Source organism: Eriocheir sinensis, chromosome 44 (genome assembly GCF_024679095.1).
Source record: "Eriocheir sinensis breed Jianghai 21 chromosome 44, ASM2467909v1, whole genome shotgun sequence".
In the NCBI taxonomy this organism is placed as follows: Eukaryota; Metazoa; Arthropoda; class Malacostraca; order Decapoda; family Varunidae; genus Eriocheir; species Eriocheir sinensis.
In genome coordinates this window covers 8764124-8831623 of record NC_066552.1, presented here as the reverse complement: position 1 = coordinate 8831623, position 67500 = coordinate 8764124, and the positions used below count along the sequence as shown (strand labels likewise).

At 42.3% G+C, this 67500-nt stretch overlaps 3 protein-coding genes across 5 annotated transcripts; all 3 read right to left on the bottom strand.

Moving 5' to 3' along the window:
* Nucleotides 1–14442: 14442 nt before the first annotated feature.
* On the bottom strand, nt 14443–18103 carry LOC126980419 (beta-1,4-galactosyltransferase 4-like). Its single transcript, XM_050830337.1, has 4 exons — nt 17747–18103; nt 17524–17621; nt 17178–17378; nt 14443–16200 (listed from the first exon to the last, which is right to left on the bottom strand). The coding sequence occupies exons 1-4, from the start codon at nt 18101–18103 to the stop codon at nt 15840–15842; spliced, it is 1017 nt and encodes a 338-aa protein (XP_050686294.1). The 3' UTR covers nt 14443–15839.
* A 45-nt stretch (nt 18104–18148) lies between these two features.
* On the bottom strand, nt 18149–22250 carry LOC126980420 (protein UXT-like). The gene is made up of 5 exons (XM_050830338.1): nt 22088–22250; nt 21348–21586; nt 18932–19008; nt 18485–18637; nt 18149–18368 (listed from the first exon to the last, which is right to left on the bottom strand). The coding sequence occupies exons 3-5, from the start codon at nt 18997–18999 to the stop codon at nt 18149–18151; spliced, it is 441 nt and encodes a 146-aa protein (XP_050686295.1). The 5' UTR covers nt 19000–19008; nt 21348–21586; nt 22088–22250.
* Nucleotides 22251–23766: 1516 nt separating this feature from the next.
* On the bottom strand, nt 23767–37900 carry LOC126980418 (uncharacterized). 3 transcript variants are annotated; one of them, XM_050830333.1, is made up of 14 exons: nt 37701–37900; nt 35288–35559; nt 34980–35078; nt 32244–32449; nt 28157–28475; nt 27726–27898; nt 27373–27463; nt 27047–27148; nt 26696–26834; nt 26080–26382; nt 25741–25898; nt 25389–25500; nt 25084–25229; nt 23767–24910 (listed from the first exon to the last, which is right to left on the bottom strand). In XM_050830333.1, the coding sequence occupies exons 2-14, from the start codon at nt 35555–35557 to the stop codon at nt 24815–24817; spliced, it is 2214 nt and encodes a 737-aa protein (XP_050686290.1). In that variant the 5' UTR covers nt 35558–35559; nt 37701–37900; the 3' UTR covers nt 23767–24814. The 3 variants fall into 3 exon arrangements, with proteins under 3 accessions (XP_050686290.1, XP_050686291.1, XP_050686293.1); XM_050830334.1 differs by having other exon boundaries at nt 26696–26819; XM_050830336.1 differs by lacking the exons at nt 34980–35078; nt 35288–35559; nt 37701–37900 and adding an exon at nt 32733–34947.
* Between the last annotated feature and the right edge of the window lie 29600 nt (nt 37901–67500).

Here is a 67500-nt window from a genome sequence, read left to right as displayed (position 1 = left end):
CGCCCCTCCTTGAATACACACGCGCCAGTCCTGCCCATTCACAAAGGGTACCAAAGAGGGCCCTGAGGAACCCCTGTCTTGGCGGCGGCGGAGGCTCGGCATAGCGAAGGCGTGACATCACCAGGGCGGACATCGGAGCTATCACGGCCATAAAAGGGTAACACTTGAGCACACGAGCAGCCAAGCCTTCAAGACCGCTCCCGATCAGGTATTGGCGCACCGTTAATCTCGATATACTGCGCGCCGTGCTTGCTACGCCTCCTGCTACTGATACGCGCCGATGCTACTGATGCCGATAATCCTGTTACTGGTGCTGCTCCTAACGTTGCTACTGGCGCTTATGCTATAGGTACTTTTTTTTACATTAATGGAAATACCCCGCCAATAGCTACTACAGCAAAAAGAATAAAGAATGAGCTATGGTTGGCGATGCTGCTACAACAATGTTTGATAATCTTACTGAAATATAGCGAGACACACCGACACTTGGCTTTTTCAGCTTATACAACTTCATTTCCTTCTTCTTCTTCTTTTCTCGTCCTCTAAGTGCATTCAGGTGCGCCGCATCATGCCTTCCACAGGTGTTTGTCTTTACGTAACTTCATCAGGTGCAAAGCCATGATCCGTGCAGGTGAGGCTCTGTGCCCAAGCAACACGGACCCCTTAATACCCCAAAATTATAGTGCAACACCTCTTTTACCGTCTTTACGGAGTGACTGACTTGCTGAACGACGGAGTACCCGGATAACTGGGTGATTGAGTGAGTGGTTGACTAAGCGAGTAAGTGAGTGGTTGACTGGCTGGCTGACTGGGGTTCACCTGGCGACGGGCGGGCCAGGTAACACAGGTGAGTCAGGCGTGGGTGACGAGGCACAGCAGCGGGCGTGGTCCTGCTTTGAACAGCCTTGCCAAGGTATTCAACTGTGTGTGTGTGTGTGTGTGTGTGTGTGGAGCAGTCCTGTGACTCACTCCACCAGTTCATGAGATGCAGATGTATGCGTGGCGGGGCAGCGCGAGGCATCATTGGCTTAGTGTAGCAGCGTTTGATTTACTGTCGTAACCGAGAAGGCCGCCGGGATACAAAAAATACAGCCATTCATCGTGAGGTGGTTTGTGCGCAAGGTAAAGACCAATAACTTAGTGGACCCGCACGGCGACACACAGCAAGGGAACCCAGCGGCGGAGACTTTATTTACTTCACTTCTTGACTGATTTACTTATTGATCAAATGCTGTGCGCTTCAAAGAACACGAGCGTAGTAAAACCAGACCTGAGAAAACGCAACAGCACAAATCTTTATTACCAATCAATATTTATTTACAACCTCATCTGTTTACGTATTGTCTTTAAAGTATCTCCAGAAATAGACGCAAGCACTACATTTCGTCATATACAGAGAGAACGGCCATACATTTAAATTTCCTCATCCCCACAACATATAGAGAACACTGCACTCATAAATAAGATGACTAACGGTGTATATGTTTTTACGCAAGCCATTTCATCATACGCCATCACCACCACCACCACCACCATCAACAACAGCACTGTATAAACTCACACCAACCCCTAGAATACAGTCATAAAGTTTACCATAATTATATACACTAAGGAACATCACACTACGAACCATCTCATTACCTCCACCCCCTGCCACCACCCTCCTACATTAACAAAATTCCACGACACAACAGCAAGCGAAGTCTAGTTCAAACCGCTCACCACAACACACTTCATTCCAACACTCAAGACGACACGCTTGTATTATTCTAGGGAAAGAAACACATCTGTCCTTCCTCGCTGCGTCTCTTCATGATGACGTAGCCGAGAATATCCAGGTCGGAAGATAAAATCAGGGAAGATGAAGGAGGAGGAGGAGGAGGAGGAGGAGGCAGAAAAGAAGAGGAAGAGGGGTAAGAGGCTAGGATAAACGCCAGAGAATGAGATAGATGGATAGATAGATAGGCTACACACACACACACACACACACACACACACACACACACACACACACACGCACACACACAAGGCTGACGGATAAGCAACAGGAGCAGTGGGTCAGGGGAAGAGAAGTGTCGAGAAGTGAGGTCGGCGTGTCTGCAGGTTATGTCAATAGGCCCATGCATGCTTAAGCCCATGAGTCACGTGCGGGAGAAAGCCAGGAAGAGAGACGCCGCGACTAAGGTGATCAGAAAGAACGAGAAGGCGACGCGGAAGTGAAGAAAAAAAAAGGATACGTGGGGAAGAAAAGGGAGTTTTGTTGATTGAGGGAGAACAGAAGTCTACACATGATTGTAACAGAGGGTTTCTTGATGGGTTTCTTCATATGCAAGTTAATTCGTCAAAGCTATGAAGGACAGACACAGTTCAACTTAACCCGGTAGCAGCGGGGATCATGTTTCTTAAAGGCCCCTCTCAGCGAGAAAAATGAAAAAAAATCATCACTCACGCAAACCATTTCATAATATATATCAACTCATTTGTGATCAGTTTATGCATCATCTATTTTGGGGGGTTTATATCATGGCAAAAATGTGGCCCGCCGCTGGAAACATGGTAAAGCCACAAATTTGGCCCGTCGCTGCTACCGAGTTAATGATACATAGCCACACTGAAACACATGTAATTATAAAGAAAAGCGCTTTAGGACACAACAATCACCAATGGCCTAAGTGCAATGAAACTATATAGATAAAAAAAAATAGGCAAGAGTTATTATACAAAGTAATAACATAAAACCACACTCTACCATGTAAGTATAAAGAAAAGCGATTCAAACACATATTCATCTATAACCTAAATGTAATAGAAATGAATGCAATCCCCTTTGTTGACCACGCCGCAATACTAAAAAAAAAATGCAAGGTTTACTGCGCTATAGTCATCGCTGAACCACATTCCAATAAGATAAGGAAGGAATGCGTGTGTATGTGACGGTGACAGATATGATACGGAAATGTATAGATAAGGACGTCTTTTTGCGGAGGCGAAAAAATGTCATACCCGACCGCAAACTACATCAACTCGAGACAAACAGATATAATGACACTGGTTACAAAGAGGGGATTGCGTAAGAAATATCAAGTATCGAAAACGTCAGAGGATGGAGATAAAACAAGAACACACACACACACACACACACACACACACACACACACACGAGCGCAACAAACACCAATTTTCATCCTATATCTGGCTAGCCGGGTGTGCTTAGAGGGCCATTAACTGCAATAAGGAAGTTTTGGCAGAAGGAAAGCCAGTGCGTCGGAGATGAGCACCGAGGTCACGCGCAGCTAAAGCAACACTAAAACAACACAAAGGAAAACACAAGGAAAAGTAAAGTAGCCAGGAACGGTGCTGTGACAAGGGGTGACTTCACACTTTCATTGCATTATAAAAAAAAAGACGGAAAATAAAGAGAAAAACATGCCAGAACTTCTCTTAAACTTTTAAAACAAATAATAAAAAATAACTATAAAACAGCAGGAAAGGGAGTTAAAAAGTGGTCATTACAAAAGTCAGGAAGATAAAATAAAATAATGTAACACACCGGAGAGAGAGAGAGAGAGAGACCCAACTTAAATTACTCTCCTCACCTTAATCCCCCTGCCACTCCAAACCGCAACTCTACATAACCCGAGGAAGGACGAAAGAGAAGGAGTATCTAGGCATTATAGGAGGAGGAGGGGGAGGAGGAGAGGGAGGAGGAGGAAGAGGAGGAAGGTATAACTCCATCTCAGAGCGGAACCAAATGATTAAACAGCGGCCAGCCAAGGTCAAACGGTCCACACATGAGACAGGGGAGGGGGGGAGGGAGGGAGGGAGGGAAGACTGAAGGGGGGGACTTAAACAGAAGGGACTCGTTTGCCTCGGCTCACTTCACTGGTCAAGTCCACACACACACACACATACACACACACACACACACACAACGTTCGTGACTCTGTGTGTGTGTGTGTGTGTGTGTGGACAGATTCCTTCGTGTTTCCCAAGAGCAGATTGTCTCGTTATCTATTTCCTGTTTTCAAGCCTAGGGAATAAATCGTGTTTGTGTAACGGAAAATGAATATACACACACACAGAGAGAGAGAGAGAGAGAGAGAGAGAGAGAGAGAGAGAGAGAGAGATATGGCAGTTTGCGTTATCAGATAATCTCGAGTATTTTTCCCCCCTCATTAACACGGCCTCGCTGCAAACACCCTGCGCACGATGATAAGGCGTGTATGTGGTCATCAGATAACACCTTTTTCCAAGAATGACACTCGAGGAATACAACGCCCGCGGCTGTAGAGGCGAAGTTTGCGTGGCAACAGCTGATAAGAAGACGCGGACAGATACCAAGGGAACATTTTTTCCTCGTCAAGCTGATTTCCACTCCAATAGCTGACGTCTGGCTTTTTTTCTTCCTCCATGCTTAAGACACAACAATGAAACCTAAGACGGGTCTGAATATACTTGCGCCCACACGCGTCGCCATTCTCCCCACGCTTCTGATCGTAAAATAATATTGTTAGAGACGATACAAAATAAAGATCGGAGAACGCGTGCGTGTGTGTGTTTGTGTGTGTTTGGAGACAGGCAGGCGTGGCGTTTTAAAATATTCCTCTACGACGCACACAAGTAGACGAGATTAGGGATGTTGCAGAACGTAGTACTAAACAACTATTCCTTGTTTATCAATAACAAGGAACAATGGCGGGAAACACAGACAAGGAGACAAAGAACAAGGAAGTCAGGGTACAGAGAGAGATACGAGTATACCAACGGCACTAACTCAAAGGCCGATCATTGCTTTCTTTTATCCCTCCGACTCCCTGACTAGCTCTCAACCAGCACCTGTCTCTTGGGGTATACACAATGCTCCATCTCCCGAGACGGTGATAGCAGCGAGGGTATAAATAATAATTAACAAGCAGTAGTTGCCCACGTTCCCCCGCTTCCCTGTGCCTGCCGCTTGCTCATTTGTTCTCGTTGAAGTCTACCGTGATGCCGCCTGCTCACAATTCCAATAATAACATCCTAAACTTAGTCTCTCCCTTAACTCTCCTGAATCAAGCCTTCTCCAGACAGCGGTAGGGCAGAAATCTCCCCTTCGAAGCTCCACACCCAACACCATCGTTATAATTTCGCTCCCAGTCACGGATGGAGCCCCGTTGTGGTAATGTTAAGGCCTCGGATGGCAACACTGCTCCCACCAGGCCTTGCTGCCACATTGTGCTCTAAGTGGAGTGCCGCCCCACACTCCACTCCTCCCACCGATGCTCTATCCACTCCCTCTCCCTTTGTTAATTCTTGTAGTGAAGCTTTTTCCGTCTCGCTCCTGTAGGTCTGTTTCGGTGCAAGGTAGTGATTTTGAGACGTCGCTTCCCCTCACACTGCTCTCTGCCACTACTCTCAATTCACATTCATTGACCTCTGTAATGCCTTCACTATTCCTGCCCTATGCCCTCCCCATCCTCTCCCCCTTACTCTCTTCCTTGTTCTTTTTTTTTTATCTCGTACCTCCCACTCCGCCCACATTCTCTCTCTCTCTCTCTCTCTCTCTCTCTCTCTCTCTCTCACACACACACACACACACACACACACACACACACACATAAGCCCTGCAATTCGTGTTTAACAAAGTGTAACAAAATGTGCGCACAGGATTGAATAAAAACCTGAAAATTAACAAATAAAATTACCGGAACGTTATTTTGCAAGCTTCGTTGGAGGGAGACAGGGGGTGTTCTTGGCCATTAGTGTATGACGCTGCGAGACATTTCATTAAACTATGTATTCATTACCTTTTTCGATGAAACTAAATGGTGGGTAAATAGGTATCAGTACAGATCGACTACCGAGAACTTCATCAATTGTATCAACGAGTTATATAATAATGACAGACCTTTTCTTTCAATGGGATATAATTAGGCTACATTGATACGCTACTAATTAGCATACTCTATTATCATTATTTTAGTCTATTATCCTGGCTCAGTGCTACACGTGAAGGATTACAATGGCGGTAGCAATGACAGGCTTAACCACAACCCCTTCAAGTCAGCCCCACAAGTCCTCGGGCTGGCGGTGTTGCTGCCGTTGGGTACAGCCACACCGGATGGGGGCTGTCAGGTGAGATTCTTGATAATACTTAGTGTCTCAGTTCAACCTTTGAATATGTATGTCTTGGTCTTTTATCGTATGCTGACTGATACTTACTTAACTTTCTGCTAACCTGTTTATTTTTGTGCTTTGTTGTGTATTGCCTGCTGAGTCAGTGCGGCGTTTGTCGTGAGTTCAGCAGTACGTTACGGTCGAAGGGGTTTGTGGGGGGTAGAACGGATGCTGTGAAGCAATTTTATGAGACAACTCACAACTCTTATCACTGGTCGCGATTGCTGTAACGAGCGGGAAGGTGGTGATGGCCTGCACTCTTTTAAATTTTCTACAGTTCCAGATGATGTTGCCTTTACGCGAAGCAGACATGGGTGACGAGAGATAACTGTGCAGCTCCTTCATGTTAATTTGTTCAGCCTCCTTGTCTCTCAACGCCAGCAACATCTGTCAACGTCAGGCGGGAATCCACTGTTACGCTCCCGTTAGATAGGCTACTTAGGCCGTGTTGATGTGGTCGTCGTCTTTAAGGTTGAAGGCCAACGTTGGAGAGGCGTCTCGACCGACATTTGGTGGTGTCAGTATCAGCCGAGAAGAAAGTGGAGGAGGGCAGTGGCTGGAGGTGTTACGTAAGGGCTGGGGGGACGGACAGATGAGAGAGTAGCAACATTACGAAGTCTGGATGTCCGCGGCGCGTGGCCCGAGACTCACCCGCCAGCAAGTCAGCCACCCTCACCACTCCTGCTTGGCGGAGACCTTGGCCCACAGCCGTTTACATATCACTCTGCCTCTTTCTCCCTCCATCCTTGTACAAACTTTATGCTCTTCACAGTTCAGTGTAGCCAATCGTGCATGTCGAGGTTCAGGAACACGTTTTCTTCCCCTCCCTCTTCCGCTTCTTTCCCGCCGAGGGTGCCTTGAGATGACGCGGGGATTATGCCAACACCTTCAGCGTGCGTGACGTGGTAACTTTTATTCCATCACACATGCTTTCTGCAACGCCTGAGTGAGCGAGGAAAAGCCGCTCGTGTGGTAAATGCCGTGTTCGTAAGGTTATGTTGCAGAACGAGGCGGTGTGTTCGCGGTGGGAGGGCGGGGGAGTGTGTGTGTGTGTGTGTGTGTGTGTGTGTGTGTGACAAAACAATGTTGTGGCCTTGCAAGACTTACGGTCATTTTCTTATGCAATTCGCACACCACAGTAATACTTGCTGGTTTTATCGCCACTTTTTCATTGACTAACATATATGTTACTTTCTGACAGCGATGTAAAACTTCCCAAGACACAAAGGCACTCACTCGTCCATTCAAGCACAAAAACTGCATGTAATATAACCCCAGCTTCCCGCCGCCCCCCAGGCCAGGCACCCCCCGCCCAGCAGTGCTCCAGACGGGTGTCACCGGTGGTAACCTCTAGAGTCTAGACTACTTGGGCGTGTCACTCACCTAGCGATTGGTTCCTTCTCCACCTCGTAGTCGTCGTCGATGCAGCCCGTGTGGAAGATGTCGTGGAGGTCTGGGTGGTCGTCGGGGCTCAGGAAGCCCCGCAGGCCGCCCACGTCCCCTGGAGTGCCCTTAGCCATGTCGAGGACCTCGCGCATCCCTTCCGCTGCGTCGGGTCTCACTCAGGGCTCTAGGACGTGTGTGCTTCTGCAGAGAGTGAAGGCTGTCTCTGCCCCTAGGAGTGGTGGTGGTGGTGGCGCCCCACGCGACACTGCCACCTGATGCTCACCACCTCACCGCCACAACACTCATCACACTCGCACACAGTAGCAACCACTAGGAGGCCGGGCTGGCGGTGCGGCCGTCATGAGGTCTCCACCCTGCACTCGTTCCTGAATCACTCTGAAGACAACACATCCTCTCGCTCGCTCCGCAGCCGACCCCGACCACGGCTTTCTTGCGCGGTTGCCAACGACTACTATCTCCTCCCGCCTTGTCACAACACAGAAGGTTACTATTTGGGGTTTTGTTTTGTGTTGCACGCGCCTCGAACTAAGGGGTCTTGTGTTGGAGCCTTGGAGGAAATACCACCAGGACAACACGCAACACTATTCAACGACTACTACCCCCTCCCGCCTTGTCACAATAGAGGATTACTATTTGGGGTTTTGTTTTGTGTTTTGTGTTGCACGCGCCTTGATCAGAAGAGGTCTAGTGTGTGGAAATACTGCCAGGACAACACGCAGCACTATGTAGCCTAAATATCCCGGCGATTAAAAGACAGAGTCGCTTGTGAGCCGTGACGTCACTTCCAATGAATAAATGCAACTCAATCCAGAGAGATCAAGGCATGCAATGAAGCGTCTGTGTGTGTGTCTGTGTGTGTGTGTGTGTGTGTGTGCTTAGGAACAGTCGTGAGTCTTGTGGGGGGTCATGACGTCAAACACGACGAATTGATGACGTGAGGGAGATGAGGAGAGGAGGAGCAATACGAGATGGGACACGAGCTATATATTGCAGCCCAGCCTCGCGCCACCCCACGCCTTGAAGAGCGAGACTGTTCATCCCGAGGAGCTGGGAGGAGCGACGTGGGGAAATAACAACTTCAAGAGACTGCAGGAGACTTTAAACGCATTGAGGATGATTCACGCGTCTGAAGTAGGCTACAAGAGGCAATAAAGACGAATTCTCGGCAGGGAAAGAGTAAAAGCTTCGGTATTCAAGCACTGGGTGGTCCTCAAGCACAATACATATAGAATTTGCATCTTTTTTCTTTTTACACATGCATACACAAAGGAGGTAAGCATCGGCTTTTAGAGTATCTCCACGTGGGGTATTACATCACCTCTATCTCGTTATTAATTAATTGAAGAACTTTATAGGTCAGACGAAAAAAATAGACCTAGTACACTGGCTCTAGCGTCCATCACACAGATCAATGGGGATAGTTTCTTTCCATGAGTTATAATTGCTAAGGGAATTTAGATGAAGGCTACAATTATTGCACTTTGAAAAGTTAAGTAAATAAATAAGTTAACAAGTAAATAGATAGAGGGGTACATAATGAATCAGTACTGACAAACCGACAAACTAGCGGACATGCCATTCCAAAAACAGATGTAAAGATAAATGGATAGATAGATAAGCAGACAGATGGACAGATGTTGAGAAAATGGAGATAATAGAGGAAAAAAAATATAACAGTGAGAAATATTAACAAACCAATAAACTCTCAAAGCTACATAAGAGGGAACAACGGATTAAACCTTTAGCTTTGGAGAAGCGATATACCAAACAACTCTACGGAGCCCGCGCCCTCACCTTGGCGGCTTGGCTAATGTTGCTCGCGTTGTCATACCTTTCCATTTAGTCCACGCTCAACCTTGCATTTGTCGAATAGTTGCCGTGCAGCCTCCCTTTCCTCTCCCTCCCACCCAAACCTAACGTCACTACCATCACCCTCGCCCCCGCCGCCCCTCAGACACCTGCAGTAGATGTCTTAACGGGTGCTGGGAAGACCTACAATCACATATACAGACCGACGTTGACTAATTGTTGAACTACAGACTGCTCTAGATTATGAATAGTGGTAATAGTAATAGTAATAGTAGTAGTAGTAGTAGTAGTAGTAGTAGTAGTAGTAGTAGTAGGGCATCATTAACATCGTTTTATTTCTGAACTCAGAGATAAAGGGCAGGGAAGCTCCTTGAGGTATACAGCGTCGCCTTGACCTTGAGAACATGCCAGGCTGCAGCCCCGCTCGTCACTTTTTATTGTGTATATTTATCGTGACACTAACGGGCTCACAATTCTGTGGGCGAGGTTTGCAGCTCGCGTGATTGTTTTGTGTATATGTGAGATTATGGGCTGAAGGGGAAGATGGCGATGATTCCCCTGATCCTTGATGAATAGAAGGTCGAAGAGATCATTATTCACTTGAGTTATGGTGTATTGATTCACTTTTAATAGAGGCTAAGTCGAAGGAATGAGGAAGGGTATTCACGGTCCTCATTCCAATTTCTCGTCCTCTCTCCCCCGACTGGGCGTACGGTGTGATAAAAATGTAACACGTGCAAACTCTCGTAACACTGCCATTGCGCTGTTACTTGCCTCCCGCGACCTTCCTCTCAGCCACTTCACTCACACCTTCACTCCTCTTACTTAATTTGCCTTGGAGGTGCAGTAAGCCTGACAAAAAAGCCAACACCCTGTTTATCGTTTGAGTTTTCCCTTTCTGCTTTTCTTTGTGACTACATATCTATTATTCTTCAAAAATATCTGTGTTGCCTTTCACAATGGCAAGTGTAGTGACTTTTACAACGACTTTGTTTACTTTTACGTCTGTTTTCCTCTTCGGTCTTGCTACTTCTCTTTTTTCTCTAAAGTATTTGTGTCCTGTCTTCCTCACCACCATGGCGCCGTCAACAAGGTCACTTCAACGTCGCTAGCAACAGCAGCGCCTTCTTCTCGTCCTCTTGTCCTTCCTTTTCTCTCCATCCTTCCGCAGATCCGCCAGACGTTCACCCGCAGGTCATCCTTGACGGTCATTTCCGCGGGATATGATGGCCGCGACAGCGATGATCGGCGCCCCTGGGTCACCTCAAGGTCTACGCGGATCCTGGGTCACCTCACCGCCAGATCACGATACAGGCGCATCTCAGACCCGTGGCTCCAGTGAAGGACGCCCAGCTGTGACCCCAGGTGGCCTTGTCCACGTCCTTAGAGAGGGCGGGTTGCCGGTGGTATGCTATGTTAGTTCTCAGAGGTAAGGTAGCAATGGGTATCCCGGGGGCTGGGGCATGGGGCTTCCAGGTGTCAGTAGGGCGGGGCTCACCAGGTGCACTCACACCTCCTGACTATTATCTCGTTTTTTTTTCATATCTTTTGTAAATCTGTCCCTTTTTTTTTTATCTCATACATCTGTCCTCTTTAAACTTTTTCTTCCCATTCCTCACCCTTGGGTATGCCGTCTCCCGCATCGCTGGTTGACTGCCTGGCTGATGGGCCCAAGGGCTCCTGGTTCATTAGCCAACTTCCTGAATTCATAAGCTCGTATTTGGAAGTCCACTTAGGATTCTACCCTCGTGCGTCCCGCCGAGAAGATCCGCGAGTAGGCCTCTGGCTGGCGATGGCTGGGGCCGGTGCCGAGCAGCAACACGGATACAATAATTTGCACTCCTACCCTCAGCCGCCACCACAGTGTGTGTGTGATACAGCCACCGCGCCATTGCCTGTTGCCACCACCACTGGACTCACCAGCACGTATTCGACTTTATTGGTTTATATGGTAAATTAAACACACATGCAATTTTCCCGAGATAACACATGAAAGTGTGTATATGCATATTTATTAATAATGTGGTTCTCACTTTCCAAAAAGACAACTCGTTATTTCTTCCGAATCATTGTTTATTTTCGTTTTGTTTTAAATGAGAGACATTGACATGGCGGCATCGGTCTCATCAGGTCCCTTCAACACTGACACCGCGCCGTCTGAGGCTCAGTGGCTGTCGGGGCAACTTTTAATGCCATACTGACTGCCCATTTTCCTCTTCTTCAAAGTAATTCCGTTTAGTCTCCATCTTAATTGTTTAGTATCTTTTGCTACGATTTATTATATGATTTATTCATCAATATAGCATTATTTTCTTATGCATACAAAAATATCCAGTAAACTCGTGCGTGCGTGCGTGCGTGGCTCGTGATTTTTTTTTTCTCTCGTTACCCATTCACACGCGAAAAAAAGATTACACAAAAACTTACAACCAAAAGAATGCCTGAAACTCAATCATGCCTCAAGGATAAGTGGGTTTGGTCATTTAAGCAATTTTAAACAAGATTCTTTTTTACGTGTTCGCGGTGACTAACTGATCGCAGTGGTCTTGGCAGGACGCACGTGAAAGTGAGACCATTAAAAGCCCACACGTGAATTTGTCTTTATTATAGGCAACCCGGGAGGGACGTCATCATTTCAATAACATGCATTAGATAATTATAATTATTCAGTGTGGCAATTTACCATATCTAAATTTGAGCAAGACTTCCATTCTTCCTGTAATCCGACACACATTCAGTTCAGCACTCTGTCCATTATAATGAGAAACCCAGATGGCAATGAAATGGAATGAAAGTGAAAGTAGGTGTTCGTGTTATCGCACTGAGTGGCCAGATTCATGTGTCGTGTAGGCGGAAGCTTCACAGCCGTGGTCGTTGTGGTGGTAATTGCGGCGTATCTAATGTCGCGAAGCAAGTGATGTACACGCAGCCATGCTCACTGATGGAAACACCCTGATAGTCTTACTCAGCCTTGAGTGACCGCCGGTGATCTTGTTATGCTTATCATCGGCTACCCTAAATAACGAGATAAAAGCGGGAAGAGCGAGATCAAGCGTTTACCGAAGGACGCAAATGATGGGTAGAATGGTATAGAAATATGCGATACGTTACCTTGAGTAGCTATAGCCGGTACTTTTATGATTATCTATGACTCTTAACCACGAGATATAAGCGGGAGGAGTCAGATTAAGTAACTATACTCGAGAAACGAACAAAAGGGGACGTACACCGAACTAACTATGGTCAGTGTCTTTTGATTTGTTCCTCTATTATTTCAGAGTGCAGATGTTCCGAACTTTTTATCCCTAACTGTGTATTACCCTTGAATCATATTATTCATTATAATCTAAAGGAAAAAAGATAAGAACAACACTCGCAACACCTCCCTCCCTTATGGTTATTTCTTACCCTTAGCTACGAGTCACATCAAATCTTTATTCCCCAAAAAAGAACAAAGAGGGAAGACATACAAAACTAAACTTGATCAGTGTCTTTTCATTTCTCCCTCTGTTGTCTATTTCGTGGAGCAGCGTGGTCCGAACTTTTCATTTTTAATCATGTTTTGCCTCTGAAACATATTATTTACCGTAATCTAAAGGAAAAAGACTATAACTTGCGGCATCTCCCTCCCCTCCCTGCCGAACGCCAGCGGTCAGCATATCACGCCCAGGGGAACGCCGCCGCCAACACCTCCCTGCCGCCGCTAGGAATGCGGATTTGGCCGACGTGGGCAGCAAGGCCGGCACCAGACGCGGGTGGGGCTTCACTATAATTTAAGTTGGATCCTAAAATACATCAAGTAAGAAATTCTGGTCCATGACGCTGAGCTGGAGTCCTTCGTGAGGGGGGGAGGAGGAGGTGATGATGCTCAGGGTAGAGGAGCGATGTCATTGTTTTACTGTGCTGCTAGTATAGTGCTGTATATTTTTAGGGTCGATGTATGCTGCCCCTTAGGATCCCTTTGTCTGCAGGAGCCCCAAAATATATGAAACTGAAAGAAAACGGATGAATGTTGCTATCAAACATTTTAACAATCTTATTACCCTTTATCAATACAGGAGGGCTGAAGTTATGGGACCGCAAAAAAATTATCCCGCTTAGAGCTCGCAAGGGACTGGACCATAATCTTCTAGACCCAAAACTTCTGATTCTGACTTGATGCTCTGTGATTTTAACTAACTTCGAAAATTTCAGCTTACATGCATTTGATGAGACGATGATGCGATTTTTCGTGGACTTCATGGATATACAAATTCCATTAAAAAAAACGTTTTAAAGCGCGCCATCTTTCCTCCCTTAAAAGCTGAACTCACTAATGAGAAGAAAAATGTAAAGAAATTCTGTAAATATGAAGGAATAAAGGAAGTGATGTCAGGAGCAAAATTACTTGTTGGCCGCTTGAGATTCCGCTTCAGGTTTCGAGGACTCTGGATTTGCGGTAACGATGCATTACCTGGCGAGGGTAACCCTGGACCTCCTAAAACTGGCGCGGGTCGTGGGCGGTACAGCAGCACCGTCTAGACAGCTTAGTAATTTGAGAAGTGTATTGCCCTCCCACCCACGGGGCGGGGCGGGGCGGGGCTATGGTGGACGGCGCGGAGAAAGCCAAACTTACGTAACCCGAAGGTGAGTATTACGCCATCGCCAACTCTTCCCTCTGGTAACAGCCGGGAGCGTGGACTGAAAGGTTAGCGTATTCAAATGAACTCAAATTGTATTGAAAACACCCCAAATTAAGTTGTGTAACCTGCTTGCTTTGACTTTTTTTTTTGTCCTGACTAAACTGTGGCTTAAAAATTCTGACAACATATTTATGAAAGGAAGAAACTGAAGACTATGGGCCTCCAGAAGTGTATGAAGACTATGAACAAAGAATTATGAGAAATGTTGAAGACCAACAAAAAGCAAAATATTGGCTTTTATTACAATACCAAATAAATATGATCCAGGTATTGTCTTGAAAATGTCTAAGAACTTATGAAAAAAGCAAGGGAAAGACAACATTTCATGAGGAACTTAGGTGTCTTCTCTGTGATAGGTGCCTAGCAGTGGGGAGTATTAAAACATCCATGAATTTTTACTATACCATGGGTCCTGAAACCAACCTTTGTTCATTCTTTATTTACATGCCACGCCTATATTCCTGCTCCTCATTGTAAAACCTTGGGTAAGTCCTCACTATATTCTGAAAAAAAGTTAAGAGCTCTTGAGAAAAACACGAACACTGGCAACGTAACCTTGATCATGCAAACAACTTTGAGCTGCTACGGTTTATTGATAAGCTTGCATCATCCAAAAAGTAAATAAATAATCATAAAAATCATGTCGCTCACAAAACTCCTGAGACTATAACCACCAACAAGAAACAGTCATGATCATGCTTAAGGGGCCATAAAGAATGTATAAGATAAATAACATGTATACGTATATACAAAGGAACAAGCATTTATACACAGCTTAACTATGCAGGAACTTGAATCAAAGCAGTCACAATACAGGCCACAAGGGACTTAACTTTTGATGTGAAAAGCAGAGAGGAAAACGACTAAGAGTATTTCTGACAAGATGTTAATTATTCCCACTGCCCGAGGCGACTGGAAACAATTAATACCTTCCATGTCATCTCCTTACTTCTCACTTAATCAACCTGTGAGACTGAGAATTACAATGAATATTTCTTTCATAATATTTCCTCACCCTAGGATCCTTACTAACACTAGAGCATTTCTATTAGTAGCCTGAGCAGAGAATCAATACATAGACAAAATGTTAGTAATTACTTTAAGGATTATCATTTAACAGAATCACATACATTGTATCTCTTCTCTACAACCTATACAGCTTTAAAATGTGAAAAATTTGATTATTTCATGAAGCTTAGAAAAGAGGAGGGCATCTGTTCATCACAATGTACTACTTCTCAATGGTGCTGAGCTTTACCTCGTCAACCACTTTTGCATCTTGGTCCCTCACAACGAAAGCTACCTTCAAGTAAACTAAATCTACACTCTCCTAGAAGACTAATCTTTTAAATTAGGGTCAAGAGAATAAATTACACTGATTTCAAAATCTTGCTGAGACACTTAGTGAACACACTACTCTGAAACACTTAAAATCATTGAAGCACAATTTATCATTCCATCGAAGGCATAAAATCACAGAAATCACCTATAAAATATCAATACCACACTCAGTGCTGGTTCAAGTCTTCTGGGGACCCTAAGCAGAATTATGTTTTGGGGTTGCATAGTGTACCTCATCCTGCATCTACATAGGCCAATTGAATTTTAAAATATCAAATATCAATAATCTTGAATACCTAGATGATGAATAGTTTGAGAACTCTGCCAAAAAAAGGGGACCCCAGTAGTCACACATATTGCTTGTACCTAAAACTGGCCCTGATCACACTGTACAAACATTATTCTTGGACTAAGAATCTTCATCATGTTCCGAATCCTAGTGCATCAGCAAGACACCAGCAGCCAAGTGTAGAGTCTTTTTGTCTGGTGATTCACTACCTGGTATGAGAGGTTGGACAGCCCGTCTTGCTCCGCGGAGGGCTCATCCCCCTGCTTGACTTTGAGGTGCTGATCTGGGTTGTTTGTCTGCTCAGGTCTGCTGGAGCAGTGAGACAGCATGATGTAAGTGGCTACTTCAGGATCAAAGCGAATGAATGTCAGCCCCACGTCACTGATCCTGTTGTACATATCATCATCCTCTGCTCCCCAGCCATAGAACTTGTTACTAAAGCCATTCACTTTCTGGAAGTGGACACGCTGCATGGCTATTGCCCCTCCAAATATGTTACGGTAAGGGAGGTTGTATCTGAAATGGAAACATGTAAATCTTATTGAAAAATGTATCTGAAGCAAAGGAAATTCAGAGGTGAATCTACGATCAACTTTCTATCACTGATGGTAGAGATGGTAAGGTCTGCAAAGAATAGAAAGAAAAGAATGCTGAGAATATAAGAAATGGCATTCAGATGATGATTATCAATGCTGCTGCTAAATATCAATGTTTATTCATTCCTCTACAAGTCAAGAACCGGGCAAGTTGAATATTACCCAGCACCTGAGCACCGGAATCGAACCAATGCATTGGTGCTGTTGTCCACCTTGTCACCTGAGGGTTGGATGGTGAGGTGGGCAACACTGCCAACACATTGGTTTGATTACAGTGCTGGGTAACATTCATTACTCTATACTTGGTGGTGTCTTGCTATTAGAGAAAAAAGCTAGGTATGAACTGAGTGTTGGTGATGTATGAACACTAGCGCAACTTCTCCTGTAGGATTTTTAGTTTGTTTACAATTGTCGGCCACACCTGGACACATGGGGGATACATCTATGGGAAAAAAAAAAAAAAAAAAAAAGAGCATTTATATGGCCCCCCTTAAAACTGGCCAAGAACACCCATTTTCAGCTCTGTGGTGATTAAAACACTGAAGTAATCAATGCACTCCAAAGGGAGTTTATTGAACATGATAATCATCAACAAATGGAATAAGTAGATCATAATGCACATGAAAATGAAAACAAAAACTTCACACTATGTAAAATTGCTAACAGAAGGAGGTGCATTCTCTTCTTTACGGCACAAACCTAGAGTATGGCTCTTCGGGCAACTAATTCTCATTTGTGTTTCTAATAATGGTACAAAACTAAAGCCTTTTATCAAATCGATGGTTATCACTAGTTTCTCATCGTCCTTAGCCACCCATACTTGGTTGCACACTAGCTGAGTACAGATTGCATTTGTTTGGGTGGATGTCATGAGTAAGGAACTTAAAGTATACCAACCTGAAGGTGTCGACAGCTGAGTACATGTGCCTGGGGTGGTGGGTGCAGGCGTAGGTGTTGTAGTCGTTCAGGGGGAGGAGGTCAACGTCATGAAAGATAAAGCAGTCTGCTAGGTCAAGCTTGAGGGTCTCCACAAAGCCTATGTTGAATAGCTTGGCACGGTTGAAAGCTGCTGCATCTGTCTGTTCAACAACTACAATCCTGGTGAGTGAAAGTGGGATTACTTTTCACATTGAAGAAGAACTTTCGGTGAATGACTTTCCTGACTTGGGCAAAATGAGATTACATTTTTCAGTATCAAATGATCCTTGAGTCAAATAACTAGGTAATACTATTCATCATATACCTGTAGTTCAGCTGTTGTCTAGTGAGAAAGGGATGCATATAAGACAGGAACTGCTGGAGGTTTTCACTTCTATTGCGAAAAGGAACTATTATTGCTACCTGAAAAAATGGAGAATGGAAAAAATAAAAAGATCCCAAAACATGAATAAGGAAAAGAAAAATCTTGGATAATTATTTATGAGGAGCAATATAAAAAAAACAATATTTATTGGAACATTACTTACTTGATATCTTGACTGGCACTCCTGGGGCTTCCATGTCCCACCTTCCTGGATGTTGTTTTCCTTCACAATCTCCTCCTCCGAGAGAGCCTGAACGTCACTATTGAGCAAACTGTTTTTCCCTTGTAAGCGAGGAGACACCACAGGACACCATGGAACCCCATCCTCTGGGACACCCACGCTACCCACTAATTCCTGCACAATATCCTCCTTGGCAATGTAGGGGAAGGATAGGTCTGTATACTTTCCACATAAGTAAGGAGCTAACCAAAGAACTAGACAGAAAAGGACTGATTTCAGCCAAACCTTAGGGTATTGGATATCATGGGCATAAACAACAGCAATTTTGGGGGCATCCATTTAAGCTTCACTGAATATAAAAACATATACTAAAAACAGTTAACTTTATGGAGCAGCTGTTCTCTCATTCAACTGTTGCAGCTCCCTGATTCCTTCATACACAAATCTAATCTGTCCCTTGATTTTAGCCGACTTTTTCGTTGACTCTGCCACCTTTTCATTCAATATGGCAAGCTTCTTGTCAATGAATGAAAGAGCTTCCTGGAGGGTAAGCTCTAGGTGGAAACCCAGACCAATGTTCACATAGATGCGTGAAGGATCTGGCCTGTAAAAGGAAAAACAAGCGCCACTGAATTAGACTGAATGCTTAAAATAATAAATGATATAAACAATACTGAGTCAATGTACTCAAGTAAAAAATTCTATGAAGCCACAACTTACACATGAGCCTGAACATAAAAGTTTGAGCCCAGATCCACCTGGGTGCGAAGTCCCTCACTGTTCGGAGCCTCAATGATGCAGTTAATTGTCTGCTTCAGCTGCGAGTGTGCTGCTATGTCCTCATACAACTTATCTCTCTCCTCTAAGACGATTCTGTAGAGATTTGGATATCATCGCCTCATTGTTTCATTTAATTACGGTTATTATAACTCGGTTGTGAACAATCCTATTCAAGTGCTTCTAAAACATTAAATTTTCTTTTCAAGGCTTTTTATATGAATCTATAGCTTTTGACATATATAACAAATGATACAGTATCACATATTTTTCTTCCATTAAAGCAATTATAGTCCAGAAGTATGTAATGCATAAAAAAAGATCAAATAATAATGTCCATGAATACAAAAAATTACATTCTTCTTATGTAAAACAGCCAAATATACTGACCTTAAGTTTTCTCTCAAGACATTGTTCAAGAGTTGTTCATACTTCTCAATCTTCTCTGGACCAGCCATTCTACTATACTGCAATGAAGGGACTACAGTCATACAGAGATATTTACACAAACCCTTTAGCATCACAAGGCTGCAAGTGGCAGTTTTTATAAAGTGAAAAAATTGATGTTCAGGTTTGGCTCATCTATACATCCTAGAAGTTACATTTATGTGATGCAGCTCTGGACACTGTTAGATAATTTTATAATTATAAAGCCTCAAGTCAGCCTCCACAAGATAGTGCAAGCATGGTAAAACCTGTTGCAGAATCTCTTTTTGCTGTGGTGCTTGCAGCCTTGCAGCTCTGGAGAGCTCACATAAGTACAGTAAATAGTCCTAGGGTGACTGACAGTAGGGTGAAGTGGGTTCAGACAGCTTACAAGCACCCAACTATCCTTCATGGTGTAGTGGTTGGCATGCCCAGCTATGAATTTGTGGGCGCTGCTTACCCAGCTGTTGTGGGCTGGTTGATAAATGAGTAGTTACCTTGGGAAACCTTGAGAAGGTAAACTGTGGTAACACAATTATGTCACACCTGTCCTGTGCCCCGGGATAATGGGTTTTTACCCTTACAGGCTCAAGGGTCAGAGACAGAGATGAGCATCAAGGCCACATGCAGGTATAGTGTATGCCCCAAACTTTACCTTTACCTTAATTCATGACTGACATCTAGATCAGGCTGGGTGGATTTTGACCCTTCCCTGGTGACAAAGTAAGAATATCTGTAAGCAAAGGAGGGGGTAGGCATCTCTTCCTAGGGGGGTGCCATCGCACAAATTTGGTAAAATCCCAGAAGTATGGACCACTGACTGCCAGTGACAACAACCAATGCTGCAGCATGAAGCTTATCACATGTTCATCATAAACAATTAAATCAAGCTAAACTGAATCTAACGTGATCTGACCAAACTAACCCGACCATATATACATGACCTGTGCTCTGCTGCCATATTGTGACATACATATATAAATTCCTCATTATATCCTCCAGACCATATTTTAAGAAATCAATATCATCATCATCATCATTTCGTTTAACGTTCGTTTTCACTCTTCCTGAGTGGTTGGACGCTTTATGGCTCTCCTCCATTCTACTGTCTTTTGCCCGATGCTCATCCAATCCCATCAATACCAAGTCTTCCTGTTTACACCTCCACGTTTTCCTAGGTCTACCAACTGGTCTTTCCTTCTACCTTCAATCTCTCCAAAACTCCCAGCACTGTACCCTCCCATGCTCTCTTTACATGTCCGAACCATCGAAGTCATTCCCTTTAGAGCACTGTTTCCAGGTCCTCTACTCCATATCTGTAAAGAATAATATAATTCTCATAAATAGGTGGTTTGCAATGGAAAGCAAGATGGTAGAGTGCTGTATGTGCACAGAGTACTTTATAGAGTACAAAAGTGTCCTTTGCAGCGAGGCGGGTGTACTTCTGGAATAATACTGAATATTCTAGACAGGGCATTATTACTGTCTGTCTAGGCCAATTGAAACTAGCTGTTCACCACGCAGCAGCTCATCAAACTGCATACCCCACATCACTATTAATCGAGCTGAAGGGAAAACGTTAAGATTTTACAGGTAATAGGTTACTATCCTTAGAAGCATCATTATTATTTTTGTGATCATAGGATATGGTGCCGTTTTCTTAGGTTGGGGTGGAGTTGTTAGTTTATAAATGATTCTCAACTAACTAAGCATTGATAGGTTACTATATTAGTGGCAATAGGTTACTATCCATCAGGTTACATTAGCGATGGAGCTGCAGCTTAGCTTGGTAGATAACCTTGGCTTTCTAAAGAGTAAGATCCATCCTTGTTATGTGGAGAGACATGTGGAGTCATGGCTTGGGACTTGCCTTGTACTGATGTACTGACCCTTCCCTTAGGGATATACCCTTATATTTAAGGGCAAGGAAAAGGAGAAGGACATCTATCCATGAAAGGATGCCATCATTGCCTCCATACACTCATGTGGACCAACGCAAATCAGTTAAAGTTAATGAGACTGGCGTTAAGAGGATGGTGGAGAACAATCATTCCTTGAAAACTAGGAATTCTTACCCGAGAGCTGTAGATAATGTAGAGAGGAGAAGGAAGAGGGGAAGGAGAGGAGAGGAAAGGAGATGAGAGAATGAGAGAAGATGTAGAAGGAATGGTAATAATACTAGGAGGACGATAATAAGGAGGAAGGAAGGTTTGAGGTATAGGTCATTCCTGAAAAAATGAATTCTTACCCGAGAGCTGCCCGGCAGGAGGCACAGCACCGGCCAGCACGGGCAGACGAGTGGTATTCAAAGGTGGTACTAAAGGCTAATTGCTAGGGTGGTCACATAAGCACAGGTACACCTAAAAGGACGAATTCTTACGTAGCAAAGATTTCTAAAAGTGCAGGACTTTGTGGAGCTTGGCGGATTTTGAGAGGGTGGTCAGATGCACACAGGGTCACACACGGGTACCTTGAGGCGACCAGGATCCCACCCGAGGTAGTGAGTGGCAGGTCCTACAGGCCATGGGGGGAGCTGGCCGCCGCCCGCCCGTGCATGTGTGTTGAGCAGGTTGTCAGGCAGCCATTTCCAGGGGGGTCATGGAGGCGCCGAGCTGTCACCTACATAACAATTAACACGTGCAGGACGGACAGGGATGATAGGGACACTTTTATTGGAGTCTGAAACAAGAAAAACTGTAAATACATATAGAGGAAGTAGGAAAACCAGCGGTGCCGTTGTAAAGGCAATACCGTACCGTAAAATCGGCTTCATTGAAAGTGAAAAGATAATTGCCGCTGTAGGTCATGAGACTGACAGAATGGCAGACCAACCCAGCTAGCACCCAGAATAATAAAGACCAACTTGTACCCATCTTGAAACCCAAAGACCACCTTGAGATACCCGTAGACAGTACCCAGACCAAATTAGACTTTCTCTTCTAACCTGGATGACCTTTCCCTATGAGCCATGCTAGGGTGAACCGTCAGGCAAAGAACCGAAAGGTCTCACCAACCAATGCACCAGCCTATCCAAACTCATCAAACAACATAACATAATCTAATAAGACATAGGCTGGAAAGTGCATTGAGACCCACAAACCCAACTTGAGATTGACTTACTGGACTTCTTACAGGTATTGCGGTGTGCAGGTGTACACAGGGGTGGTGCACGCCTGTGTGTCGTTTCAGAGGTTCCTTGGATGAAGTTGTTATCACCTCCGAGATTAGCACCACTGATGACAGCCTCGTGACGTCACAGTTCAGTTTGGAGTTGGTTTCTTAGCAACGGTGTGATGCGTTTTGGAGGGACGAAGGCATGTGGAAAAGAAAAGGGAGGCAGGGAAGAAGAGGAGAAAGTGGTTAAAGTGGAAGGGAAGGAGGAAGAAGTGCATAATGCGCTGTGGTGCTACTGCACACTTCATCTGGGTGCCCTCACATGTTGGGCTGCCCCATAATGAAAAGGCAGACAGACTTGCTCGTGCTGCCTCTGATGATCTCAATGTACACCCAGGTGTTGAATACACCTATAATTATGTTAAGAATAGACTAAGATCCCTTGTTAGTGAGTCTGTTACCAATCTGCAGCTTGCCTTGAGGTGTCAGGATGGTAGTCCCTCCAGCATTCACTATGCCCAGGTATCAAGTATCTGCACCCACACTTATGGCAGGCTTAGTGCATCCTATGATCTGGTGGTGATGCGGCTGAGGCTGGGCTATAGATATTACTGGGAGGTCAGTGGGGCTGACCCTGTACCTTGCCGCTTGTGTGCCAGGCCAGGGGGTCACACGCTCAAACACTATGTCCTGCAATGTTCTGCTATTAGTGCCTACCGCCCACAGGGCCACTGGGACCTGCCTGGGCTGGTGGGCTGGTTCATTAACAATAATGTTCTTTCAGCTGTGCTTAGTGAGTATCCTGCATTTGCCTCTAGATTGTAGTCCATATGTACAGTCCCTTATGTCTGCTCCCTTGACTAAATCAAGGCCTTTATTTTTTTTTAGCACTTGTCCCCTACCATTGTATCTTTAGTTTCCTGGTGCTACTTACACATGTATCCTTAGTTGTATAATCACACTCTGTACTGCCTGGGGGTTGGGATGGCATGCTCCTCCCTTCTCCTTTGTTGTTTTACTTACAACAATAAACTATCAATCAATCAATCAAGTGCATAATTATATGGAAGGGTGAGAGTGAGATGGAAAGGGATGGAGGAAGGAAGGCATGTGGGAGGGATTTTATAAATGGAAAGGGAAAAGCTTGAAAGGAAGACAATGAAAAAGTCACACCTCTAAGGCCAACAAAGCTTGAAATGTGTGCGTGTTATGAGAACCCCGGGGAGGCAGCGTCTACATATCCCCTTCCTGTCAGTTGTTGTTATGTCTGACTCATGAGTCACCTGTAAAATAAAGATCATGTAACTTGATGTTTACAAATTGTGCCAGTTATAAATAAGCCATTGGTTCGGCCTCCAGACTAATTTATATTAAAAGATTTTAAATAAATTGAATGGTGAATGGGAGTGCTGGGACAGGGAAACTCTGGAGTCACTTCTGCCGTGGCCCCCCCCTTTGGGAGGTTCCCGTCAGAGATAAAGAAGATTCGAAATGCCCCGACTTTCATATATCAAAAGACAGGACCAAAGTCAGGTATGTTTATATTTCCTTCTCTTGTCCTATACTGTTGATCAGTGAAGTCACAGCAACACACATAACCGAGGTGAGAAATCTATTCACTGCTCTCTTCCAAAAACTCAATTCATAAAGAATACAAAGCTGCAATGCTCAATCACACACACAAAAACAATCTTAACATTTTATTTTTTGCAACTAAGGATACACTTCACAGTTGTTTCCTCATCCATGGGATATCCATCATGGTGTGACAGAAGTATATGGTACACACATACCATATGAAGTAACCACATAACACACACTTCAGGTAACAGGAATCAGAATTGGTATATAAAAATTTGTCATGTAAAAAGTTGTCTTTTGACTTCACTAAATAATACAGCCACAACACATGAAAAATCAGTAATCTTCAAGTTCTAAAATAAATATTCATTAATTGACATTCACTGACAATATATGAGAAAAAAAAAAAAAAAAAAAAAAGATACACTCCAGCTTGCGGAGTTGTAAAGCCTATACAAACCTTGGAGCTGACCGACATGTGAAGTTTTCACATGCAAACAGTGTCACAATTGTGCACTATAAAGTGATGGTAGGAGTAGGGTAGAAAATATCTAGCTCAACAGGGGAAAAAAAAAAACATTCATTATATAAGTGCTCACTGAAATTGTGGTAGAATATTTACATTATGTAAATGGACACTTTAAGACCCCTCCCTCCCATACATACAACATTTTGACATGTTTGCTTGGCTAGGTCTTCAGTTATGAGTAAAATGCAATATGAACTCTCTTTATAAGATTCACAAGTCAGCAGGCTCTGCACTGAGAGGCCTAAGCTGCCATTCCATTGTAACTGACATTTCCACAATTTCTTCAGGCTTTTCATAAACATTATGACTACTATTGGCCCAAAGAAGGCCTATATAATCTCACTGTACCAGCTAAAGGTTGCAAGATACACTGTATTAACATAGCAATAACACACAAAAAAAACAATAAATATTGTGGCATCAGAGTGGTAATGATACAGCTGGGGAAAGTGTCCATTCAAGGCAGCTGATAATAATGTTTAATCTCTAACCTTATGTGACTACAGCTATCAACCTTTGCAGTGCCACAAGTAACAAAGACAAGTGGAACAGCAGCTTCTCTTTCCAGTCAGCACCAGAAATTGGTCAGACAAAATAAAAGTTAAGTCCCATACAAAAGATAATTAAACAGAAAAGTCTTCCCCAACTTCCTCCCACTCCTCAGTGTTCTTGGAGTCATCATTTTTGGAACCCCTTTCTTTTTTTCCTTTATGATTCTCCTGTAAAAGACATAACTGTATTACTTAAAACCTACTGGATTCCCATCATTTTATTATTAACCTAAGTACATATGAATAAATTTATGGAATGGTACATTACTTCATTCTTTCTTCTTAATCTCACAAATGATCAATAAAATAAGTCATAAAAAATCCTTGCATTATGATCTAACCTTCTCAGCCTTTGTGTCATCCTTCTGATTCTCTTTGGAGTTCACCTTCACCTCTTCCTCATCTTCCTTCCCCTCTTCCTTTGACTCTGTTATTTCCTCCTTTTCTTCATTGCCATCTGCGTTCTCAATATCAGTCATAAGCTCCCCTGGAAAAGATAAAAAGGATAATCTCAGTGATGCTGCATGATTAACTGAGTATACAATCATGGTGCAGTGAAGGATATCAGTCAATAGCAGTACAGTGTCTAAACCAAAAACAACAGACAGGCTCTGGGATATGCTGATGGTGAAACATAACAACTTACCTTGGAGAGCTGTGAGGCCTTTATCAACTTCCTCCCACAGCTTGTCTTGGTCTGGTTCCTCTTCCAGGTCAACCTCCCCCTCCCCCTCTTCCCCACTTTGGCCATCTTCATCCTGAAAATTGATGCATCACTGATAAAGTGCTGCTTAGGCAACTCTAATCAAATATTAAGTGAGAAAAAAACAGATTATTTAAATAAAACATCACTTTTCACATTCTTAAAAAGAGGACTCTTAACACATAATTATCTAAAAACAATTTACAAGAGTACATTCAACAGAATTTAAAAGACCAGACTCGCTGAGTGGGAGCAGAAGGGCTCAGGACACCCTGTGGACGGCTGCCTGCCTTACCTGGGGCAGGCTAGGGTGGCGGTCCCTGTAGTGTGATAGGTGACTGAAGGAGCGACAGTGGCGCTGGACTGCCCGTGACCCCAGTGAGGAGTCTGCCCGAATGATCTTGTAACAGATGCTACAGTAATAGGCTTCAATCCTTCGCACATACTCTGTCCCTGTGGGGGGGAAGAGTTCACTTTAATGAATAAACTTATTTTATATATTGGTGGCAGTGGCCATTTTCTATGGTCTCCAAGTTGGATGCAGCTAGCTAGCATTTACATTCATAGTGGAAATCCACCAAACCAAAGGTCTCTAAATATGACCAAGGAAGATCTTCCAACACGATCAACAAACCTAATGGCTTATGTCCTTCCTCCTCATCATCCTCATGCTGTTCTTTGTCCCACTCAGTCTCCAGCATATCCTCTTCCAACTCTTCCTCCTCCTCCTCTAAGTGCCCTGTCTTGTTCCCTTTCTTGGGGGTGTCAGAGTCCTTGTCCTTGTCCTTCATGTTGAGGAGGGAGTTGTCTGCAGTGCTGGCACCAGAAATGCTGTCAAGGTCGTCATCATTAATAATTGCTGCGTCCTTGTCTGGCGCTTCTGCTACGTCAACGCCTCCTGTGATCTCCTCGTGCTCTGATCCTCCACCCTCCTCATCTGTGGAAATAGTTTATGATTAGTGTTGGAGGGGTCATAAGTTAGTTATATTTAGTTGAATTTATTTGCATGGAAAATGCCACTTAAAGCAGCTAAAAGAATTTCTCTGTGCAAAACAACACAGTCTCTTTTCAACTTATGATGGGGTTAAGTTCTGAGGAACAGGTGATAGAGAGTAAGGTCTTGATGATGCATAGTGAGTCATGAACTGATTGTGGGTGTGGAGGAAGTTGGGATAAGAGTTATCTTCTTCATCAAACAGACAGTACAATATTCAGCCAAAGAATACAACAAACAATCTTTTTTCTCTCACCATCTTCCCCAACAGAGTCAAGGGTCATGAAGTTGGCAAAGTCCAAGTCACCTCCTTCCTCCTCCTGGCCCTGGTCATCTGTTCGCCTATTGTTCCCTTGGTTGTCAATGTTTGCTGTGCGGACCTGGGAGGACAAGAACTTTCTGACGTTTGAAAAATGCTTTTCTTTGAAACAGAACAATGCAGAATGAACCAGAATAAACTTTAAATATGAGAACAGTATAAAAAAAAGCATCAGGGAGCTTAATTACAGGTATCAACAATATAAAGATCTAGAAGAGAAAAAATAAAATCAACTAAAGATAAAATTTAAGACTTTAAGGATGCTGGCAATAGAGATTCAAGTGGTACCCTGAGGTGGTTGATGGATGCCACATGGCGCTCATACTCCATGCGTGTGGGGAAGGTGATGCGACACAGGCCACAGCGAGGGTGCAGGTAGTGGCGCTGCATCTGTAGGGTGAATGACAGAGGTGTTGGGTATCTCACTGCTTCCTTCATCTTTGGCATGTTACCTTTGTTGCTTCATTTATACTTCACATTTGATAAGACACAAGAATATGGGAAAAACAATCTTTCTCATATTTCTAAGTATTAAAGACAAAATCAAAGTCGTGAAAGTGTCTCTTACTCTCCCCCAAAATGAAAAGTGAACAGCCACAACCCCAACAACTCACCCTGTGCAACTTGCTCCTGTTATGCTGACTGATGCCCTCACTGGCACTGTTACTCAAACACTTGAATGCCAGCTTGCAGGCATTACAGAACCTGAAAACACCAATATATCACCATAATTAACAATGGTTTCGTTGTGCTGGATGAGGTGCCGCCTTTCATATCTAAATAACCATAAGTAGGTTTGTTACACTATTTCACAAGTCTTATAATTAAGTTATAGGTTACTAGTATAGGCTACTGGATTGAAATACCTTAGGTCAAAATAATGAAATAAACAAAGATACAGAAAGGGAATAAAACAACCATTTCTCTTTACCTCTGTACCTCTCAGTGATTCTGAGGACTACTCTACCTGGACACAGCAGTTTTAAATTCTTCTGGGTTCTCTTCCTTCCACTTGTTTTCATTGTCCCTCTGTTCCTGCCGCTGCTGGGCACGGATCTTGCGCAAGACAACCGTGTGTTTCCTGGCAAGTCTGTGTAGCCGAGACCTGTGGTACTCACTGGTCAGGTGCATCTTGTACTCCTGGATGGGATATTAGGTGTTAGGAGTACACTAGATATATATTGGAGCTGGGTGCTGTTGAACTTATGCCATGTTTTCTGAATATATATAGAGGTAATAAGTTATTAGGAGTAGAATTTCTGAACTGATTACCATCAAAGTAGTAAATGAAGAGTACATCTAAATTTCTAAACTCTTTTCCCGCAGGAAAATGCAACCATTTGAGATAATAATCTGATCACGAACCAAAACCAGAGTAACGTTTAGTTGGTGTGTTACCTTGAATGTGATGGACTTCTGGTTGGGGCAGTGTGGGCACCTCAGCTCCACAAAGAGGCGGCCGGCCACCCTCCTCACATGGCCGTCACTGTTCACTGCTCGCTCTCCATCCGCTCTGATAGTCACCTGCACCCCACTTGGCCCTGATCTGCCATCCATTCCCTCGACCATGTTCTTGTGGGGCCGCTCCTCCTCCAGGACCGAGGTGCGACGCTCCCTCTCCCTTGGGCGCTCCACGTCCTCGATGCCCTCGTCATCCAGGAAGTCAAGGTCACGGTGGGACTCCCGCTCTCCCTCGTTTGCATTTAATTTCTCCATTCTGACAATCAGTAGTGCAGGAAATTAATCCCTGTCTGGGTGTGTCATAATGTTCCCTCTGCACCTAATATTCTGGAATTAACTTTTCCACATGATACTCTTGCTTACATTACTGATTTATGCAGGAATGAAGGGTTACTTCTCACTACATGCATACAAACACTGCATTCACTTCACATTATTACATAATGCACAGCTTTCAATTGCACATCATTCAACATATTCACACCAACCTAACTGAAAACACATATTTTAGTCATGTGCAATGCACAATGGGCTGTTCAACCTACACCAAAGACTATTGACCACTATCTATGTAATCTTTTATATCACTGACACTATGGAATGGTTTTGTGTAGAACCTTATATTTCTAAGGAATATACATACATAAGTGAATTAAGTGATCACTATAAACACAACACTGCCCCTCCTGCCTGCTTCCCACTATGCTGATACTGTTTTAGCTCCCTAAGGGTTTGAATCAAGGCTAAGGGTGATGACTACACAACTGAGGGTCTGTCTGTGATTGTCACCTTAGTGCCCAGGAACAATCAACAAGCTGTACACAGAACTTCTAAACTGGTCTTACTAAGCGTAAACAGTGCGGCTCAAACTTGTTTGATTTAGTTGCAGTTAAATGCATTGCATGCAAACCAATACAAATACATACAAATACAATAGCAATAAGTTGTTTTGCTAGTAACTAAAGTTGTATACAAACGATAAAATAAATCAGCAATAACTCAAGTCGCGATCCAAATGCAAATGGTGTTATTAGTTAGTAAGACGGTGGAGACGGTTAGAAGATTGCTTTTTTTCATATCTTTTCTTTTTTTCTTCTAATTTCTTTTTACTTTTCTTGTAGCAACTATGTTCTATCTGCTAAAATACTTTCTCTTCAATCTCTTCTCCTCTCTTTCTCCTTACCACCATACACACCACCAACAAAAATCCTCTCAATCTCTTACATTTTGAACTGCTAAATTTGAATTTGGTGAGTGTGGTGTTGGCATGCAACTGGTTGCATGCATGCTTTTATCATGCAAAACTGTTCAGGGCAACCAGTTGCGTCAAACTTGGACGCCTTAGTCTCACATGTATCTGTCTAATATATCTGAAAAAAATCTCTGAATGTTACAGTATCAGCTATTTCTTTACATTTGGCAATGCATCAGAAGTTCAAACCTTGATACATTAATCAACACTTAGCACACACAATAGCATCTCCAAATCTATTTATTAGCAACTTTACTTTGAAATGCTATGTGGCAAAACTGTTATGCTGAATCATTTTCTACTCAGGTAACAAAGGGATCAAACTCGCAACCTTTATGTCGAGCTGAGCACCATATCCACAGAGCCACCTTATTACTAATGTAATAAGGGCAGTACAAGACGGCATAAAGCCATGTAAAAATAGATATTTTTCAAAATCCTAATAATATATGAATCTTGTGAAGAAAATCATTGTATTACAATAAAGTTGATATATATATATATATATATATATATATATATATATATATATATATATATATATATATATATATATATATATATATATATATATATATATATATATATATATATATATTTCTACTGTGATTGAAGCAGCTCAGACAACAAAAACAAGACAACAGACTGCTGAGTGCTGTTCCAGCAAAAAAAATGACAGTATAAGTGGCCAAACAGGTCAATTTTGAATGGAGGTGTCTTGATACTCCCATCTTGAAAGAGCTCAAGTCATAGGCAGAAGGAAATACAGATGAAGGAAGGATGTTCAAAAGTTTACCAGTAAAAGGGATGAAAGGAAGAAGATAATGGTTGACTCTGGCATAGAATGAGCTATAGTAGATGGTAGTGTGCAGCCGAGTCATGGGAGGGATGACAGCATGCAGTTAGCAAGTTTAGAAGAGCAGTCGGCATGAAAATATAAACAGAACATAGAAAGGCAACATTGTGGCAGAATTAAGAAGTAGAAGACTGTCAACATGAGGGAGTTAATGAGATGTAAAGCCTTTGATTCCACTCTGTCCAAAAGGGGTGTGAGTATGGAGCCCCCTACACATGGGATGAATACTCCATTCAAGGGTAAAAAATAAAAAAATAAAAATAAAATAAAATAAATAAATAAAAGCCTTTGTATGTGGATAGTATCTGGGAGAGGGTAAAACTGGTAGAGATGATAAGGAGTGCCTAACCTTGAGGAAAAAGATTTAACAGAGATGAGATATTTCCATAGATTTACATAAACCACACAGATGCCATGGTCCATATTAGGTGGTCTTTCCTTAAAACTAAGTGAAATTGGAATATATCAAATGGTCTAATGGCCAACAAGATATTAAGTTTTCAATTCAGATTTTGGGTGAAGGATAGACTAAGAATATTTAGTGTATGAAAAGGGGACAGCTGAGTGTTATCAAAGAACAGGTGATTGGTGTTTGGAAGATTGTGTTGTGCTAGGTGGGAAATTGAGTTTTTGAGGCACTAAGTTCCTGCTGCCTCATTTAGCAATGATAACAAGGTCAGAGATAAAGTGTTCTGTAGTGTCCAGCTTTGAATCCTGTAATTCCTGTTGTGTCAAATGATGTTCAATGCAGAGTAGTCATCAGCACAGGAGTGGATAGAACAGTTTGTTATGGAAAGAAAATCATTAATGAACAAGAGGAAGAGAATGGGAGATAGAACAGTCATGTAGAGAACATAAATGTTGACAGGTTTAGGGGTAGAACAGGTGCTTCCAACTACTACAGACTGATTGGCTTGGGAGGAAACTGGAAATAAGAGTACTGAGGGAGAGGATCCATAGGATCCTAATCTATTTCTTTTGAGGTATTTTCGCTTGAAACATGCATCGTGCAAGGCATGGAACACTGGAGCAGTTAATACCTCACATTCAATCACGGCATCACCAGGAATACAACTCAGGCCTGTACAGATATGAAGGTTAACTATCAATGGATACTTTGATGTGTATAGCCTGTGGCCAAAAAGATGGATATAGGCTACGGTTGTGTTCTTTTAAATATTATATAATCGTGTAAATCTACAATGGTTAAACTACAATGCCACTACCTCCATATACACAAAACACACACAGCTTTTTGAGTCATGGTAAATATGTATATCTATTTTCTCATTCTAGTAATGTAGGTAAGTCATTTGGTACCATTCACACAGTACAACACACTAACATCCATCCCCCATTATGTGCATGTGCTCCTGAAAATGTACAAGTTCTGTTAGCTTATTGAAAAGAAGAAGAAAAAATACTTCAACCTTACAAATCCTTTCACAGTTTCTGTTCAAGTGAAATTGAAAGGTGAAGCACTGTTGGGTCTTGCTTGGTTCCTTCCTTCCTTTTGTGGCTGATGATGGGTAAGTCTTTCCTGTGAGGTTTCCAAGACAGGGTGGCTGTATCTCTGATGTAACATATAATCTCCACTGGGTGCTGGCCTTGGCAGTGGCATCAGTCACTTCATAGGTGCATATACATATACATTTACACATATTCATAGCCACGTATACACAAATTTTTCAATCATAGAGGGTGCAAATTCCTTAATAAAGTTTAGTAGATTCTCAGGATGGGAGCTGGAAGCCTGTTGCCTTCATCGTCGGAGTGTTCCATTTTCTTCGTAAGCACAGTAAGTAGTTCCATGTATGTAATCAACTCACTACAAATTTTCCTTCATCTCTCTCCTTTGCTGGAAGAATCAGAAACTCATTTAAACCATGTCACACACACTTTCTTGTGGTGTTTACCTCTGACGTTTGTAAGTGGGGCCTTGGTGAATCTGGGGTGACAGCCTCCGCTTGGGTGGGCCAGGATATCTGTTGCCATACTGGTGGCGAGGGGGGCCGGCGTTACCTTTCTCTCGCTCAAAGTGATGGCCGCGCCCCTCCTCGTTGTGCCACCTGCTATCATATCTGCGGGGCTCTCCATAAGGCCTGCGTTGTCGCATCTCCTCCTGGGTGAATGAGACTCACAGGTTGAGGTTCATCACAACAGCCGAAGGCACTGCCTGGGGGCTCATGATGACCTCCACACAATGGGGGTTAAAGACATAGCTACTAGTGTACATCTAAAGTGCCTACTTGTGCACATACCTCCATCTGACAACAGCAAATTTTTTTTTTTAAGTTAGGGATGTTACCCAACTTCAGGTTTATGTAAATCTTTGGAGTAACCCAATATATGAATGGTACAATTCCTTTATCTAATAACCACAGGTAAAATCAGCTTTCAATTACCTGCATCTGTTTTACTGAGGCTGGCATGTCTTCCAAATCTTTTGCAAGCACTATTGTTATTCCTCTCACTCACTCTCTCTCTCTCTCCATACTTTTAGGCTCATCTCACGACAAAAACTTTCTCCTCCTTCCATCAATTCGAGCTGTGATCTCTAGTTATGCTCTTTTGAGGGTTGCTAGGTCTGCATCAAATGTTGAGTGACTGCAGTGGTTCCATTCTGAGCTTGAGTGTGTGTGTTAGGTATCTTTTGACATGAAATACTTTTAGTCAACTGTTCTCCTGGACGTATTGAGATCAAGTGAGGCTCCTCCACTTAACACACCCTAGTGGCAGTAACAGTAAACTATCAATCTTCAAAAGTCGTATGAAGTTATTAAAATTACATTATTATCAATGGGAAACCCCAACAAGTCACATGACTAGGCTCTTGCCACTGACGGTGTCATAGATTTTCTCCGAGTGTAATCACATGTGCTCTGGTCGACATGTTTCAATGTTGTTTGCCTTACTGATAGATACCAACAAGAGAGTTAATTAGACATTCCACTCCTTGGCTGATAGCACCTCCAGAAACAATGAAGAGAGAAAGGGGAAATGCCTGTGGTAATTCTATATTTCAACAAACTATCAGTGGTAGACATCCAGAAGCATCTGAAATACTGAACCAGTTATTGATCATTATTAACTCTCAATGGGGTATATTCATCCTTACCAGTTGTCACCACAGACTAAGTCTTTAGGCCCATGAAGCTTGAACTTTTGTTTTCAATTATCGTAAATTATGTGTTTCTCTTGGACTTGTAATAAATACACTCCAATACAATGAAAAAACACTATTGTTAATAAAAATGTAGTTGATCATTTTTGTCTTATTTATTGGTAAACAAGAGAAAATAAATGACCATGGGAAGCTTCTCCTCATTAAAAACCTTTCTTGCATGAAAGCCCTGCAAAATCAAGCAGAACTGGACATCTTAAAAAATTATATTTATATTACAATATTTGCTGAATACCTGCTTTGTGTATTAGTCTCACCTTCGATGAAATTTATCACAGACATTAGGGCGTTAAGCAACTTGACAAAATACATTGTTTGATCTCCGTGGCTGGCACTGGCTTCTGCTCCCATAGTGTTACACTCCGCCCTCAATTCCGGGGCTTAAATGTCATCACCTTTAACCTGCCCACGCTACTGGTTGGTCTACCCCACACAACAAGCAGCAGTCCGTTGAGGGCTTAGTATAACATTCTGGAAGCGGAAGATAGTGACCTCACGGATGCCCAAACACCAGGCTCTCCTGTGTTATGATGGTTTCTGTAGAGTTACTTGACACCCTAAAATGTTTCTTTAGAAACTTCATAGAAGGCGAGACTGATACACGCAAAGTAGATACTCAATAAATATTGTAACATAAATAGATTTTTAAAGTCCAATTCTGCTTGATTTTGCAGGTCTTTCATGCAAGAAAGATTTTTAATGAGAAACTTCCAATAGTTATTTTCTCTCGTTTACCAATAAACAAAGCAACAAGAATGATCAACTACATTTTTATTAACAATAGTGTCTTTTATTGTAATGGAGTGTAATTGTTAGAAGTCTCAGAGAAACACAGGTAATTTATGAGAATTGAAAAAATGTTCAAGCTTCATGGGCCCAAAGACTTAGTTGGTGGTGACGCCTGCTGGGTGGCAACTCAGAATACACCCCATACTGTGATTTCCTTTAACACAAGATATGCTATTTTGGTTGACACTTTTAGTATCAGGAGTAATAGTAGGTTAATTTTTTGTGTGAAAAGAGGGTAAAAAAAAAAAAAAAAAGATATCCAAAGTGTAAATGAAAGAATAGCTTTAATATATTCATATCACCTATATTACGTATCCTTGTCATTTGTAGCAGTTTCTGAATAAATACTGAAATAATGTGTTTTACCCTAAATTGAAGTCTCCTAAATATAATGGTATAACCAGAGTATAGATATAATGACATTATCGAAGCATGGATGAAAGAGCATGTCACTTCCTCCTTTGGTGGCACTGATCACCATTTCCTGCTATTCTTGAGAAATTAGCAGAACCATCATTGGCAGGAGTGCAGCCATGTGACTTTTCAGGGGCTCTAACTCAAAACACCTAAATACCAAGGAAAGCAACTGTGGTTATCTAGCCTAATTTTAAGTTGGTCAAGATTTGCATTAATACAGTTCATACTCCACAATGGCCAGGAAGCGTGGGCAAGGACTTACCCTGTAGTATCCTCCTCGCCCTTCACGACGATTGTCACGGTTGCGGTAGTTTCCCTGTTCCCTGTTGTCTCGGAAGCTCCCGCGGCTTTCCTTTTCCTCCTGCCAAGAGAGCATTTCAAACAGAGACCTTGATTTCAGTGATTAGGGAGGGTTATCTATTAAGTGCATATTGTTGATCCTTCCTAACTATGGCTGGCGGGTAACGGCTGGGTGGTCCAGCTCATTACTTGTCAGAATTAGTGTAAAGTCACCCTTGAAATAAATGTGCCAGGTGAAGTTCTCAAGTGAGCACTACCACCACTCCTTACCGTGTTCTTCAAGACAGTGTTGATGATGGCTGTGGTGAGGGCCAGCTGGGCATCAGGTCCCAGGGAGGCCAACAGCTTCTCTGGGTCAGTGTGGCGCATGCCTGGCCGGGAGGAGCGGCCACCGCCATGGTTGTGCTGCTGGTGGTGGTAGTCTGAACGGTTGCCACGATTGCCACCTCGCTGCACCCAGTGGCCCCCCCCATGGTGCCCATAGCCCCCTTGGTGGTGGTGCCCCCCCCGCATGCCCCTGCCCTGGGGACGTGATGACATGCCTGTAGAGATGAAGGACATGAAGGGTTATACATAACTGCTAAAGTTTCATTCAGGGCTATTGATTAACTTGAGTAGATAATGGCAAGTAGTTTTTGCAATCAAATTGTTCTTCTGACTTAATCTTGATGTTTTCTGATGAATATTGATAAATTTCAAAGTTGTTAGATTCTGTCTTGTGGTACTCTGTACTTTTCCCTCAGTTCTTTAATGAAGACCTCTTGTTTCAGGGTCAGAACAAGGCCCTTTGGCTGTACTGAATTGAAGCATGTAATCACTGGTGTAACTGATCTACAAATGTATGAAAGGGATGAAAAATAAGAGAGTTTAAGGGGTGGGCAATACATACTGGGTATGTAACTCATGGTATATCAGTCATATAATATTCAAAGATTTTAGTCCTAAACCAGCTGCCCTCATTAAACTAAGGGAATTCCATCATAGCTTTATTTTCACATTTACACAACTACAATGGTGTAATAATGTATGGAGATAAATTAAGAACCAGAATTGTATATGATAACATCAGTGGGCAGGGGGGTGGCTGGCCTGCGTGGGGGGTGGGGGTTACAAGGATCTGTGGTGAGTATGAGTATGGAGAAGGGGTATTATCACTTATTTGCATCATTATATGATGTAACCACGGTTACAAGCTGGACACCACTGGCTGTCTGCCACAGGAAAGATGGAGGAAAAGTTAAAAGATTTGAATAAAATGATAAATATTTTCCTTACTTTTAGCTCAAGTACAAAATGTTTGTGCAAGAAAAATAGGTTAAGATTCGGTGTATTAATGTGCCAGTATTTCATTACCTACCTTATGAAACATCACTAGCTCTTCACATATCTTTTCAACAAACTTTCAACAATCATGGAAATGCTTTTTAAATCAAATTCAAGGAATATTTTTTTATTTTTGAAAATAGGGGATAATATTCACGAGAGTAGCCTCCTCAGGCGGTGGTGGTCCAGCCAGTGTTGCGAGAAATACCTCCTCACAGAAATAAGTCGCATATACATGTGGGGGGCGGCGATACCACCGTTGCCGCGGCCAGCACCAGAGGAGGCGATGCGCTTTTGTAAACATTATTCCTTATTTTCAAGATTAAAAAAAAAGTCCTTGAATTGGATTTTGAAAGCATTTCCATGACTGTTGAAGGTTTGTAGAAAAGATATATGAGGAGATAGTGACGTTTCATAAGGTAGGTAATGAGATACTGGCATGGTACTAAAACGAATCTTAACCATTTAAATGTGCTCCCCCACCCAAAACCCCCGATTTCCCACGGGTTCCCCAAGTTGAACCTCTCTGCGAGCTATTTTGCGGTTGCGGTGGCGGGTCCACAAAAGGCATTGAAAAGTTAATCATTTAGTGATTTCCGGAGAAAAATACTATCTCCATGATAAACAGCATAAAAAAACATCCAGAAATCAAATGTTTTTGTCCAAGTTTGAGCAACGTTAATAAAACGAATCTTTACCAATTAATATAATGAAAAATGGCCGATGCCACTGAAAACTTTGAATAAAGGGGTTGGCACTATGTGGGTTTAGCAGCGAGCAGTTACTTTTTCAATTTAAGCAGATTTATGGCAAATAACTCTGACTTAAGAGCTGTTTGGCAAATAGCAACACAATATTGACCTTACAATAGCCTTAATGAACAACCCATCAGAAAAGAATTCCCGATCCTTGTAGCAGGTTGGGAGTAATTCTACATAAATCCTCCCGACACCCCTGATGGCCTGGGAGGGCATACAGCACGGCAGCCGTGTGGGGGCCGTGCAGCTCACACCATGCCCCCCCCCACCCCCCCCTACGGACGGCCTGCTCCAGGCTGTGCAGCACCCCCCCCCTTCCTACTGTAACCATGACCCGGGGCCAACACCGCAGCCTCGCCTTGTTGGCGCTGCAGGGCCGCGTGTCCTGTGGTGGCCCTGCACGGCCTGGCAGCCCCTGGGCGGCCTCAAGGATGAGAGATTGTTCCTCATCCCTGGGCGGCCTGGCGTCGTGGCCGGGGCGGGCCGCCGCGGCCGCGCTGGCCCTCTCGGGGCCTCCCGGGCCAGGTATTCTTCCCGCCCCTGACACCATCACACACAGTCGGGGCGCGGCTCAAAAGTGCTCCAGACGACCCTCTACTCACTGAGCTGAGCGGCCCTCCGCGGCGAAAGAGTATCCTCAACGGGTTTGTCCTGCACGACGAAAACAGTGTCCGGCGCGGGTGTCCCTCACAGCTCGGCTCCTTGAGATGGCGTCCCGTGCCTCGCCGCCGCCCGCCAGGTGAAAATGATCAATTACTACTATTATTCCTTCACCCTATGAGCTGTCATTCATGTTTTCGCTCGATGGATATTCAGGATACATTGATTTTACTGTGTGAGTTGATCCTTGACGATTTCAATGTTTATGTTTATATTCCCACACAGCAGCCGAGGGGGCGGGATTTTTGAAACACAGAGTTTGGAAGTGAGGCAAACTATTCTTCCCGAGGCTCTTCATGGGCCCAATAAGCGGAAATATTGAGGAAAAGTTAAGATTGTGATCCCCCTAAGCTGTTCAAAGTTCACAATGCTACAGACTACTTGATATGTCGTATAATCATAAAATCATACTGACGTTATCAATATATCTGTACCTGTACCTGTAGGCTACACTGATGTGAGAGCTCGCTTCTTTTCATTGAGAGCAATTAACATATGGAACAGCTTGCAGGATCCTGTTGTTTCCGTTATCTCGGTGAATTCCTTCAAGCATCAGCTATAGACAAGCATATCTTGGTCAGATCTTATACGAGTTTGATTAATTTGCCATGTGGTTTGGCTGTTATTTTGGATGTTTTGTTTTGTTTGTTGTTACTGACGGTGTATTGAAAAATTAGTAGTTGTCCGTCATCTCGCGATGTCATATTAGCCACTCATCTCACCGAATGAAAATCATCAGCTGCAGTTTTGGTTGGAGACATCGCATGCACTGTTTTCTGGATGGGTCTGGCCCCAATCCAGGTAAGAAATCCAGTAAGAAAACTTAATTCTAAGGTCCCTTGATGTCGCTGTGCCTAAGGGAAAGGTTGTTGACCTTGACCTTCGATCGGCTCAGCAATGTCAGCCTTTATTCTTTATTCTCCTCTGTGCAGTGGCATAAGAAAAAAAAAATGTCGAGCCCTGTTTCAACAACCATACAAAGAGGACTAACCAGGATTCTCATAGGACTGCATAATTACTGTTTGAAGAGCATATGGATAAGGAAAGAGTGGAACAAGTTCTATACGAGTTAAAAAGTAGAAATAACGGACAACAACCACCCCAAGAGTAAACTTTAAGGTTACAGCAATGGGTACCCGTTGCAAAGGCTCAACTCTGATCGGTAGGGATGGGCAGGTACCGTTAATTTGAGTACCGGTAGTACCGGTATCGAAAACTCAGGTAAAGTTAGTACCGGTACTGGTACCCAAAAGAGTTTTTTTTTATCTTAATGCCGTCTGATGATATTCCTAAATAAATTTTCTGTAAAGAAAACTCTCTCTCTCTCTCTCTCTCTCTCTCTCTCTCTCTCTCTCTCTCTCTCTCCCCTGAATAAGTGAATATTTTTTTCGATAAAAAGAATAGTATATGTATACGTAGTTATTATGGATGTACTCATAGTCTAATAACAATAATAATATATATTAGTATCCTAAAAAAAGATTCGGACATGAAGAATCATCCAATATAAATCCAATAATAAAATAATGGAGACGGGAGCTGTGATGGAAACGAAGAGCAGAACAAAATGGTGGGAACTTGGGAAGACGGTCAGCGAGGCAGTGACTCAGCAGCCAGCAGCACAACATTCAAGGCTTATCGTCCCACAGGGCCCATACCGGTACCGCATGGAGACTGGCGAGGCCGCGCGCCGCCGAGCGCCACCAAGATATCCAAACGGTACCAACACTAGCGGTAATGGTCAGTGCCGAGTGATCATGAGTCTTTCCGGCACTGGGTACCGGTACCGGGTGCCGGCTGAATCGAATCTTCCCGGCACTGGGTACCGGTACCGGGTGCCGAGAAGAATCTATTCAGCCGGCACCCGGTAGGTATCGGTACCCAGTACCGGGAAGACTCATGATCACTCGGCACTGACCATTACCGCTAGTGCTGGTACCGTTTGGATCTTGGTGGCGCTCGGCGGCGCGCGGGCTGGCCAGTCTCCATGCGGTACCTGTATTCTGGACGATAAGCCTTGAATGTTGTGCTGGCTGCTGAGTCACTGCCTCGCTGACCGTCTTCCCAAGTTCCCACAATTTTGTCCTGCTTTTCGTTTCCATCACAGCTCCCGTCTACATTATTTTATTATTGGATTTATTTTTTTGGATTTACTGGATAATTCTTCATGTCTGATCCTTTTTTTAGGTTGCTAATATATATTGTCATTGTTATTAGACTATGATCGAGTACATGCTTTTTTTATCGAAAAATAAATATTCATTCATTCGAAAAAAATGAGAAATATGTATTTGTGTGTGTGTGTGTGTGTGTGTGTGTGTGTGACACACACACACACACACACACACACACACACACACACACAAGTGGACTTTTTCTCTCATTTATTGCTCTCTCTCTCTCTCTCTCTCTCTCTCTCTCTCTCTCTCTGAATTAAGTGAATATTTATTTTTTCGATAAAAAAGAGCATGTATGTATAGTTATTATGTATATGGATGTACTCGATCATAGTCTAATAACAATAACAATATTTATTAGCAACCTAAAAAAAAAAGAATCGGACATGAAGAATTATCAATAAATCCAATAAATAGATCCGAGCAATCTGGTACCGGTACCGTACCGTTTAGCTGCTACCGTTGGTACCGGTACTGGTACCGGTACCTGCCCACCCCTACTGATCGGAGAAACCGGAGAAGTGAATCACCCGCATGATGGCCGCATCAGTGCCGACTTTTGCAGCAGACAACCATGGCACTGGCCACTGCCCGATATTACAGGTATTACACAACGCTAACACCAATCACTTCCACCAGCAGAATATCAACAAGGAGGAGAAAAAGGCCTCATGTAGCCTATAGGTTAGAGTGCAAGAAATTGACAGCTAAAGAACCGGATAGGCTAGAGGTGGCAACAGGACCCTACATGGGGGCACTGTGATGTACTAAAGCATACGAGTCATTGTTTGTTATGTCTGTCTGACTTAGTTCAACAAGTTCATGAAACGGTGCCTGGTGCTGCCATGCCCTTCCATATACCCTAACTAACCACCTCGTAGGGTAAGGTGGGGTAAGTTGCCCCCCTTAAGGGAGATTGGCTGTTGTAGCCACATTTTTGCAATAGAATTTTGAAAAAAAGTTCTGTTGAAAGCTTAGGCTAAGGCCTATCTATGGTATATATTATATCCACTCATTATGATTTTGACTTTATTATAATGACAATTCAAAAAAAATAATAAAGGGGGCTTTTTACCCCGCATGTGGGGTAAGAAGCCCACTGGGTAGGCCTTTTACCCCACTCTGGTTAACAAAAATAAAACTCACAGAAACATAAGGAAAATATTTTTTTCACATTGCAAAAATATAAAATGTATTCCCTTTTTGAAAACTATATCCTATAAATCTCTCTTGATATGAAATATAGGAACACAGTCAAATTTGTGTCTCCTAATGAATATAATGTAAAACTAAACAATTAATTAATTTTCTAAAAGGTATCCCTTTCTTTTAGACTAGTAATATTAGACTAGCTTCCCTTTCTTCTGAATTTTTTTAACAAAAGGAACATCTACTTTCATGAAAAATATATGGAGCTAAATATTCAATTAATTTGATAAAATATGTCCTTTCTGTTGAATATTGATATCCGAAACAGTTAAAAACACCAACTTCCTTATTGTCTCAAACTCAAAAGTTTTCACTTATGGATGCCTTTCAAAAACTTAAACATGCAGAATGCACAACTGGAGTAGGCCTAGATCTGTATGTATGTCAAAACTGCGAGTGTAATTAGGCATTTCAGTATTGCTATTTTTTTTTTATTTATAGCAATACTGTAATGCTTAATCAGACTCGAAGTTTTGACTTACATACAGATCTAGGCCTACTCCAGTTGTGCATTCATGGCAACTCATATATACACAAAATGTCACCATCTTTCCTACAAGTAAGTAGGGAGAGTATAATCACATGCAATATGGTCTAGACATCTTAGCGCAAGTATCCATAGCCATCAGGCTAACTCTACAGTTCTTTGTCGTTAATTAGGTATCATTAAAATCACTGAAAACTTACAAAAAATTAGTCAAAAAGAAGAAATGTCCCCTTGTGGCCAGAGCAACTGTCCATTGTTTACTCCAGCAGTTCCTGTGAGCACAGAGAGTTGGCGTTGCCTAGTTGACATAGAGCTTTCCGTATAGCATGCCAAAATCAGATGATGATAGAGGTGTACACAAATAAACAAATTAAATTCAACATACACTTTATTTATGCCTTATATATGAACTTGCAATAGCAATGCAGAAAGACTTGAACAAACCTGTATGATTTTTTTAGTTTAGTGGCCGCGTTCACAGTCATTTTGTTTGTTTTGATCGTTACCAATGGGGGCGATCGTCGCTATAGAATTTCCACGTGAAACTGGCCGATGGGGTAGTGGCGGCTGCAGACGAAGCAAGATCGAGGTGTTGAGAGTGTGGTAAGGTGCTGGGCTAGGCTAACCTCGCAACTGCTACTACCATTGCCGTCTCGCCACTACCCCATCGGCCAGTTTCACGTGGAAATACTATAGCGACGACCGACGATCTGTATCATAAACACCCTTACTACTCTACCCTTTTTTTCCTTGAGTTTTTACTGCTTCCCCTTGCCTATTGACTTGTAAGCTCCTGAGCTGACCTCCATCCCTTCCCTCAGTTAGGTTTCAGTGACCTCCTCCACATCAAAATGACACTGACTAATATTCCTGGACGTGCCCTTTAGCTCCCCTACTCCCCATCCTTAAACATTTAGGTATCCGCGACACTTCCCCTGTTCACTTATCCTCCTCAGCCGTCCCCGCCCTATATTACCTAGGCTTCCTGTTCCCCTTTGATTTACCCTTACCTCCACCTGACTCTGCCTTCCTTGCCAGATGCTTTTCACTACATATCTCCTCCAACATCACTGAACATAGCAAAAGAAGAAAAAAAGCTAAAATAAAGGTCAGTGCTGTACGCTATATCTAAAAACAATATTTAGTGTATAATAGTATAAAAAAGTAGGCTATGTCGTTTTATACACCAACTATTGATAGCGTAGTCTTGAAAAATGGTGAAGACATATTTGTGCAGTAGAGAACAACATATATTTACTTCTGCACCATTCTCATTCACCATTGCGTCGGGGTTCGGTTAAGGATGAGATGCTATACCCATTCTCTTCCATCCTCATACATTCCCTTCTCATACAGTATTCTAAGCCATCTCGACACAACGTATAGCCTAAGAGAATTCCGTTGCGTGCGTCCGGGCTCGGTAAAGGAAGGGGTGTTGTACTAAAAGTCGCTTCCGTCCTCAGATCGTTCCCTGCGCACATCGTTAACCCCGGAATAGACCATCACCACCTCGTCCCTGTCTCGGCCACCATCCTCTCCAGCCCTCACGTGGACCTTGCTCCTTGCACTCAGAGCCATAGAATAGGAGTGTGGCCAACTTCATCACAGGCGCCATGTTACCGAAAGAGCAGCGCGAAATTCAAATTGATACTGATACAACTTTTTTTGTGTGGGTAGTACTTCGAGGTCCTGACGATACGTAGAGCACCCAAAACACTATTGTATCAGCATCAGAGGGAATTTCGGCCGGCTCTTTTGGTAGCAGCATGGCGCCAGTGAGGAAAGTGGCCAAACCCTCCTGTTCTACATTGCTCTGCACCGTCCCTGCCTTCGGAACCTTTCTTCGCCTCACCAGCATCGAAGTGACCTGAGAGAAGGGGTAACGTGTTGACTTATTATTATGTTTGCATGTTTATTTTCTTTCATTATTTTTCTTTTGGTGTTGGAGGCAGGCCAAGAGGAAAACACAACAAAACACAAAGAATGTCTGTATTTCCTCATTCCTATATACGATTTAAATGCTTTCAAGAGGTCACTATCAGGACGCCTCTCCAACGGAATTTTAACTCTTGTTTGGAATTTGTCTATTCTCTGTGCGGGAAGAGTGTATAACGTATTTATTTCTTTTTAATAGACATAGGAAGATGTTGAAAGACAAAGATCAAGTTTGGTTCGATATTAAAGTACTACTACTACTACTACTACTACACTACAATTACTGTACTACTACTACTACTACTACTACTACTACTACTACTACTACTACTACTACTATACTACTACTATAATACTATTACTACTACTACTACTACTACTACTGCTACTGCTACTGCTACTACTACTACTACTACTACTACTACTACTACTACTACTGCTACTACTACTACTACTACTACTACTACTACTACACTACAATTACTGTATTACTACTACTACTACTACTACTACTACTACTACTACTACTACTACTACTACTACTACTACTACTACTACTACTACTACTACTACTACTGCTACTGCTACTACTACTGCTACTACTACTACTACTACTACTACTACTACTATACTACTACTACTACTACTACTGCTACTACTGCTACTACTACTACTACTACAACCACCTTCCTACCTACCTACCTACTCCTCCCTACTCTCCTATAGCCTACTCTCTACTCCTGTCTTCAGAAAGAGAGAGAGAGAGAGAGAGAGAGAGAGAGAGAGAGAGAGAGAGAGAGAGAGAGAGAGAGAGGAGCGCACAGGCAGCGCAGGCAGGAGAGGCTTGAGCATTCATGTGTATAGAGAGCAAATATTATTGTTGCTGGGCGGTGCGTGGAGGCTTTTGTCTCCGGAGCCGAGAGAATTAACGTCGGGACTTAATTTGCACAAGTTTCCACTGTGAGAGGCGGCGAGCCCGTGCTGGTGCGTGTAGGAAACAGATGCTTGTGTGTGCCGAGGGGAAGAGATGAGGCTAGAGAGAAGGGGGAGGTGTGTAAAGTGGAGAGGAAACCAGGGTAACAAAAGGGGATAAGAGAATAATGTAAAGAGGGAAATGTAAGAGAAGATAAATAGGTGTGATAGGAAATTTGAAAAGGAAATGAGCAGAGGAAAGGGAGCGTATGTATCTTGAACATTTTAAAGGTAAAGGAAAACAACTAAGTGTAACTAGGAAGGAAGTAAGCATAACAAAAGGGGATGAGAATAAATTTAATGAGGGAAATAGAAGAGAAGATAAGTGTGGTAGGAAAATAGGAAGGGACATAAGGTTGGAGGAAAGAGAGAGTATGTAAATGGGATATGATAAGGGTAAGGGGAGACATATAAGTGTAATTGAAAAGGAGATAAGGGTAGAGTAAAGGTTGTGTGTGATATGGAAAGGGATATGGAAAAAAAGAAAGGGAAACGGGTGACAATGGGAGATATACGAGAATAAAGAAAGGGATATGAGGATAAGTATGAGGGAAAAGTAATGGAGCAAGAGAGAGAGAGAGAGAGAGAGAGAGAGAGAGAGAGAGAGAGAGAGAGAGGATTAAGTAAGAGAAGGGGGGGAGGGAGAAGTGGTGATTGGGACTGTCAGGGGAGCTGTCAACCAGTCTGCGAGGTGAGCAAGATTAGGCGTGTTAATCTGACCCGGGAAAAGAGAGAGAGAGAGAGAGAGAGAGAGAGAGAGAGAGAGAGAGAGAGAGAGAGAGAGAGAGAGAGAGAGTAAAATTCCAGATAAAATATAAATCAACAGGTTAAAGGTATAAAACTACAGAGAATTTTAGAAGTGAACGAAGCCTTAAAAATGGAAATCCCAAAATAGAAAAAAAATCATACAAAAGAAACAACAACAAAAATAATAGATATACATCGAGAGAGAGAGAGAGAGAGAGAGAGAGAGAGAGAGAGAGAGAGAGAGAGAACTAGCTTAACACGTGTCAGTATTTAAAGGTAAGTAGGTAGTCGACCAACCTGTTGCTTCCCACGAACTGTTGCTCTCTCTCTCTCTCTCTCTCTCTCTCATGCCTTTCTTACACACACACACACACACACACACACACACACACACACACACACACACACACGGTAGCAAACAGTCAAGGTATTTGCGTTCATATCGCGTCGAATGAGTCATCGGCAGGTAGCATATACAGGTGTACTTCAACACTAATTGGCTGTCACGTTGGAAGGTGTAATTGGTTCATGAAAACGACACTCGCCACATTTCTGGGTGTAATAATTAGTGTTTGCTTGCTTTAGTCTTATTTGCTGGTTTATATTTTGGATTCATCGCCTCAAAAAAAATCATCGGCGTATTTGTGTTTACGTAAAGGTGTTAATGGGGCTGATTCTAAAGCGTAGTGTGTAATGTCGATGTTCATTGAGTGTTGGAAGAAAGTTTTATATAGTACAGTATCTTTATTTATTTACCCATTACATTTTGTTTACGGTAAACGCAACGTGGAAATATAGAAATATGCCCGAAAAATACTGTTCCCTTATAAATAAAAGAAGAAAAAAATAGATGCTAAACAGGTATGCTTGAAATATAGTTCCAGCTTGATAGCCAACCTTTGAAAGCGTTAAGGCGTAGGAATACGAAAATAAATTACTTTTTACTTAACTTTCATTTAAGTTAACAAAGTTTTAGCAGGAAAGAGAGAGAGAGAGAGAGAGAGAGAGAGAGAGAGAGAGAGAGAGAGAGAGAGAGAGAGAGAGAGAGAGAGAGAGAGAGAGAGGTGGGGGGAGGGAAGGGGAAGCGCTCCCTTCCCTATCTTGCCTGGGGCGGATATGGATGTGTGTGTGTGTGTGTGTGTGAGAGAGAGAGAGAGAGAGAGAGAGAGAGAGAGAGAGAGAGAGAGAGAGAGAGAGAGAGAGAGAGAGAGAGAGAGAGCGTGATAGGGTGTGTGAGGGGTGCGTGGTTCTCCCTCGTGGAAATACCTGACCCAGACTAATGTAATATCCAGGTAATATCAATCCCTGCCAGGTGGACGCGAGTACTTGAGCCCGAGGAGAAATGTTTCATATTCCCCACTTGGTCGAGAGCGATATTATTTTACCGAGTACTGGGAAAATAGCGTTCAATGTTTCCAAGTGGCCGAGAGGTTGAGGGAAGGGTAATTTGACTTTCTTGAAATAACTGTAAATCCATGTAAGCTCGTGTAGCCAGGTGAAGAAAGGTAAAGGGTTCCGTAAAGGGGCTATTATACTGGGCAAATTCCCCGTGGATCTTCAGTCAAACCACAATTTCCGCTAGCGTGATTCTCATTTGTTTCTTGTTATTGCTGCTGCTGATGATGGTGAGTAATACCGTCTTCCTTTGGTGAAATCTACCGTAGCTTTGGGAGATCATGGACACGTCAGAAAACCACGGAAATATGAGAACCACGCCAGCGGAAATCGTGGTTTGAGTGAAGATCCACGGAAAATTTGCCCAGTGTAATAGCCCCTTAAGCTTACCTGGGCGAGAAGGTGATTTTCTGGAGTAGTGGAAAGGCAACGTGAAGGAGTTAATATCACCTGGTATTTTAAACGTCGTGTCAGTCTTCCTCAATAACAATGTGCTTGAGTTGTGTTTTTTGACCCGTTTTTCAAGGCGTCGCTAGTTGGTTGTGTTGATTTTTTATATAACTTTTTACGATTGAATCTGTAATATGTCGACTTAACTGGGAAAATCCAACACTTCTAACTAACAAATGGAATATAGAAGCCAAACTTGACACATAATTGTTAATCTTTTGGCTACTCTTTACTGTTATATATTATACGAGCGGCGAGTAGCGGGCTTTTTTTTTGTACTCTTTTTGTTGCCCTTGAGCCGTGTCCTTTGATGTAAAAAAAATAATAAGTACTAAAAAGACGTATTAAAAATCTGACGTAAGACTGAAATTCTCAAAGTAACTAAAACAAAACAAAAGGGAAAAGAAGACGAGGATGCTGAGCCAGGTGAAAACACAGGTAAAGCGCTCGTCGTTTATCCGGGCGAGGCGAGGATTTCTGGAGTGTTGGAACGGTAGTGTGAGGAAGGCGAGTGGCGTGTTGTTGTGTTTCCTAAAATAACTAAATCCAGGTAAAAACGCGTTGCTAGGTGAGGACAGGTGACGGGTTCAGTACATTCACCTGGACGGGACGGAAGAAGTCTTTTTCTTTAGTATGGGTAAATAAGCCATTTCAAGTAACATTTTTCCTGAAACAACTGGATATTAAGAGCATCATGTGTAACCAGGTGAACATGAGCGAGATGATTGGTACGAATTCACCTGGACGGAAGGATTTCTTTTTATTTTCTCACTATATGTCGGTAAGGCAATTTAGTAACATTTTCCGGAAACAACTTAATTTTAAGGTAATCACGTGTAGGCGGCAGGTAAACACAGGTGAGATCAGTAGGCCTATAAATTCACCTGGATGGGATAGGGAGCTTTTTTTTTCTTTGTTTAGTTAGGTAACGCAATTCAATTACCTTTTTTTTCTGGAAGCAACTGAATTTTAAGGTAATCACGTGTAGACAGGTGAACACAGGTGAGATCATTAGGCCTATAAATTCACGTGGATGGGATAGGGAGCTTTTTTTTTTTTTCTTTGTATAGTTAGGTAACGCAATTCAATTACCTTTTTTTCCGGAAACACCTGAATATTTAAATAATCACGTGTAGGCAGGTGAACACAGATGAGATGATCTGTATACATTCACCTGGGCGGAATGGGCAGTTTTTTTTCTTAGTACAGGCAGGGCAGGCAATTCAGGTAACTATTTTTCCGGAAACAGCTAAATATCAGGCAATTGCGTGTAGTCAGGTGAACACAGGTGAGATGGTCGGTTATATTCATCTGGGCGGGATGGGTAATTTTTTCTTAGTACAGGTAGGGCAGGCAATTCAGGTAACTCTCTGGAAACAACTAAATATTACGGCAATCACGTGTAGTCAGGTGAACACAGGTGAGATGATCGGTTATACTCACCTGGGCGGAATGAGGAGTTTCTTTGACTGTATGGGGAGATAACGCGGGAAGTGGGGACGGCGTGTGGGACTGTGTTATTCCACTAGAAGCTTGCGCGGCGACTGGAGAGGAAGAGGAGGAGGAGGATGAGGAGGGGGGCGTGGCCAGTCAGGAGGCAGGGGAGCAGGAGCAGGAGGAGGCACGGCACCACCACTACCACCACCACCATTACAGTGACGGTGTGTGAGCCGCGTGGGTGAGGACGGTGGTGTGGCTGCTCCTCCACACTGGCCTCGTCGCTTACTCGCTCGTTGCTCCTCCTCTTCCTCCTCCTCCTCCTCCTGTCTCTTCCTCTTTCTGCACCACCCTCCCGCTGTGGTGACAGGACGTAGACGCCGCACACTATAGACGTTTAGATAAGTAACAGACAAGATACTTGATTTTTTTCCTCCACATGCAATATTTCCTCCATAACTTTCCTCCCGAGCCGTGGCGAAGGTAAAATTGAAACCGTAGAGAGAAAATACGACAAAGATTAAGACAGACGAGAACCGGAATTAGAAAAAGATCAACAACCACTAAAAAAAAGGACTTAGAGGAGACATATAAAGACCTCCATCTCAAGAATCAAAACCTGTGCCTTCCAGTGGCGCATCGCGAGCCTACCTGGAACTGTAAACGGAGAAACACCTGTGGAGACACGCGCCAGGTAACACACACACGGCCCCGACGAGAGTGTCAGGTGAGGAGACCGTGAAAGCGAGAGTGAAGGAGACAACAACATGACCAAGAAAGGATGTGAAGGGAACAGTGATAAGGATAGTGTAAAGAACAAATAAAAGAACAGTGAAAGAAAGACAGTGAGGGAAGGGGAGTGAAAAGGAAACCAAACTCGACGGTGAATAAGGCAGTGAGAACAGGGGAAATAACAGTGAAAAAATTAGTGAACAAAACAGTGAGATGAACAGACGAAAGAAAGAACAATGAAAGAAAGACAGAGAGAGAAGGAGACTGAAAAAGAAAACGAAAATGGACAGTAAATAAGACAGTGAAAGCAAGAAGAAAACAATAAAAACAAAAGTGAACGGAATAGAGAAAAGGAAAGTGAAGAAGAAAATACAGATGAGAGAAGGAGTAGTCCGTAAGATGATAAAGAGGACGTAACCAGACAGGGGATGAAGCGTGACAGCGAGCAGGAAAGAGGAGAGTAACACGATGAAGAGGACAGTAACGGATAGCGAGCAGCGACGGTAGTGGACGGTGACGCATGATATTACCTTTCACCTGTTGCTTTTTCACCTTATGCGTTAGAGGAAAGGGAAGTGTCAGGGGGAGAAGGAGAACCAGGTAGAGGTGACGGGGGTTATTTGAAGCGAAGAAACACCAGTTAAAAATAAAAGATAAATGAGACGGGAAAGAGTCTAGACAGATAAAAGGAATAAATAAAAAAAGCGAAGCAGTAGTGACAGGGCGAGCAGGAAAACCAGGTACAGGTGAGCGGAGTTGATTGAAGGGAAGAAACACCTGGACAAGAGTGAAGGAAAAGGATAAATGAAAGGGAAAATAGACTAGACAAATAGAAAACTGAAAACAACAAAAAGAAGCTGAGACCGAAACAGTAGTGACAGGGCGAACAGGAAAACCAGGTACAGGTGAACGGGGTTAATTGAAGGGAAGAAACACCTGGACAAGAGGGAAGGAAAAGGATAAATGGGAGGGAAAATAGACTAGACAAATAGAAAACTGAAGACAACAACAAGAAACCGAGACCGAAACCGAAGTGACAGGAGGAGCAGTACTAGGAATAGATGAGCGGGATTATTTGAAGGGAAGAAACACCTGGGGAAGAGTGAAGGAAAAGGATAAATGAGAGGAAAAATAGAGACTAGACAAAGATAAAGAGAAAAAAAATAACCGTGAAAATAACAAAAAGAAAACGAAACAAAACGAAACACGACCTAAGAGTTAATTGAATTTGTGATACCGGAAGAAGTGGAAGTAGATGAAAATGTAAGGAAATAGACAAAAAACAAAAACAAACAAATAAACAAACAAAGACCACCCATCCTGACACCGGTAGAAATCAAAGTAGTGCCAAGAGGTCAATTATCGGTGCCAACACAACCTGACCTGACCTAACCTGACCTAAGTGAGGAGATAACCTGATTTGACCCTCACGAAGACGTCTTCTTATCAACCACCATCATGACGGCGCGAGAGTGGATAGAAAGCATTGATAAAAGGTAAATATTATGCTGTTATTTATAGTAGTAGTAGTAGTAGTAGTAGTAGTGAATGGTGGTTGTGGCGTTAATAGGAATGATTAGAAGATAGAGAAGCGAAAGAGGAGGAAGAGTAGGCAATAGGAAAAAAAAGAAGAGGGTGTGGGGAAGAATAATAGAAAGAGGAGTTGGAGGAGAAGGAGAAAGAAGAACAAATAGGATGATGAGAAGGCGAAAGAGGAGGAGGAGGAGCAGGAGGAGGAGGAGGAGGAGGAGGAGGAGGAAGAGGCGGAACAGCAGAAAGAGGAGCAGAAGGAGGAGGAGGAGGAGGAAAATGAAAAAGAACAAATGCTGATAATGAGGAAAAGAGAGAGAAAAAAAAAATCAGGAGTGTGATAATGAGTTCGCAATCAGCATAAAGTCACCACGACCGTCACTCACTCACTCACCCACGCACTCACTCACACACTCACCCACACACACATATACTCACGCGGGTTCTTCGGCTAATTCCTTCCTTCCTTCCTTCCTTCGTTTCTTCCTTCCTCCCTTCCTTTCTTTCTTCTTTTCTTTCCTTCCTTCCTTCCTTCGTTTCTTCCTTCCTCCCTTCCTTTCTTTCTTCTTTTCTTTCCTTCCTTCCTTCCTTTCTTTCTTTCTTTCTTTCTTTTTTTCTTTCTTCCTTCCTTCCTTCCTTTCTTTCTTTCTTTCTTTCTTTCTTTCTTTTTTTCTTTCTTCCTCCCTTCCTCTATCCTTTCTTTCTTTCTTTCTCCCTTTCTTTCTTTCTTTCTTTCTTCGCTCGTTCCTCTAATTTAGAAGACAACAATGAACACTTATGTAATTTATTTCCTACTTACTATTCACTCCAGCTGCTTATTATGTATCCTTTCCTACACCTTATCTTCCTTACCTTAATATCTTTCCTCCTCACCCTTAAACATTTCTTCCTTATCTCCATTCCTTCTCTCATTACCTTTGTTTTCTTCTCTCTTCCTATTTTTATTCCTTCCGTCATTATTTCTTTTCCATTTGCCTCTTTCCACCTTACCTATATTTTCCTTCCTTCCTTACTGTTTTCCCTTTCAATCATATCTTGCTTTAACCCTTTCTTCTTCCTTCCCTCCTTTCCTTCCTTTCCTTCCTTCCTTCTGTTCCTTCCTTTCCTTCCATTCTTCCTTCCTTCTCTCCTTTCCCTCACCTTTCCTCTCTTCCTTTACCTACCTTTCCCTTCTCTCCCCTTCCCTTCCCTTCCCTTATTCCCTCTTCTCTACCTACTACTACTACTACTACTACTACTACTACTACTACTACGGCTCCCTCACCCTATCCTTGCTCCCCCTCTCTCTCCCCCCCTTACACGTGGTCTGGGTGTACCTGCAACAAGTTTCTCGTTAGCGGCGCCGTCCTCCGTTCACCTGTGTCGTGCAAGTTTAATGAGAGGGTCCGCGGAGCCAGGTGTGGGAGGAATGCGTTCGTTTTTTTCAGGGTTTATTTATTAGTTTATTATTCTTATTGATTTTGGTTATTTTTGTTTGTGATTATTGCGGTCTTAATGAGGTTGGTAAGTCTGTTTTTATGAGGGCTCTGATGAGGATAGGGATATGATGCTACTACTACTACTACTACTACTACTACTACTACTACTACTACTGCTGCTACTACTACTACTACTACTACTACTACTGTATCCCGTGGTGTGCATTTACTACAATTTACTGTAAAGAGGAAGACTGTTTTTCTTCTTCTCTTAACAAGAAAATTCACGTCCTCTAAATATCACATGAAGGTATGATTGCAAAGTGTGTGTGTGTGTGTGTGTGTGTGTGTGTGTGTGTGTGTGTGTGTGTGTGTGTGTGTGTGTGTGTGCTATGCTGATCAATGCACAGGTAAAAATACACGTGAACATTATTAATTTGGTAACTTGGCCTCATCAGATTTTCTCTTTTTTTGTTTCATTTTCCAACCATGTAGATTATGCGGAAAGGAAAGGTGGACGATTAACACTATTGATTAAAGATAAAGGAATGAATGAAAGTGTTTGTAATTATAAATCCAATAGTAGTAGTAGTAGTAGTAGTAATAGTAGCAGTAGTAGTAGTAGCAGTAGTAGTAATAGTAGTAATCGTAGTAGTAATAGTAGTGGTAGTAGTAGCTAAAGCTTACCATTCCCTGAGAACAAAATATATACATCGAGAAAGGAAATACAATTCATGAAAAGAGAAAAAATGGAAAAAGTGGAAAACCTCGGGACGTTTTGTTTCCCTCCTCATTTCCGGGCTGGTTGGGCTGTGGCGTTAAGCGGGGTGGGGTGGGGGGGTGGGGGGGTAGGGATCAGGAGACAGTGTGGGCAGCAGGAGGTAGGAGGCAGGGCGGGAGAGAGAGTGACTTGAGGGAGGGAGAAGGATTAGGGGGCGGGAGAGAGGGTTAGGGAGAAAGAAAAGTTAAAGGGTTTTCGAGGGAGGTGGGGACATGTGTGGGAAAGGAAGGCGATTTATACGGTGAAATGGGAAGGGAAATGGAAGGGGAGAGAAAGAGTCGGGTGAGGAGGCAAAAGGATGTGGTGAAGATAGGGTAGGATAAGATAGATAAAGAAGTGGATGAAGCCTGAGAATAAGAGAAAGGAAAGTAAAGGAAGATAGGAAGGAAGAAGGATTTAAAGGGATGGAAGATAAAGGAGATATACGATTGTGTGGAAAGAAAGGATCGTATGAGAAAGTGAGAGGGAGTAGTTAAAGAAGGGAGGAATTTGGGAAAGGTCGTAACAAAGGAAGTGAAAAGGTGAGATAAAAGAAAGGTAGCAGGGGAAGAGATGGAACTGGAAATGGAGGTGTGAAGATAAGGTTGGAAAGGTAGAATACGAAAAGAGTAACAGGGAAGGAGATAGAACTGCAAATAGAAGTGACAAGGTGAGGTTAGGAGAGGGTAGGATTTGGAAAGGCTGGTGATAGGGGGAGGGATAGAAGTGAAAAGAGTATCAGGTAAAGAGATAGAACTGCAAATAGAAGTGACAAGGTGAGGTTAGGAGAGGGTAGGATTTGGAAAGGCTGGTGATAGGGAGAGGGATAGAAGTGAATTGATAGGAAACAGGGAAGATTAAGGAGAGGTAGGATCTGCAAAGGGCGGTAACGAGGGAGGAGATAGAATTGCAATGGGAAATGACAGGGTGAAGGAAGGGTAGAATCTAGAAAGGGAGGTAACAAGGGAAAAGATAGAAGTGGAAAGGGCAGTGACAATGATATTAAAGAAACGAAGGATCTAGAAAGGGTGATAACAAAGGAAGAGATAGAATTGCAATGGGAAGTGACAGACAGGGTGAAGGAAGGGTAGCATATAAAAAGGGAAGTAACAAAGGAAGAAATAGAAGTGGAAAAGTTAATATTAAAGAAAGGTAGGATCTGGAAAAGGTGAAAACAGGGGGGAGTTAGAACTGGAAAGGGAAGTTATTAAGGAAAGGTAAATACGGAAAATGTGATGAGGGTGAAGTTGGTAAATACGGAAAATGTGATGAGGGTGAAGTTGGTAAATACGGAAAATGTGATGAGGGTGAAGTTGATGAAGAAGAAGGTAATGGAGTGGTTGACAAGGGGGAACAGGTGTAACTAAGGAAGGGTAAAAGGGAAAGTTAGGGCCATACGCTATAACTGCGCGTGGCCTCAGTGCTTACCTCCGTCGCATTGGATAAGGTGACAGGAAATTGAAGGTAGAACAAGGGGTGCTAAGGGAAACTCCATTGAGGAAGAATAAAACCAGAGAATAAGAGAAAGGAAAAAGAAAAAAAAAGATAGGAAGGTAGAAGGCTTTAAAGGGATTGAAGATAAAGGAGATATATGATTGTGTGGAAAGAAGAAAGGAAGGAGGATGTAACCAGATAGAAGAAGATAAAATACAATAAAAGTAGTAATAGAAAAATAGCATCAAATAAGAGGATAGAAAAAGAGAAAAAGGAAGGAGAATTTAAAGGAAGATTTAAAGGGTGAGAGATAAATACAATAATAGTAACAATAACACGATAAGATAAAAAAATAGGATAAAACAAGAGAAAAAAAGTAATAGGTAAAGACTGCAATAGAGGAACAGGAAGGAAGGTAAGGAGAGTCTGCACAGGTTCAATTAAGGTAGGTAGGGAGGTGGAGGAGAGGAAAGGTAGGGAGGGAAGAGTGTTACCTGTCTACCTGTCCTTACCTGTCTGTTTTTCTGGTGTTAGGAGAAGGATTTTAGTTGTCGTGAAGAGATTGGTTTACATAGGGAGTTAAAAGGGAAAGGGAAGTGAAGGGGAGGGAAGGGAAGGGAACAGAAGGAAAGGGAAGGGAAGGGAGGTCGAGGGAAGGGAAGGAAGGGAAGTGAGGTCGAGGGAAGGGAAGAAAGGTCGAGGGAAGGGAAGGGAAGGGAAGGAGAGGGAAGGAAGGGAAGGAGAGGGAAGGGAAGGGAACGGAAGGAAAGGGAAGGGAAGCGAGGTCGAGGGAAGGGAAGGAATATCAGGTTAGTAAAAGTTAAATAAAGTACTAATGGGACTGTTGAGAGAGAGAGAGAGAGAGAGAGAGAGAGAGAGAGAGAGAGAGAGAGAGAGAGAGAGAGAGAGAGAGAGAAGCCTACAACAATTCCTAGCAGGGTTACAATTTCGGCAAAGGCTTTCTCTCTCTCTCTCTCTCTCTCTCACACACACACACACACACACACACACACACACACACAAGTACCCTTCTGTATTTTTTCTAAGCACCAATTTTAACAGGTATTTCCGGGTCTGAGTGTGTGTGTGACGAGCCCTTAGGTTACTCAGGTGTGTGGGAGAGGGACAGGTGTGTAGAGGTGAGGGGAGGCAGGTGTGTGTGTCTGTCTGTTCGTTATGCAATTTGGTACCGATTGGGGATGAGGAAGAGGAAAAGGAAGAGAAGGAAGAGGAGGTGAAGGAGGTAGTGGTGGTAAGGTTGGGTGAGGGATACGGAGGAGGAGGAGGAGGAGGAGGAGGAGGAATGGAATGAGCACGAATATCTGAAATAGGCGAATGTTGAGGAAGAGGAGGAGAAGGAGGAGGAGGAGGAGGAGGAGGAGAAGGAGGTATGGAATTTGGGGAAGAGGAAGTAATGTACCGGGGAGGAAGAGGAAGAGGAGGAGGGGGGAGTAAGGCAACGAATGAGAGAAATAAGTAAGAGAGAGGTAAAAAGAGGAGGAGGAGGAGGAGGAGGAGGAGGAGGAGGATTAAGTTCACCCTAACCTTTAAAACTAATCTGAAGGGAAAAATTGGGTAAGAGGTAAACGACAGAGAGAGAGAGAGAGAGAGAGAGAGAGAGAGAGAGAGAGAGAGAGAGAGAGAGAGAGAGAGAGAGAGAGAGAGAGAGAGAGAGAGAGAGAGAGAGAGAGAGAGAGAGAGAGAGAGAGAGAGAGAGAGAGACACACACACACACACACACACACACACACACACACACACACACACACACACACACACACACACACACACACACACACACGCACACAGACCAACACAAACACGCCCGGAAACACAGACACACAAGACAAACAGACATGGCAACAGGAGGCTGAGAGAGAAACTTACTGCGTGCTTGTTCCCTTGTTTCCCTGTTTCCCTGTTTTCCTGTTTTCTTGTTTCCCTGTTTTCTTGTTTCCTTGTTTTCCTGTTTATCTGTTCCCTGTTTCCCTGTTTCCCTGTTTCCCTGTTTCCTTGTTTCATTGTCTCCCTGTTTCCCTGTTTCCCTGTTTTCCTGTTTCCCTGTTTCCTTGTTTCATTGTCTCCCTGTTTCTCTGTTTCCCTGTTTCCCTGTTTCCTTGTTTCATTGTCTCCCTGTTTCCTTGTTTCCCTGTTTTCTTGTTTCCCTGTTTCCCTGTTTCCTTGTTTTCCTGTTTCCCTGTTCCCTGTTTCCATGTTTTCCTGTTTCCCTGTTTCTCTGTTTCCCTGTTTCCTTGTTTCATTGTCTCCCTGTTTTCTTGTTCCCCTGTTTTCATGTTTCCCTGTTTCCCTTTTTTCCTGTCTCCCTGTTTTCTTGTTTCCCTGTTTCCCTGTTTCCTTGTTTCCTTGTTTCCCTGTTTTCCTGTTTCCTTGTTCCCTTGTTTTCTCTTTTCCTTGTCTCCTAGTATCCTCCTCCGGGCAACCGAGAGAGAGAGAGAGAGAGAGAGAGAGAGAGAGAGAGAGAGAGAGAGAGAGAGAGAGAGAGAGAGAGAGAGAGAGAGAGAAGACTCCACTCCACCCGCGAATACTCTAAAACAATATTGTGAAACTGATGGTAGTAGTAGTAGTAGTAGTAGTAGTAGCAGTAGTAGTAGGAGTAGTAGTAGTAATAGTAGTAGTTGTAGTAGTAGTAGTCGCAGTCGTTCCAGCCACCTTTCCCTTTCCCTTTGTCGTCTTTGGAACAATTAGAGACACGGAGGCGAGGTAGTTAGGGACAGAGGGATGAAAGGGAAAGGGTAATGGGCAGAGGCTGGATAAGTTAAGGGGATTGAAGAGTATTGGGAGTGACTACGGGGTTAAGGGTGCACGGGTGAACTGAGGAAAGGATGAATGTAAATGGGTGGCGATGCTAGGGTTAGTGGTGGAAAGGAAGGATGGATGAGGGGAAGGATATAATAATGGGGGAAATTTGTCATGTTGATGTGGCCATGGACGAGGAGGAGGAGGAGGAGGAGGAGTAAGAGGAGGAAGAGGAGGAGGAGGAGGAGGACTAAGATAGTAAAAATAATAAAAACGAAAGAATTTCATCATGTTTATGTGGACAGGGATATGTGCGAGGAGGATATATGGAAACATGGAAACACGAAAGCACGGAAATGCAGGCAACAAAAAGCCTATTTGCTCAATACGAGATCGCTCGCTCTGGTAATTTAATCTGCTCGACAGTCACTTGGTGCCCGCAGAGCAGATAAAAAGCGCTTAGTATTTAGTTTACTCCTGACGCAGCGAAATAACGGTTGATTCGATTTTTAAATGAGGTGATGGTATTCTCATCTTACTACTTCTGAGGGAAGATTGTTCCAGTGGCGGATGACTCGGCTTGAAAACAAACTCCTGGTAATGTCTGTATTACATCGGAGGAGGAGGAGGAGGAGGAGGGAAGTTGAAGAGGAAGATGGTAAAGATAATAAAAACGAAGGAATAAAGGAAAAAAAAAGAAAGATGGGGAAGAACAGAATGGGGAAATGAGTGATTAATGAATCTGTATAAAAAATGAAAAGAGAATAAAGTAGTAAAAAATGTGAAAGACGAAGGGAAATAACCCATAACAAGAAAAAAAGAGCAAACAAAACCAGAGAGAGAGAGAGAGAGAGAGAGAGAGAGAGAGAGAGAGAGAGAGAGAGATTGAACATTCACGATAAAAATGAAGACAACGCCACCACCACCACGACCACCATAAACACTTTCAAAGGTCAAGGGTCAAGCCGTGGGTCAGCCAGGCTTGTTGACACTCGCGCGACAACACTGTGGATGCGGGGCGTGTAACCTAAGATGTTTTTGTGTATTTTTATTTTATTTTATTTTTTCCGTGTAGACCCGATTTTTTTTTGTCACTATTTTTTTCGGTGATTCTGTGTGCTATTTGTTTTTCTTCTTCACACTGTCCTGCTCCTCTCTTTTCTCTTTCTCTTTCTCTTCCTTTCCCTTTCTGTTACTTCCTCTTTCTCTTCCTCTTCTTTATCATTGTATTCTTTTATTTATATTTTTCTTCCTTATCATCATCATCAGTTTTTCCTTTTTCTTCCTTCTGTTTTTTTTTCTTGTTTTTGTTGTTCCTTTTCTTGTTCATTTTCTTGTTCTTGTTTTTGTTCGTTTTCTTGTTCGTTTTCTTGTTCTTGTTCTTGTTTTTGTTCGTTTTCTTGTTCGTTTTCTTGTTCGTTTTCTTGTTCATTTTCTTGTTCTTTTTCTTGTTCTTTTTCTTGTTCTTTTTCTTGTTCGTTTTCTTGTTCTTGTTCTTGTTTTTGTTCGTTTTCTTGTTCGTTTTCTTGTTAATTTTCTTGTTCTTTTTCTTGTTCTTTTTCCTGTTCTTTTTCTTGTTCTTTTTCTTGTTCGTTTTCTTGTTCTTGTTCTTGTTTTTGTTCGTTTTCTTGTTCGTTTTCTTGTTCATTTTCTTGTTCTTTTTCTTGTTCTTTTTCTTGTTCTCTTTCTTGTTCTTTTTCTTGTTCGTTTTCTTGTTCTTGTTCTTGTTCTTGTTCCCCTTCTTCTCCTTCTCCTTCTTCTTCTTCTTCTTCATCTTCTTCTTCTTCTTCTTCTTCATCTTCTTCTTCTTCTTCTTCTTCTTCTTCTTCTTCTTCTTCTTCTTCTTCTTCTTCTTCTTCTTCTTCTTCTTCTTCTTCTTCTTCTTCTTCTTCTTCTTCTTCTTCTTCTTCTTCTTCTTCCTTTGAGCCTTACCTTCGCTTCTTCCTTAATTCGCCTCCTGGTTTCACCTTTCAATTTAGTGTACCTGTTCCCTCTCCTGTCAATCTCACCTGTACTCTCTCTCTCTCTCTCTCTCTCTCTCTCTCTCTCGTTCCAATCATCTTACCTGTCATTGTACACCTGAATGATGCTGATCCTCCTCTGCTCTTCTACCTCTCCTGCCTATTATCTCTCTCTCTCTCTCTCTCTCTCTCTCTATTATATTTTTTGTGGTGTATATTCTTTTTTTTCTTCTGTTTAAATTCCTAGTAACATCTTTTGTATTATTCTTGCTTACTTGCTTTGTTTTCCCTTTATGGCTTGTGTTAGGTAAAAAAAAAAAATTATTGCAAGATTTCCAACACAAGTCTACGGAAGTCACCCTCCTGTTTTTGTTTACCTGAATATTGCAAGTTTTCCATCAAGTCTACGGAAGTCACCCTTCTGTTTTTGTTTACCTGTTTTCCATTTTCATCTTTCATATTGACGTTTTCCTCTGCTTCCCTCCCCACATCCCCCATTTTTGTAGTCTCATCTCTAATTGAAACTGTGATATTTTTTCGTTACACATCAATTTTAATCTCTTCAGTTTTTTTTCATATTTCTTTCTTTTTACTCTACTTTCAGTCTCATTTTTTCCTTTGCTTCACTCTCGACATCCCCGTTTTTTCTTGTCTCAAACTTAAACTCCAATATTTTTCTTTATACATGAATTATACTCTTATATTCCTACACATTTCTCTCTCCATATTTATCTACAAAATCTCTTTTCTTTTGCATCACTTCCATCTTTCTCCTTTTCTTTCTTTAACTGAAACTAATATTCATTCACACTTAAATTATACTCTGTCAAGTTCTCAATCTTCCCTTTTCTCATTTTCCTTTCATTTCTTTCATCCCCTTCTCTCTTTTCTATGGAACACGCTGAACTCACCCACTTTCCAGCTCCTGCCTGCCCTCCCCTACCTGTCACCCCCAATTCTACCTTTATCCCCCATCTCCACTTTCCAATCCCCGACTTAGCCCAGGGCGGATTTGCTACCGGGACTTTTTATACCTTCTTCACTCTTCTGGTACACTTGCCACCCATCCTTCCTTCCCCGTCAACTTCCCCTCCTTATCCACTTACCTCGCTCCCTTACCCTTATTCACACCTACTTAAATTGAACAAAAAGAACAAAAAAGAACAAAACCAAAGAAAAACGAGAAATAGAAAAAACAAGAAAAAATTATGCGAAAATATAATGAAAAGAAAGTTAGGCAGAGAGAAGGAGATAGATATATACACGGATAGGAAAAGAAAGAAAAATAACACGAAAAAAATCAATATGAAAACAAATGAAAAATAAAAAGAAGGAATAACGTCATTCAGAATTATTACAAAAAGGTAGAGATATAAAGATAGAGAGATGGATAGATAGTGAGAGTGAGAGACATACCATGCATTTGTTTCCGTTAGGTATGGGATGTATTACAGCAGTCAGGTGTTTTAAGAGACGCAATAAGACAGAGCAACAGGTAGCATAATTTCCCCAGGGCGGCATCGAGATGGACAACCAAAAATCTCTCTCTCTCTCTCTCTCTCTCGTGTTATCTATTTTTTATTAGGAAAAGAAGAGGAAAAAAACATTTAAATCCGATTCCATTTTTTGACGGTAGAGCATCATTTCCGGTGTGTGTGTGTGTGTGTGTGTGTGTGTGTGTGTGTGTGTGTGCGCGCGTGCCGTTGAAATGCGTGTAAATTAACATACAACAATGACAAGGAAAACTGACACTCGCATTAACCTTTAGTGAACGTTGGCATACAGTGTGATTCAGGTGTGGCTGGGGTGTGGCAGGGGTGTGGCTAGAGTGTAGGGGGGTGTGGCTGGGGTGGGAGGGGGTATGGTTGGCTGTGTTAGTGATGTGGTATAGTTGTTGAGTGTGGTAAAAGTGTGGGAAAGGTGCGGTTGGGAGTTATATAGTGTGGCTAGGCTGTGGTCATGTGTAGGGCTGTGTAGCTATTGTGTAAAGAGGTGTGGTTGGGTGAGTTAGTGATGTGGTATAGTTGTTGAGTGTGGCAAAAATGTGGTTGGGAGTAATGTGCGGTAAGGAGTTATGCAGTGTGATCAGGTGTGGTAGAGTGTACGGGTGTGTTGCTGGGATGTGGTCAGGTGTAGGGGTGTGAAGAGGTGTGGTTGGGATTTGTATTTATGAGTGTGGTTGGTGTGTGGGGATGTGGTGTGGTGTTGCGTGATGTGGCTTAGGTGTGGCAGAAGTGGAGTCAGAACTTCAGATATGTCTTCTTCTTCTTCTTCTTCTTTTTCTTCTTCTTCCACTTCGTTTTCCTCTTTTTTCTTCTTCTTCTTCTTCTTCTTCTTCTTCTTCTTCTTCTTCTTATTATTATTATTATTATTATCATTATTATTAGTATTAGTAGTATTAGTATTGCGATCCATGAAAGGGCATCAGATAATCAAAGGAAGAAATATATATGTATACTGAAACGGCGGGCACTCGATTATCAGATATGGATATGAAAATTAAGGAGACAACGGCAGTAAAATAATGAGAATCAGGTATGAGAAAAAGTAAGGAAAAAGAAAAAAAAAGACTTGGTGTGGGTAGGGTGCCGTTAGAAGCGTGACGGGAAGGTAGATAAAAAAGAAGGTAAAATTTGAAGGGCTAATAAATGTAAAAACGAAGGGAACGAAACACGAGCGAGGAAAAAAAAATTGTTGAAAAGTTGCAAGGGAGAAAGTAGTGGGAAAGAGTAAGACAATTAGAAGAAAGGAGGAAGAAGAAGAAAAGTTTTGAGAAGAGTAATGCCGAAAGAAAATGGAAAAAAGTAAAAAGGATAAAAGAAAACTAAGCAAAAGGAGAACAACAAGAGGAACAAGAACAACAACCACAACCGCAAGAGCTAAACCAAAAAAAAAAAAAATAAAAAAAAAAAAAAAAAAAAAAAAAGTAAAAAAAAAATAAAGAAAATAGAAGAAAGTATGAAAAAAAATAGCAGGCCTGAAAGTTGTCGCACAAAGAAGTTGAAGAGATAATTGCCTTCACTTTTCACTCAGCTCCTTCGGTCCCGGGGGAGGCAATATTAGCAGAGGAGGAGGAGGAGGAGGAGGAGGAGGAGGCTGAGAACAGAAGGGGAAATGGGTTCTTATATGGGGTGGCAGTCAGGAGAGGAAGAGGAAGAGGAAGAAGAAGAAGAGGAGGAAGAGGAAACGAAGAAAGAGAAGAAGAAAGAGGAGAAGAAAAAGAGAATGAGAGTGCAGGATATTAGGTGCTGGAAGAGTGTTAAGTACTAAGAGAAAGAGAAGAAGGAAGAGGAAGAGGAGAGAAGGAGGGAGAGGAGGACGAGTGAGGGAAGAAAAGTGGAGGAACGAGTATTGGAGGAAGAGAGAAGGGAGAGAAAAAAAGGAAGAAAGAAAAAGAAAGATTACAAATGTGAGATTGAAAGTTGCGGGCACTAGAAAAAGAAAGAAAAGGAAATTGGGAAGGAGAGAAAAGACTGATTAGAGAGAAAAGCAATAATAAAAAAAAGCCAAGAGGAAAGAAAATTAGGAGGATGAGGAAACGGTAATGAGAAAAAAAAAGATAAAAAAATAGCAAAAAAAAAAAAAAAAAGATGGAGAGAGGTAGAATATTCATAAGCCCCAAAGTAATAAAAAAGGAAAACAAAGAAAAAAAACGTAAAAATAAACGAAACCTCTGATGGAAGGAAAATAGAAAGGGAGAAAAAAGGGGGAAACCATTGATGAGGGGAGGGCGTGTTTGTCAAAAGGGAGAAAGGAAAAAAAGGAAAAAGTCGGTTCGGAGGGGAGGTGTTTTTCATAGAGGGGAAGAAGGGGGGAGAAAGGGATGAGGAAGAGGAAGACAGAGGAGAGTGGGATGGAAGAGAGAGGGATGAAGAAGAGTGGAATGAAGAAGAGGAGGATGAAGAAGAGAGACATGAAGAAGAAGGGGAGATGAAGGAGAGGGACATGAAGAAGAAGGGGATGAAGAAGAGGGACATGAAGAAGAAGGGGAGATGAAGGAAAGGGGAAGGGAAGAGGGGGATGAAGAAGAGAAGGAGGAAGAAGAGAAGGGTAAAAAATAGAGGCATGAAGAAAAAGGAGATGAAGAAGAGGGGGATGAAGAAGAGGGGATGAAGAAAAGAGGGATGAAGAAGAGAAGGATGAAGAAGAAGGGGATGGAGAAGAGGGGGAAAGAAGAGGGATGAAGAAGAGGGGAAAAGAAGAGAGGGATGAAGAAGAAGAGAATGAAGAAGAGGGGGAAGATGAAGAAGGTAAAGAAGAAGTGGATAAAAAAGAAGAGGATGAAGAAGAGGGGGAAGATGAAGAGGGTAAAGAGGAGGGGGATGAAGAGGGGCATTGTTGTCTTTCATAAGTGGAAAATAAAAGAGAAAAAAAGGCCTAAAGGGGAAAAAAGGGACGCGATTTTTCTTCTTTTGATAACTTGGAAAAAAAAGTGGAAGAAGGTAATTTATAGAAGAGAGAATAATGTAACGAAAAATAAAGAGAAAAGCTGATAATAGGTGGATGAAAAGCAGAGAAGATAAAGAGAAAGGAGGAAGAAGGCGAAAGTGCAGGCTAGATGAAATTACACAACCATAAAAAAGAATAAAAGACAAAAATGGAAGGAGTGATGGAAAGAGGGAAGGAGTAAAGGAATGGAAGAAATGGAAGTAGAAAGAAAGAAATAGAAGGACAGAAAGAAGGGTATGACAGAGCAGTGAAAGGATGGAAGAAGGGAAAGGGAGAAGAAAATGAAGGAGGGATACGATAGAGAAGTTAAGATAGGAAAGAAGGAAATAGGGAGAAGAAAAGGACGAATAGAAATAGAATAGAGAAGTGAATGAAGAAGGGAATAGGCGGGAAGAAAAGAAGGAATAGAGAAAAACAGAGGAGTGAAGGGAGGAAGGAAGGGATTATGGGGGAAGAAAAGGAGGAATAGAGATAAAGTAGAGAAATGAAGGGAGGGATAAGGTAATAGAAAAAAAATAAAAAAAGGGATGGAGGTAAAATAGAGAAACGAAGGGAAGGAAGAAAGGAATAAAGAGAAGAAAAGGAGGGATGGAGATGAAATAGGGAAGTAAGGAGAGGTAAAAAGGGAACAAAGGATTAAGAAGAGAGACGAAGGGGGATAAAATAAGAAAAGAAAGAGAGAAATGGAGAGATAAAGATAAAAATGCGAAGAGAGGGAAGGAAAGGAGGAAATGTAGAATGAGAAACGGGGAAACTAAGATAAAAAGGAGTTGAAGGAGGAAGGAAAGCATTGAATAGAGGGAGAGGAAAAGGAGAGATGGAGGTAAAAAGCATACAATAAAGAACGAGGAGAGAGGGAGAGATGGTGAGATAGAGATAATAAAATGCTATCAGGAGTGTGAGAGATAAGATAAGAACCTGTTGTTTGTGTAATGAAAACAATAACACGAGGGAGAGGGTAAGGGGAGGGGGAAGAGAGGAGGGAGAGGAAGAGAATAAAGGGGAGAGAAGAACCATGTGACAGAGAAGAAAGGAAGAAAAGAAAAACGAATGAGAGGAGAGAATGAGGAAGTGAAGAATCATAAGAAAGTGAAGGGAAGGAAAGGAAAGAAAAGCGAATGAGAGGCAAATATAGCGAGGGAGAAGAAAGGGAAGAGAAGGACCATAAGAAAGAGAATAAGGGAAGAAAGAGACAAGGAACGAATGAGAGACAGAGTTATATGGAAGGAGAAGAAAGGGAAGGGAAGAACTGTAAGGAAGAGAACAGGGGAAGAAGAAGAAAAGAAAGAAAAAACGAATGGGAGACAGAGAGAGAGAGAGAGAGAGAGAGAGAGAGAGAGAGAGAGAGAGAGAGAGAGAGAGAGAGAGAGAGAGAGAGAGAGAGAGAGAGAGAGAGAGAGAGAGAGAGAGAGAAAAGAAGAAGAAGAAGAAGAAGAAGAAGAAGAAGAAGAAGAAGAAGAATAAGAAGAAGAAGAAAAAAAGAAGAAGAAGGAAAAGAAGAAAAAGAAGAAGAAGAAGAAGAAAGGATAGAAGAACATACATAATCATCCAATGCAAATAAGGAAAAAAATATACGAGAATAAGAGAGAATAAAAGAGAATGGGGAAAGGATAAAGGCAGAGAGAGAGAAAGGGGAAATCAAAATCAGAAAGAAAGGGAAAGGGGAAAAAGAGAGAGAGAGAGGGGGATTGAGAATGGGGAAGATTGAGTGAAGGGGATAGGTTGGGATAAAGGGATTGAGGAAGGGGAAAGGGGGAGGGCAGAGGGTTGAAAACAAGGGGAGATCTGAAAAGGAAGGGGAAGGGGGTAGAGGGGAGAAGAAAAGGGAGAGGTGGAGGAAAGAAGGGAGGGGAAGGCAAGGGAAGGGGGAGGAGAAAGGTTGTTTGTTTGTACTTAGGTTCGTTTATTAATGTCATCCTCTCTCTCTCTCTCTCTCTCTCTCCACTTCACCTCCAGACTTCCTCCACTTCACCTCCACTTCACCATCATCACCACTTCTCTTGCCTTCCTCTCTTTTCTTCTCTCCTCCTCCTCTTTTTCCTCCTCCTCCTCCTCCTCCTCATCCTCCTATCTATCTATCTATATCTATCTACCTGTTTTCCTATCTATTTATCATCATCATCATCATCATCATATTCTGTAGTCACCTGTCTCCCCCTCACCTTCAGGAACAGGCTTCGACATGTTCATCCACCCTTAAACAGCTGTGGATAATGAAGGTTTGCGTCCATCCACACATGAAAGGGATTAGGGGGGGTGGGGGGGGGGGAGTGAGTGGGAGGGAGGGGGAAGGAGGGGGAGGGGTAAATATGGGATAGGAGGGAGAGGGGTGAGGATTGGGAGAGGAGGAAAAGAGAGAGAGAGAGAGAGAGAGAGAGAGAGAGAGAGAGAGAGAGAGAGAGAGAGAGAGTTTAGGTAAGGTCTGGATAGAGTTCGAGAGTGAGTGAGAGAATGAGTGAGTGGGTTTGTGTCTGTCCCAACCGCACACACACACACACACACACACACACACACACACACACACTAAAGGTCATGGGGTGAAGCTCTTAAAATTCGTCGATGAGAGAGAGAGAGAGAGAGAGAGAGAGAGAGAGAGAGAGAGAGAGAGAGAGAGAGAGAGAGAGAGAGAGAGAGAGAGAGAGAGAGAGTTTTCATATTTAAAAAGAGTAAATATTTAGTGATTTAATTAACCCAAAATGAATAAAACAGAAATTGGAAGTTAAAAAAAAAATTATGAAGGGAAAGGTAATGACACTGACCAGCGCTTGAAAAAAGAAAAAAAAAGATATAAATACATAACTGATGGAAAGGTAGATAATGAAAAATAAATAATATGAAAGAAAACGAAAAACTGGTTGAAAGTTCAAGAATTAAAACCATATAACACGAGAGTGAAAAAATGACCAAAAGAAAGAGAATAAAAATAAATAAGAAAGAAAGTGAAAAAAATGACCAAAAGAAAGATAACAAAAATAAATAAGAAAGAAAGCGAAAAAATGACCAAAAGAAAGATAATAAAAACAATAAGAAAGAAAGCGAAAAAATTACCAAAAGAAAGATAATGAAAACAATAAGAAAGAAAGCGAAAAAATTACCAAAAGAAAGATAATGAAAACAATAAGAAAGAAAGCGAAAAAATTACCAAAAGAAAGATAATGAAAACAATAAGAAAGAAAGCGAAAAAAGAAAGATAATGAAAACAATAAGAAAGAAAGCGAAAAAATTACCAAAAGAAAGATAATGAAAACAATAAGAAAGAAAGCGAAAAAATGACCAAAAGAAAGAAAATAAAAACAAAAAGAAGGACCGCGAAAAAATGAACAAATGAAAGAGAATAAAATAAGAAAGAAAACGAGAAAATGATTGGAAGAGAGAGAGAATAAAAAAGAGCGAGGAAAAATAATGATAACGCGACTATAATGACCGAGAGGAAGGAAAGGAGAGAAAGAAAGAGAAAGGAGGAGAAAAGAATGACAGACAAAGACGCTGAAATATATATATGTTACGATAAATGCGATTAATCATGTGACCCGCGAATTTGCTTTGACATTTCGATATTTCTGACTCCTGTTATTTTTTATCATTTTTCTTTTTCACGTTTTGTCCTCTTTCCCGTTTTCTTTCGTTCGTCTCCAAATCTAAAATCGGGTCAGAATTTTTTTTATTTTTATTTTGTTGGCGTTGTTTGGTTTGTTTGTTTGTTTGTTGCTTTGTTGCTTTGTTTGTGGAAAAATGTGCCTTCTTCTTCATCTTTTTCTTCTTCTTCTTCTTCTTTGTTTTCTTCTTCTTCTTCATCTTTTCTTCTTTTTTTCTTCATCTTTTCTTCTTTTTTTTTTCTTCTTCTTCGTTTTCTTTTTCCTCTTCTTCATCATCATCTTCTTCATCTTTTCTT

Bases quoted from the DNA above. Each gene is read 5' to 3' on its own strand.
- LOC126980418 (XM_050830333.1), bottom strand. From the start codon at position 35,557: ATGTCATCACGTCCCCAGGGCAGGGGCATGCGGGGGGGGCACCACCAC. The intron at 26,835-27,046 runs GTACCACTTGAA...AACGTCAGAAAG, and splicing joins CATCCATCAACCACCTCAGG to TTCTTGTCCTCCCAGGTCCG. The intron at 24,911-25,083 runs GTTAGATCATAA...TGTCTTTTACAG, and splicing joins ATGACACAAAGGCTGAGAAG to GAGAATCATAAAGGAAAAAA.
- LOC126980420 (XM_050830338.1), bottom strand. From the start codon at position 18,999: ATGGCTGGTCCAGAGAAGATTGAGAAGTATGAACAACTCTTGAACAAT. The intron at 18,638-18,931 runs GTCAGTATATTT...AAATCTCTACAG, and splicing joins GTCTTGAGAGAAAACTTAAG to AATCGTCTTAGAGGAGAGAG. The intron at 18,369-18,484 runs GTAAGTTGTGGC...TTCCTTTTACAG, and splicing joins TTTTATGTTCAGGCTCATGT to GCCAGATCCTTCACGCATCT.
- LOC126980419 (XM_050830337.1), bottom strand. From the start codon at position 18,103: ATGGATGCCCCCAAAATTGCTGTTGTTTATGCCCATGATATCCAATAC. The intron at 17,622-17,746 runs GTAAGTAATGTT...CCATTTTTTCAG, and splicing joins AGTGCCAGTCAAGATATCAA to GTAGCAATAATAGTTCCTTT. The intron at 17,379-17,523 runs GTATATGATGAA...TTCACTCACCAG, and splicing joins AGACAACAGCTGAACTACAG to GATTGTAGTTGTTGAACAGA.